Source organism: Sciurus vulgaris (assembly GCF_902686455.1).
Source record: "Sciurus vulgaris genome assembly, chromosome: 7".
Classification (NCBI taxonomy): Eukaryota; Metazoa; Chordata; class Mammalia; order Rodentia; family Sciuridae; genus Sciurus; species Sciurus vulgaris.
The window spans coordinates 31,251,599-31,323,687 of record NC_136467.1 but is presented as its reverse complement, the minus strand read 5'-3'; the positions used below and the strand labels follow the sequence as shown (position 1 = coordinate 31,323,687).

Below are 72,089 nucleotides of genomic sequence, written 5' to 3'. Positions count from 1 at the left end.
ACATTACACTTTGAGAAGTATAGTTTCTGATAAGATTTGAGATCAGGTAACATCAGAGTAACTTCTTTCTTCCTCCTTTTTGTTCCCATTTATTTAGATAAATGAGACTACTTAGGCATGAGACCTGAAAGTAATGGAAATAATCCCTGACATGTCAAGGTGGGTGGCCCATAGTGAGTAGAACAGTTACTATTATCTATTTTTAAGCTATATTATTGCTCCCAATTCAATTTTTTATATCACATACTAGTAGTTAAGTTATAGAGCAGCTAGAAATAGTCTCTAAAAAATTGAGTTAATTTTTGTCCTTTCGACTCATTCCTAATAAAAGGAATACAGATTATTGAGTGACTTATTGCATTCATGAGTTTACTTACTTTCTACATTTTGGAAGGAAGATATATAAAATTTTTCTAATTTTTAAATTTAATGAGTAAGATAATAAAAAGCTGGTTATAAGACTGAGAGATCATTATTGAATTCTTACTGTATGGCTACCTTTTTATATCCTTCATCTGTCCCCACATCAGGAATCAAGCAGCCTGAACTTAAAAATGAACTGAGGTCATCAATGTTGAGTTGCTTATGTAGGGGCACACAATTATTGCTTTGCAGTGAAGCAATTGCAGTGAAGATCTAAATACTCTTGAATCTGAATCCCACATTATTTTTCTTACCCTGCAGATACTGACACTAAGCCTCAGAAATTTTTGTTCCTCTGCAGTCCTACTGATTTTTCTTTGATCTTGATCATTAAAATGGTCAGTCCCTTTTCTACTTGACATCAAATTTCTCACTTACAAGGAACCATTTTAAAAAAATACAGTTTTCATTTATAATGTCTTATCCTCATTGTAAAAATCAGTCAGATTCATTAGGCTTATTTGGTAAAATTTAAATAACATTAATAACAATGAATAAAGTAAATATCACTCATAATCCAAATACTCAAAGATAACTCTACCAGTCAAGCTAATCACTGTTAATAGCACACTGTCCATGCTTTCTTTGTTAATATGCAAATGGACAGAGATAACTAGATAGACATGGGTATAGTGTATCTCTCTCTCTTTCTTTTTAATTCTCCAGTGCTGGGGATAAAACTCAGGGCTTCGTGTTTTCTCTAGGCAATGACTCTTCACTGAATTCTTAGGTATATATCTTTATATACATATACATATATATATGTATATATATACCTAAGAACCTCAGTTCTTAGGTATATATCTTTAAAAAAATAAGATTAGATTTATGCTCTATATACCATTTCATAATGAAGCTTTCTACTAGTTATTATTCCTGCAACATAATTTCCATGGCTCCTTAGCATCCTACTCTGAGATAAAATAATGTAAAGTTCTGGCATATGCTAAGTACCCTAGAAGTGTTCTTTCTCTGTGTTCCCCTCCCCCCACAAAACTGTGTAGTAGGTGGCTCTATTAACCCATTTTACATATGAAAAGACTGAGGCATGCTGAGGTAATTTGTGGTATTATTTGATTTGTCAAATAGCTTCTAAACAGTAGAACCAGGTTTGAGGCCCCTACAGTAAAGATCTAATGATGTCCATAGCCCCTCATCCCAATAAGTCTAACTGAGCCTTCAGAGGCCTTTTTAAAAATTAAAACTCAGTACCTATTAAATTCTTCAATACAACACTGCAGGGTCCATTCCATTGGATCAAAAGTTTAGCTGGTATTTTCTCTTTCATGTACTTCATTTATTTTATAGCAATACTTTTCTTTGCCAATAAATTAAAACTGGATGTGTAGACATATACCCCGCCCTATGCTTTCAATAAATGACAGTAAAGAATGATTCTTAGATGATTCTTTCTTTCCTACCTCATTCTCTCTCTCCTTTCATTTTTCCTCCTTGTATTTCTTTCTTTCTTTTTTTTTCCTAGAAACTTGCTATTTTATTTTATTCACCAGGACCAAGCTGAGCTAAAACACACACTATTTTAAAAGAAATGAAGAAGACTGTTCTCATGGCTCCAAATGGAACTTTCAGCAGGGCACAGTGACTCAGGAGGCAGAGGCAGGAGGATCACAGGTTCAAAGCCAGTCTCAGTAACTTGGCGAGGACTTAAGCAACTTAGAGAGACCCTGTATCTAAATAAAAAATAAAAAGGGCTGGGGAAGTGGCTCAGTGGGTAAGTGTCCCTGGGTTCGATCCCTAGTACCAAAACAAAACAAAACAAAACAAAACAAATCAAATCAAATGGAGCCTTCGTTTCTTTCAAAATAATATACCTTACAGCATCCAAAGGATCAAGAGATTAGATAATGACAATACTAAAATATCAAAAAGATTTTCAGGTGACTACAATTTGAAACACACCTTTAACTTTAAAAAGCAAAATTTTATAATCTGAATTGTCTCTTTACATGTTCATTGAAACCATGGAAATTCTGTGAAAAAACAAAACTTACTTCAAAAAGGAACTTGGAATTTTCACGATATAAGCTGATATTTTGTTTCCCAGAGCTAATACTGAAACAGTCAAGCACTAACGAAACTGCTGGGTGGTACTGATAGTAGCAATAATGTTAATGTTCTGACGTCAACCTGCCTGAAATAGGAAGTATGCACTTCTGCAGCTGAACTGAGAACCCAGACACCTCAACCATTCCAGATTTGGTTGATGACGCTGGTGTGGGGGCTAGCATGGTTGCCTAGCAAGCTGACCATAGCACAATGGAGACCAGAAGACCAGCTGAAACCACCAGCAAGACCTGCTATTGGACTCTGAAGGCCTTTCTTTGATCGCTGGTTTCCTCACTGAATTCAGACACATCAGTGCCAAGTCCTACTTGGTAGTTATAATATAATTATCTCATTTTGCTCCATTGGGATTTTTATGACTGATTGGGGCAAAAAGTGGGAAAATGATTATGAGAAAAGAATTTTAGAGGCTTAGGTCTGAATCCCAGCTCTGTCCTGGACATCTAGTGATTTCACCAGCCCAGCACCCACTTCATTTTCTGGAAATAGTACCTTCCTCTTTCTGGCAGGGAACTACCCCTTTGACATGTTGTGCCAATAATCAAATCTCTGTCCCCTTAAAGATGGTGAGGCATGTAAGCCAAGCTAGGACAATTAGATTCAGCCGCACAGATTCAAATTGTGAGCCATGTGCCAAGGAAGTGGTAGGAGCTGGTTATCCCTGTGGTATTTTTTTCTGAAGAGACCGGTCCATCCATTCCTGCCTCCTGTATACTAAGAATTATTCTGTTTCTTATTTTTTTCCAGTGATCCAGTTGTTCACCTTGTTCTCTGAGCTACTCCATGCCCTTCCAATATATTTGTTTTACTTATCTAGAATCTGTTTCTCTTGTTTGTAGCCAAAGGACTCTAATAGCCTAAATAAACTAAGTGAATCATATCACTAATATCCATGAACTTCAGCAGATATAAAGCATCTGGTTCAATCTATTATAAAAGCTGTATAAAAATGACCTAAAATTTGACAATTAAAATATATTATTTTAAAATGAAAGATAAAAATAACCATGGAACATTAACTTAATCTTCCTAAGAAGTTACCTCATAACTTAAAATTTTGCAAGGAAGGCCTAGTTCCCAGACTTGTTGCGAGAATTAAATGAGAACAAGCCTGGAAAATGTCAAGTACACCACCCACTAGAGTCAGTGACCTGTATTTACTGGCCATCATTGCTACATAGTATCTATAGTATGAGCATCTTTAGTTCAAGGCAAATTTAAGCATTATATGAGTGATGCTAAACTTACACTCTGAGGTTTTGATAATGCAGGAACACTTGCTAAAATAGTCATATTTAGACTAGAAAATTTACAAGGGGAATATTTCAAGTTGGTATTCAGTTTTAATAAAATAGCTTTGATCTACCACAAAACAAGGAGACTAGTTTCAACAAGAAAATATAAGCAAGATTTTTATTTTTCAAGTATGAATTTTGAATATTCCTAGGAATTTATAGCATTTCATTCTGAATAATAAGGTGACTCAGTGGCAAGGCACATTTGGGTGATCATGTCAACCAACTGGATAGCTAATTTAGTCTTCAAATATTTTTTAACATGGATGCATACATGGATGCCTTATACATCCACCTGGAATTACTCTTAAGATTTTATGAAACATGGATGTATGGATGATTAAAACAAAATCTGAAATATCCTTGGCCATTTTCTTTATTTTAACATTAGTGTTTTATTTTATTTTATTTTATTAGAGTTTTTAGTTATATATCATAGCTGGGTTTATCTGAACAAATTCATACATGCATGGAAATCCATTTCAGTGCATGATCCTTCCCCTTTTCCCTCCCATCTGCCCCCCAGTTCTCTTTCTTCTATTCTACTAGACTTTCTCTCGATCATCTATTAATTTGTATTTGATTGGTTCTTTATGTCTTTGGCCATTTTCCTAGTTGACTCAAGATCCTGAGCATCTTTAGGCTCACTTTAGGGACATCTGGCATAAAATATCTCTAGTAGAAGGCTGATGAAAAAGTTTGAGTCATATCACTTGTCTCTATTACCTCAGTTTTCTTTTTCTTTTACCTACTATGGAGAAAGCACACTGGTGACCCATTTTCCAAGAGCTTTCCAAATGACCTGACATTACAAAAGTCTTATAGATGGTTCTGATGAGGAAGTCCTATTTTGCTGGCAGAATGAGTGGAAGAAAACATTAGGAAAGATAATGTTGGTTGCCAGCTCCTCCTTGCAAAGCAAGAGAATCATTATTTCATTCAGATCCCTAAATCTTAAGGTAGGAGAGTCTCACAGGGAATCCAGGGAATGCACCTCACAGGTCTTAAGCAGCATGGTAATGTGATGTCCCTCTGCCAGTATTTGGTTCAGTGTTTGTCAGGTGACCACTTGCGTTGAACACATTTCTTAACCCAAGTTCACAATTCTTTTCAAGGTGACCCTCTCTCTGAAACTCTCTGCTTAGTTTTGGCACCCCTACTACTGTGTCTTTGGGTGCAGATGTGATGGCAATTCTTCTTCTCCTTGTCCTGGAGCACTGCTTTACCCTTTACCCTGCCCATATCCTTGGAAATAGCTCATTAAATCATTCTGAGTTAGCCCAATTTGACTATGGCAAGTGTATCTTGATGAGACCCTGTCTAACGCAGTCTGCCCAAAACAACTGTGCTCACTATAACCAAGAGAAAGAGAGACCGCCTTCTTTAGCAGGAGTTGAGCAGGTTCCCTGCATTTCCCACCGCAGAAAGGGGCCAGGAAAGGAACTGCTGCAATCAGCTTAAACTGACGTTTGAGGAGGGACAGATACTAACCCATTTTGATGGTCACTACAATGCTCGCCCCTGAAGGGCCAAATGGAAAAGCAACTCTGTACCTGGAAGACCGTGATGTCACAGCATGACATTTAGCCTGACATCATGGCAAAGTAAACAAAGGTGATTTTTGTCAGTGGAAAATTAAATTAGTTAATTACACAAACACTAAGATGACTAATCCAAATACCAGAACGGTTTTGTCTTGAAAAATACCTCTTTCTTTCTTTTTTTTTTTTTTCTCCTCTTTCCTCTCTCCACCCCATCCCTACATTTATTTTTTTAATGTGTGTGCTACTGGGGATTGAACCCAGGGGTCCTCTACCACTGAGCTACATTTCAGAGCTTTTAATTTTTATTTTGAGACAGGTTCTCACAAAGTTGTCCAGGTTCCCCTCAAACTTGCAATTCTCCTGCCTCAACCTCCAAATAACTGGAATTACAGGTGTGTTTCCCTATGCTTGGGTAAAAATAATCTCTTGTTTATGCATGGTTTCCTTCTGCTAGAATGCAATTAGAATAAAACTGCATAGGTCAAATATGACCCTTACATGTATCATATCTAGAAAAAATTTAAATGCTATTTCCTGTACTCATTGGTAGAAATGCAATCAGAACTGTGTAATTGGGATGAATTTGGAGAAAATGTTGACTTTCACGTAAAATAAAGACATTTAACATCTGACCAAGTTCTATTTTAAATTGTCTATATCTGTATGTGTCTACGTATCTATCCATCCATCCATTCACTCATGGGTTGGTTGTTTGGTCTATCTATCTATCTATCTATCTATCTATCTATCTATCTATCTATCTATCTATCTACCTACCTACCTTTCTATCTATCATCTCTCTGTGTATCTATCCATCTATCCATTTATCCACCTACTATTCTATTTCTCTAACTACCTACCTATCTACCTATCACTTCTGGGCAACTGTGGCCCTTTATTTTCATGTAGAGAATGAACATGTTTCAAAGAAGTGAATTTATTTTCTTTATTTAAAAAAAAGTCTTAAAATTACCTCCTAGACCATTTATTTAGGGGCACCCATGGAACACTGGGTCCTCAGGACAAGCTCCTGACTGAACACTAGCAATACCACCTCCTCCGAATCTCTGGACATGAGGCTTGGACATGGATCTGGTTCAGTGGTTGCACCATGGGAGATGATTTCTCTGGAAGTTATTTCACAACCTATTTACATTGTTTTGGATTAAGATATTTTGTTTTCCTGACCCTTCTCTGAGACATTACGTTCCAAGGGGATACTTGACCTAAGGGATGGATCTGGGTTTTATGTGGGACTTTTCATTTGTATAATTATATAGATATTCTTTATGAAAAAGTATAAAAAAAGCAGTTGTGAAAGTGAACACATTTAGATTTAGAAAGTAAATCTCAACAAATTACAATGTAAGCATATGATGAATGCCTCAAATATCACATAATCCAGAAAAGATATATATTATTTATGATCAATTAACTGCTTCATATACCCTTATAATACTTTCTTTTCCTGCATATTTTCATTGCATATTCTGAGTTTTCTCTTCATATGATAATAACTTTTAAAATCACTTTCCATTAAGAAAATAGAAAGGTCATTTAGTCATCTAGTACATTTGATTAAAGAATTTTTATAAAATATTCAACTTGTCACAGAGATTTATTCTCTGTTGTGTTGCTTGATTTGTGCTCTACAAAAGGACATCTGATAAAGGCTACTTCACATAATAATTATTTTAAAGAGAAAGGCAAAGATATATGTTCCATTTATTATCACACATACTTCACTATCAAGTATGTCTTAACAGAAGAAAATTTCTGTCTCATAAGGAGACACTATGAGAACTTCCACTAAAATTTTGAACATCTGATGATTGGAAGAACGCTCCACAGACAGCTTCTAGCTCCGTATGATACAAAAGTTGTGTCCTCTTTATCGCTGGTAGACTTCTGATGTCCAGCACCATAGAGAACACTCATAGAGTGATACAACTTCTGGCCCTGCCCCTTGATATTGTGATGCTGGATGAGTTGGCCCAGCAGGCAGTAAAAACACCCTTACGAGCAACTCCCACACCAGGACAATTGACATTAACAACATGGAAGTGATCGTAAGTCACATAAATATATACCAGTAAAATCAAATGCAGATATTTCCAATTGAACCTTCCTATATATGTAGCCACTCCAACTCCCCTGACTGCAGAAGTCTGATAGGGAAAATTTTCTTTCTTTTATTTTGGTATCAAAGATTGAACCCAGGGGCACTTAGCCACTGAGCCACATCCCTGATTCTTTTTTTTTTTTTTTTCATTATCTTTAAATTTTGAAACAGGTTCTCCCTAAGTTGCTTAGGGCCTTGCTAGGTTGCTGAGGCTGACTTTCAAACTGAGAGTCTCTTGCCTCAGTCTCCTGAACTGCTGGGATTACAGGCCTGTACCACTACACTTAGGAAATTTCTACCTGGAAAATCTCAGAAACTTAACAAACTATAGCAAAAATATATTACTTCTACAAATTTTGAAAAGCATACAAACATGTAAACACTTTGCTAAAAAGTTTCTTCTAAAATCTTGGAAGAGTTCTATGTGAGTGAAGGGACTGAAAGATGAATCTCTCCTTTTATAGCTATTTTTCTACCCCAGAGATTCATGAATCTAGAAATCATTTCAGCACTTGTCCCAAGAGAATAAGCTATACTTTCTTTGCTTTTAGAGAACAGGGTACTGAACTTAAATATCAGTGGTCCAGTTGTTGATACTTATCCAATTCTGATATGACTCTGTTTATTGCTTTTACTCTATGATTAATAACTAGGAAAGTAACATGTCTGATTACCCCTATGAATTCATTTCTTTTTTCAAATTATGCCCATTCTTTTCAAACAGCTAGTGACTATTAGGACATAAGAACTTAAAAAGTTGTTTGTTCTTAATTACTTAATAAGAACAGACTTGTTAGGAGCTTCTGAGCACAGAAGCATCATGAAGAAATGACTGAGACAGGGTGCTGTGAATGGAGACAGTTTGGGGAACTCGGTCATGGAAGGGTTCTCATGTATATGTGTAGGGAAAGGAGATTCAGTTACAATAAGGCTAAAAGGGACATTGGACAGATAAAATCAACACATCCCCTGTATTTAAAAAGTGTAATTCTGTTTTAAAAACAAATCAATTTCTATGCCAGTGAGCAAGGCACTCACTTTTACATCTTTTTCATTTTTATCTAATTGTGTTAGCTTTTATATGAACTGTCTTTTCATGATAAGTACATTTTTTGAAATCCATTAAAAATTTACCCTGCATGAAAGGAATATTTTTGATGGAGCTGAGTAGTAAAAATGCTACAAGGGAGGACGGGGGAAATATTTCACCGATTCTATCATTCTTACCCATGAGGAAAATCTCTTCTCTGAGTTCTCTGCATTCTTGAAAGAGTCTGATTTTTTTTCTTTTTCCAATGCTTTCATGCCCTTCTCCTCTCTCTTCCTGGCACAATCTCTCTGGAAATGAGCCTCACACCTGCTTCACCCAGGCTGTACTGAGGGGTTGAGCCTACTGAGAGCAGTCCACAACCAGTTGAACTGGACCTGCCCCATTCACCAGGATAGTCCTCATTTGGGCCCTCAGCACTACCTTGCGAACTTGCTCTGCTTCTCTGGAAAGCTTGTCCTCACCCTCTGTAACCTCCCATCTCTGCTGCTTTCCTGTAAGGAACCACACCCACTCCCACACACCCACCACCCACTCTCAGCAAGTCACGACTTCCACTGCAGAGGGAACACTGAAGACATCAGTCAAGAAGCACTTCACCCTCCCCCACCCAGTCCTCCAGCTGCCTGCATTGGCATCTGTCTGCTTCTCCCCGATAACAAACGTGCCACCAGTTCTTCCTCCATCAAAAGTTGCTCACAGGTACATAGAATACCATCTGCTCCTCCTTTCCTCCTTTCTTTCCTTCCTTCCTTCCTTCCTTCCATCCATCCTTCCTTCCTTCCTTCCTTCCTTCCTTCCTTCCTTCCTTCCTTCCTTCCTTCCTTCCTTCCTTCTTCCTTCCTGGATGATACTCCAGTAGCTACTTCCTTTCTACACACGTCTCTGATCCTACATAGAACATAATCACATCCTTCAAACTGTCCCCAAACCCACTGACTACTGTGAACCTGTCTTGCCATGTCTATCAGATGAAGCATCTTGAAGGGACCTTCTCTTCTTTACATCTCAGTCACCCTATAAGACTAAAGGTATTTACTAAGGATAGAGAAGGTTCTTCATCATGTTGAGAGGGCTGGAAAAATGGTCTCCAATACTCATTGTATTGGCATCTTTAAGCAGAGACCTGGGAATCTCCATATTTATTAATTGTTCCAATTTATTATTTCCAGTGTAAAGGCATTCTTAATCTCATTTGTTATAAGCAGCTTTAAAGCAATCCAACCTTGATGGTTACCAGAGACTGGAATTTGGGGTGAGCAGCAGTTTGGGTGATTATTTAACACGTATCAGGAATTTCTTGTGGGGTGGTGAAAATGTTTTGAAACAGGATAGAGGTTTTGGTAGCATAACATTTCAAATATACTAAATGCCAATGAATTGTGTACTTTATAATGGCTCATTTTATCTTATCTGAATTTCATGATAAGGAAAGCTGCTGATGGGGAAAAACAAACCTTATCTAGTGCTTTCTAGCAGAAGATGCTTAAAAATATTTCCGATGGGCTGCTTATTGGGGACTGAAACCAGAATAATGATAAGAAAGTTTGGTTCTGGTAGAGATGTATGGTCTATACAACATTTCGTTTTCTTGAAAAAAAGTTAGACCATGAGGATTCGGTAATACACATTTTGTTTGTATCTAACTTAGTCTACTGTCTGTTATTCATCTGCATTGGGACCCTAGGGATAAAGATAAAATAATTTTAAGATAGATTTTGAAAGTATATTTTATTTTATCTTTATTAGCCAATTTAAAAAAACTTGCTCACACATGAGAAATGAAACATCGACCATCCTCTATAAGCAAATTCAACATGGAAAGAAGAGGAATAAAAACAGGCTATAATTATTCAGCAGTTTTCAGCACATTTCAGCCTCAGTTTCAGGTTGCCTCATTTTAAATAGAGGAAAGCTACACATTGGGGACTAATTTGCATTGATAGCGCGCTGTACCTTAATGGAGCCTCGCAAAAGCTGAGACTGTGAATGGGATCAATAGTGCATATTCTTTACTAAGGTTTTTTTAATGCATTTAACCACATTTGGGTATTAGTCTTAATAAGCTTTCCAAGCTTTGACTATTATTGCTCCTCAGAGTGTTAATAAAAAATAAAGAATTGTGCATTGTAGTTCCATTAAATAAGCAAATTTATATTAGAAATCATTATGAAAACTAATTATTTAGGAAAAGAAAAACCATGCTACTGGATGGAATATCTTGTCATTACATCGTTAGGATGTGAAAATACCCTTGATTTCCCATGCATCTTCTCTAATGCAATGTTTATTTCCACAGTTCAAACAAGTCTTTTGTTTACCTCTATGGGGGTGAGAGAAAGGCACTGACCTGCATGGTCTTGATCTTCCTGGGACTGGCCAGTGGGTGATCATGGGCTGGACTCACTCAGTGGGTATTCACTCTTTTGGTTACATTGGTTGGCTACCATGCACTGGGCACTTTATGTATGTTCTTTCATTCATTCTTCACAAATAACAATCCTCACTTCCTAAACAAGAAAATGGCCCATACATTTAGAAAGTGATGAATTTCAAACTCAAGGCAGTAAAGTTCTGGGTCCTTTATTCTTCCTAAAGCAGAAGCTGCTGGGGATTACTAAAAGAAATAATTCCTTCTGGCTGTAGGCACTCAGGGATGTGAGCAGCAAAGAGGATTCCTACCTCCTCTGAGGTTGTCTGTAGCTCCATTACCTGAGATGGAAGGAGAATTTTTGTTGACCTTCAACCTTGGAAGAGTCTTAATGAGAGAAGTAGAGTTATTAAATTGACTCCCTGACACCTCCTTGGAAGAGGTAATATCAAGGTCATCCACTGAGAAAACACCAGCTCAAAACTATCAAAGTGTCTCCCATAGTCAAGGACGCTGTGGCAAGGTACGGGGAGAAGCTGGATTTGAACTGACCTCTCATTTCTTACCTGGTTCTCATTGTTACGCTATATTTTCCACTATATTTAAAAATATTAAAATGCTTCCAAAGATTTTCGCAAGAAGTTTTAAAACATCAAAATCCAATTCTCTGCCACTTAGTCACCATTTAATTTAGGAGTATATAATTGAGTTTTCTGATTTTTAAGGTACTTATTGGCTAGAAATTCATATGCCATATTTCAGCCCAAAGCTAAATTGTTATGGGCAAGCATCACCTTTCTAATAGACCTTGAACTGCGGTGACTTTCCTTGCAGGTATAACTATAATGAGGTTTGATCCTTTTTTTGAGTTTATTCTCCACCTGGACTTGAATCTATAATGAATCATCAGCTGGAGCATATGATTCCATCTCAGGAGGATGCAGGGAAGAAAGGTCAGGAGAAATTTGGTCTTTGTTTAAAGTGACCCCAGCAAAAATAGCCCACTTACAAATCCGCTTGAAGTTGGCATTTTCTTTTCTTCCTTCTTTGTATCAGTGCCTGCACTATGATGAGCAGAGAGGGAGGGAAGCAAACTTTTGTTAATATAATTAGCATCAGGATTTAAGAAACCTCAGTAAAACAAAGAGATAGTACATTGCACTCAAAATATTAGCTCTTATGTCAGATACTGTGGGCGTGTCTTTCAACTAGTGTGACTTTTTATGTAGCCAAGGGACACTTACATATCAATTAAGATGGTGATGAGTCACATCCAAGTTGTAGGTATTTGTATATCTATGATTAAGATTAATCCAAATGTCAGGAAATGAACTATGAACAAGCAGAATTCAGGGTCTACAAAGATGTATCCACCCAAAATGTTTACCACAAAAAATTGTGTTTCAACCTTCTCAGTTTTACTGTAGGGATTAGAGATAATATCACTCCTTTTAGATGAAGTTCTTTGCAGTGTCTCTCATATGAGGCTATATATCAATGTCTGTTTTCAATGACTGAATAACTATTTTTATTATCAACAAGCAAAGAATGTTTATCAATGCTTGTTGATTGAATACATGAATATACAATTTGATAATAAAGTGGCAGAATCAACCATGTTTATTCTGTGACCCATTGGCTTTTAATAAGGTTAACTTGGATTTGGAAATGTTCCCAGGGTGAGTGTGACTGTGCTGAAGAAACAACTCTCCAGGAGATGAAATAATTCCTGCTTGGAAAATCACTCTTGGTGTCCTCAGAATTTGGTAGGCAGAAACACTCAGGCATTCTTGGGGCAAAAACAATCTGCCTTTTAGCTTCTAGTCGATCACACACGAGTTTCCTCTCCCACTTCCAGGAATAATGTTAGAAGTGGAAAGGAGAATCACCTGAAGTATTTTCATACAGGGGCAGCCAAATGCCAGGAATCCTTTTGGAGGAATTTTCTATGGTCAGAGGAAGGTGTTGTAGAAGCAATGGATTTCCTGGAGTCTTGAACCACTGTGAGGAGACTCTTAATTAGTTAGAGAGATGCCAAATCCCTAACACTGAACAAGTGGAGTGTACTAGAAACTGCATCATGGCCTGTGAAATCAGAGTTCTCAAGTTACGTTAAAAACTCAATACTAGTTGTGAATTTTACCTGATCTTTGAGATGAAACCAAGGTAGTAAAACCAACTCTAGAGGGGGTAAGATGATATATGTAAAATGATTAGTCTCAGTAGTTGCTCTGTAATGGGTAACTAATGATGTAATTGAATAGATATATCCTACCTCTAAATGTTCATTATCTGCCTCTAGGACTTTGTCAGTTACACATTGTTTATTGTGCATCTTTAAAAATATATAATTATGTTTGGTATCAAATATGAAGTTTTGACTAAATAAGAATGGCCCCTGTTCTTAGGAAATTTACAACCTAGGAGGAAAGATGGACATTAAACCAATAATCTTTAGGAAGAATATTCAGAAAATGTGAAATGGCCTTTAGTGATCCAATAATTTAAGTTTACCATTTTCGACTATGTAACTCTTTCCTTTCCTTGAACAAAACAGTCCCCTTCTCTTCTTATGTACTGTGAAGAATATCAGCAGAAATGTGGGACTCTCCACTTCTATGATCATAATTCTTTTTAAAATTATAAGCATGAAGAAAGATTAACATGGACAAATCAATGTCTTAATCAGCTTATTACTGCGGACAATAGAATTGTCTCTGAACCAAATCATGTCAAAAAACAAAAATGAGTTCAATGACTAGGAATACAAATCATATCACAATAATAACCGTGAATGTTAGTGGCCTGAACTCATCAATCAAAAGACATAGACTGGCAGATTGGATTAAAAAGAAAAATCCAACAATATGCTGCCTGCAAGAGACCCATCTCATAGAAAGAGATACCCATAGACTAAAGGTGAAAGGATGGGAAAAAACATACTATGCACACGGACACAGCAAAAAAGCTGGAGTATCCAGCCTCATTTCAGATAATGTGGACTTCAAGCCAAAACTAGTCAGAAGGGATAAAGAAGGACATTACATACTGCTTAAGGGAAGCATAAATCACCAAGACATAACAATCATAAATATCTATGCCCCGAACATTGGCTCATCCATGTACGTCAAACAAATCCTTCTCAATTCCAGAAATCAAATAGACCACAACACAATAATACTAGGTGATTTTAACACACCTCTCTCGCCACTGGATAGATCATCAAAACAAAAATTGAATAAAGAAACCATAGATCTCAATAACACAATCAACAATTTAGACTTAACCGACTTATATAGAATATACCACCCAACAAAGAACGAATACACTTTCTTCTCAGCAGCACATGGATCCTTCTCTAAAATAGACCATGTTTTATGCCACAAAGCTACTGTTAGCAAATACAAGAAGATAGAGATACTACCTTGTACTCTATCAGATCATAATGGATTGAAATTAGAAATAAATGACAGAATAAAAAACAGAAACTTCTCCAATACCTGGAGATTAAATAATACACTATTATATGAGGAATGGATAACAGAAGACATCAGGAGGGAAATTAAAAAATTTTTAGAAGTAAACGAGAACAAACACACATCATATCAAAATCTCTGGGACACTATGAAAGCAGTACTTAGAGGAAGATTTATTTCATGGGGTGCATTCAACAAAAGAAGTAGAAATCAACAAATAAACAACTTAACACTACAGCTCAAAGCCCTAGAAAAAGAGCAGACCAACACCAAAAGTAGTAGAAGACAGGAAATAGTTAAAATCAGAGCTGAAATCAACGAAATTGAAACAAAGAAACAATCGGAAAAATTAACAAAATAAATAGTTGGTTAGTTGAAAAAATAAACAAAATTGATAAACCCTTAGCCACACTAACAAAGAGAAAGAGGGAGAAAACTCAAATTACTAAAATTCGGAATGAACAAGGAAATATCAGAACAGACATGAGTGAAATACAAAACATAATTAGAAGCTATTTTGAAAACCTATACTCCAACAAAACAGAAAACCTTGAAGACATCAACAAGATTCTAGAGACATATGAATTACCTAAACTGAACGAGGAGGACATACACAACTTAAATAAATCAATTTCAAGCAATGAAATAGAAGAGGTCATCAAAAGCCTACCAACAAAGAAAAGTCCAGGATCTGATGGGTTCTCAGCTGAGTTCTACAAAACCTTTAAAGAAGAGCTCATTCCAATACTTCTCAAAGTATTCCATAAAATAGAAGAGGAGGGAACCCTCCCAAACTCATTCTATGAAGCCAATATCACCCTGATACCTAAACCAGACAGAGACACATCGAGGAAAGAACATTTCAGACCAATATCCTTAATGAACATTGACGCAAAAATTCTCAACAAAATTTTAGCAAATCGCATACAAAAATATATTAAAAAGATAGTGCACCACGATCAAGTGGGTTTTATCCCAGGGATGCAAGGTTGGTTCAACATCCGGAAATCAATAAATGTCATTCACCATTTCAACGGACTAAAAGTTAAGAATCACATGATTATTTCAATAGATGCAGCAAAAGCATTCGATAAAATACAGCATCCCTTCCTGCTCAAAACACTAGAAAAAATTGGGGTAGTGGGTTCATTCCTTAACATTGTGAAGGCCATCTATGCTAAGCCCATGGCCAATATCATTCTAAATAGTGAAAAACTGAAAGCATTCCCCCTAAAAACTGGAACAAGGCAGGGATGCCCTCTTTCACCACTTCTATTCAACATTGTTCTTGAGATTCTAGCCAGAGCAATTAGACAAACCAAAGAAATTAAAGGGATACGAATTGGAAAAGAGGAACTCAAACTCTCCCTGTTCGCTGATGACATGATTATATATTTAAAGGAACCTGGAAATTCCACCAGAAAACTCTTAGAACTCATAAGTGAATTCAGTAAAAGTAGCAGGTTACAAGATCAATGCTCATAAATCCAATGCATTTTTATACATAAGTGATGAATCTTCAGAAAGAGAAATTAGGAAAACTACCCCATTCACAATAGCATCAAACAAAATAAAATACTTGGGAATCAATCTCACAAAAGAGGTGAAAGACCTCTACAATGAGAACTACAGAACACTAAAGAAGGAAATTAAAGAAAACCTTAGAAGATGGAAAGATCTCCCATGTTCATGGATAGGAAGAATTAATATTGTCAAAATGGCCATACTACCAAAAGTGCTATATAGATTCAATGCAATTCCAATTAAAATCCCAATGATGTACCGTACAGAAATAGAGCAAGCAATCATTAAATTCATCTGGAAGAATAAGAAACCCAGAATAGCTAAAACAATCCTCAGTAGAAACAGCAAAGCAGGGGGTATTGCAATACCAGATCTTCAACTCTATTACAAAGCAACAGTAACAAAAATGGTATGGTATTGGTACCAAAATAGACAGGTAGATCAATGGTACAGAATAGAGGACACGGACACAAACCCAAATAAATACAATTTTCTCATACTAGACAAAGGTGCCAAAAATATGCAATGGAGAAAAGATAGCCTCTTCAACAAATGGTGCTGGGAAAACTGGAAAACCATATGCAACAGAATGAAATTAAACCCCTATCTCTCACCCTGCACAAAACTCAACTCAAAATGGATCAAGGACCTCGGAATCAGACCAGAGACCCTGCATCTTATAGAAGAAAAAGTCGGTCCAAACCTTCAACTTGTTGGCTTAGGATCAGACTTCCTTAACAGGAATCCCATAGCACAAGAAATAAAAGCAAGAATCAATAACTGGGATAGATTCAAACTAAAAAGCTTTCTCTCAGCAAAGAAAACTATCAGTAATGTGAAGAGGGAGCCTACAGAGTGGGAGAATATCTTTGCCACTCATACTTCAGATAGAGTGCTAATATCCCGAATCTATAAAGAACTCAAAAAACTCTACACCAACAATAGAAATAATCCAATCAACAAATTGGCTAAGGAAATGAACAAACACTTCACAGAAGAAGATGTACAAGCAATCAACAGATATATGAAAAAATGTTCAACATCTCTAGTAATAAGAGAAATGCAAATCAAAACTACCCTAAGATTTCATCTCACCCCAATTAGAATGGCGATTATCAAGAACATAAGCAACAATAGGTGTTGGCGAGGATGTGGGGAAAAAGGTACGCTCATACATTGCTGGTGGGGTTGCAAATTAGTGCAGCCGCTCTGGAAAGCAGTATGGAGATTCCTCAGAAAGCTTGGAATGGAACCACCATTTGACCCAGCTATTCCACTCCTTGGCCTATACCCAAAGGACTTAAAATCAGCATACTACAGAGATACAGCCACATCAATGTTCATAGCTGCTCAATTCACTATAGCCAGATTGTGGAACCAACCTAGATGCCCTTCAGTTGATGGATGGATAAAGAAACTGTGGCATATATATACAATGGAATATTATTCCGCCATGAAGAATGATAAAATTATGGCATTTGCAGGCAAATGAATGAAATTGAAGGATATCATGCTAAGTGAGATAAGCCAATCTCAAAAAACTAAAGGACGAATGATCTCGCTGATAAGCGGATGAGGACATATAAGGGGGGGGTAGGAGGGGTTAGCGTTAGGGTTAGGGTTAGGTTTAGGATTAGGGATAAGGAGGTTGGTAAGAATGGAGGAAGGAAGGACTGTATAGAGGGAAAAGAGGGGTGGGAGGGGTGGGGGGGAAGGGAAAAAATAACAGAATGAATCAAACAACAACAACAACAAAAAAAAGAATTGTCTCTAGCTAGCATAAGAAGAAAGGAATTTACTAGGGGGTACAGATAATTCCAAAACTGTTTGGAGAGGTAAGGAAATAAGACTAGTCTGAGTTGGTGGGAATAGGCCCCAAGTCACACTTCAGAACCTCGCCACTGAGGGTGACTGACATGTCTATGTTGATCAGGAAGCTGTTGAATCAAGAACTTGTGTGGCTTCCAGGTACAGATCCACAGTCTCACTGCTACCATCAGCACCAGCAAAGCAAGGAAGTACATGTGCCCGCTGTCTTTCTTCCAGTTTAACCCAGTTTTGAGTCAATTCTTGCATCTGATTGGAGGCACCCAGATCACAAACGGAATTCCTCTGCAAAGGAGACTAATGAATATGGCTTTGGTCTTCTTGTCTCAGCACTGGGGGCTGCAGGCAATCCACAGGAACTGTCACAAAAGTTATGGTAGGAGGGTAGGAGCAGGGTCATCAGTTGAACAAAAATCTCTCTCTCTCTCTCTTTTTTTTCCGAGAAGATCAAATTCTCTTGCATCTTCAACCATTTCTTTTTTTTTTTTTTTTTTTATTTAGCTTTTAATTTTTTACAGACTGCATTCTGATTCATTGTACAGAAATGGGGTACATCATTTCGTTTCTATGGTTGTACACAATGTAGATTCATACCATTCGTGTAATCATACATGTACATAGGGTAATGATGTCTGTCTCATTCCACCATTTTTCATAACCCCCTCCCTCTCATTTTCTTCTACATATTCTAAAGTTCCCCCATTGTTCTCTCATTCCCTACCCCCACTCCTGTTATATATCATCCTCCAGTTATCAGGGAAAACATTCGGCCTTTAGTTTTTTGGACTTGGCTTAACCATATCTTTGGCTCTACTGTAGGAGAGCTGCCCCTTTAACTGCTTAGTTTCTGATTCAGTTCCATCTATTCATCATAGATATCATATTAAGTAGTTCATCTCTTTTACTTTTATTTTTATTTTTCTCTCTCCTTCCTTCCTTCCTTCCTTCCTTCCTTCCTTTCTTCCTTCCTTCCTTCCTTCCTTCCTTCCTTCCTTCCTTCCTTCCTTCCTTCCTTCCTTTCTCCATCCCCTCGACCTCAACTTACTTTCTTTTTTTGAGTGCCTGGCCTTGTTCAGGGCATTTATTAAGGGGGTGCTATCAGCATTCGGTTCCAGTTTTTTGATCTGTGATAATCTTTCAACCTCCTGATCTATTGATTGGAAACAAAAACTACTCAGGGAAAAATTTAAAGGAAAAAATGAGGGGGGCAAGAGACTAATAATTTGTTGTTAAGCTTGAAAGGAAAAGTGTGTTGTGTGTGTTCGTGTGTGTGTGTGTGTGTGTGTGTGTGTGTGTGTGTGTACTGTGATTGCAGTCAAATTGAAAAATAATAAATCAGAGTTATTTGTAATTGGATGTTACTAACCTTCCTGACTTGTCCAGGATTAAGGGTTTCCTTGAGATTTGGGAACTTCTGTCTTAAAACAAGGAGTCTTGGGTAAATCAGATTGATCCACCATTGGGATTTGGTGCCTGTGGTCTCAGACCTGGTGCTTCCAGCCTTCACAAGAAGTGGAAGTTGGTCCACTGATTCAACCAGGATGGTGTCTGATTTTTAGAAAATTTGTTGTCAGTATTTAAAAATAGGGATTTTTTTTTTTTAACCAAAAATGTATGTGTTTAACTCTTCTGGATAATACTACACAATCTAGAAGTAATCTGTATTCTTATAGAGTAGCTATGGTTTTAATTGGGAAATATACTATCCAACTGGTCACAATCTCCATCATTCTTTCTTCCTGATACCTAGAAAATTTTTAGTTTCCATTTATCACTATTCTTAGGCTATTGCTTTTCTTGTAATTGAGAATTGTAAATATTTTATATGTCTCCATAAAAGATAAGAAAATGAAATGTACTCTGAGAAGTTCATGGATTCTAAAAGAATGAGAAAGGGTTTATTTGACCTATTTCTCACATTTAGACCACCTGCCTGATGTCTGGGGATTCTTATCTCTGGTTCCTACTTCAGGAAAGGACTCCCAGTAGACAAGATAATTATCCGGATTGGCATTTTGTAGATATTGTCTTACTTAGTAAAGGACTGAAGAGTCTACTCTTCATATCTTATTGTCATTGAAACATATTTTCATAGAATTTTGTTGACATGAAAAAAATTCATGGCTATGAAGTGAATAAAAGATGGATATACAATTGTATGCAGTATGTATGTGCTGTGTCTTTCATTCACATTATGATACCAATAAGGTAAGAAATAAGTACACATGGAGACGGGGACTGGAAGGGAACACACCAAACATTAAGGTTTAAACAGGGAAAAATCTCTCTTAACATATCTTGGCCTCATGTGTACAAACTCTGCCATACTAAGTGTAAATAAAATCTCAAACTTCCAAAATGTTGTCAATAAATTTTCCATTGTTAAGCGGTTCTCATTCAGAAACTTTAAAAGATGAAAATGCTAAAAATATAGACCGGAGGTTGGCAAACTTTTTTTATAGACCTTTATTTTTATTTATTTATTTTTGTGTAGTGCTAAGGATTGAACCCAGTGCCTCACATGCGCCAAGCAAGTGCTCTACCACTGAGCCACAACTCCAGCCAGTGGAAAACATTTTTTGAAAAGGGCCATATAGGCAGTATTTTAGGCTTTGCAGGCCACATGGTCTCTGTTGCTACTACTCAACTCTGCAGCTGTGGTGGGAAAGAAGTCATAGAAAAAGAACTCTGGAATCAAGAGGGTATGTGTGTCCCAATCACACTTTATGGACAATGGCATTTTAATTTTGTATCATTTACTTATTCATGGAGTGTTTTTCTTTGGATCCCCCACCCCAAGCATTGAAAAAATGTAAAAAAAAACCAAAAAACTATTATTAGTTTGTGGACCATACAAGGACATACAACAGGCCAGATCTGGTCCTTTGGCTCTTGCGAGTCACTCCTGTCAAAGATCATCAGTGTCTGTACTCTTGTAGGCTGAAGGTCTGTGGATCCTGACACGCCTGTGGACATCACCTATGACATCACTATGTTGTTATGACCTCTTCTAAAACACAAATATCATTACATAAAGATGACACAACTGCAGAGCTCGAGAATGACTGTATCTAGATTATATACCACGTGTTCATGGTGGACATGAGGTATGGATTTACACCAAGCCAACAAAGTGGCATGTGTGAAATGACTCACTCAAATACTGTCCCACTTAATACTTATGTTTTCTAGAGTATACAGTGGCAACTCACTTGACTGAGGAAAAATTAAAGTAAAAATGAATAACGTGGGAGTGGTAGTACATTCTTTAGGATGTTATGTCATTGATGAATGATTTGTATGGACTATAAAACTGATGTGCCTACTTTAATGTTCACTCGTTATAACCTTTTGTTCATCATAAAGGATTGGAGAGAGAAAAGTATGGATTCTGGAATTGACAGAAGAAGTTTTCTCAGCTTTGCTCCTTGAGAGGTGAGTAACTGGGCCTAAAGACCCAAAGAACTAGAATGACATATTTAGAGTTTGTATTATGCTTATTTTCAAGAAAAGAACCTCCTGTGGGTCTGAGTACAACACTCTAGGTTTTGCTTCACCTTTTCAGTGTTTCTGAGCAAAGCCCTAAAATCTACCTGCACTGGACATACCTGTGGGGGCGTGGCCATCTGAGCCCAGCCCCCAGAGCTGTGACTGAGGCAGGTTGCCTGGGATGGGTCTCTGCATGCTGATTTCCTAGCAGGGGACTATTTTATCCATGTGAAAGCTATGGTTTATCTGAGACTCTGTCATCCCAGAAAAGGTGTCCGGAGCTATGCTTCCTGACCGTATTGGGGGCACTCACTCTCTTAAGATCTCTGCAATGATTTGAAGTGCAGTGGTCATTAAGCATGCCTCGGGCCTTCCTCTGGGGGTCATGCCACCTCTGGCAGCACTGTCGTGGGTCTCTGGACTCTGCCACATTCCCAGCCTGAGGCACGTCTCTCCTTCCCTTCTTGTTGCCCCTGCAGGCTCTGCCCACTGCCTCTGCCCCGAGTCTCCCTCTGCTCTTCAGTAATCTTCAGCTTTCCTGGGAGTCAGCAGAGAGGTTATCTTCCAGCAGTTTCTGTACTCAACCTTCCCAAGGCTTTCAAGGGAGGAATACACCAGAAGCCTGGGAAACTTCTAGGAGCACAAACAACCCTGCCCTGCGCTGAAGACTGAACAAACCACATATCTACGTACACAAGTTAATTTGAAAAATAATGATCTGAATCAGGAAGACAGTGGACCTGCCTGTGACCGTGTGGAGAGCTGGTAGTCAGGCCCTGCTGTTGTACTCACCCTCTCCCCGCAGTCACTTTTGATTGTCACTAGAAAAAATAGTTACATTGTGGCTTTTGGGACCAGTCCTAATTTGAGGCGCAACAGAATTAGAAGACTCCAGTCAAATACTCACTTCCCAAACATCAAGTCACCCAAAATGCTTCTTAGTCCTCATTCCAGTGTTAGTTCTAATGACCGGTCTTGTAGCTATTTCAGACACCCAGATGGACAAGGGTCCAAGTCTTCACAAGGGTTCCACATTTCTTATTTCCAATGCACATGGCTGCTTAGCCCACAGCCCTTGGGATATTAGGGTACTGCCTTGATTGTACCTGCTCTCCACACACCCCACAAGGACTAGCGTCCTGCTCTGACCATTGCCAGGAGTCCTGGTACTATTTCCTACCAACAGAGCTCTCCAAGACAAACCTTTTTGTTTCTGAATTCACCTGCTGTTGAATTCTTCACTGTTTATTAAGCCCTCTGATGCCAGATGCTTACCTAGACTCCTGATGGCTCGCTTGTCCTTATTATAGTGACCGGACATGTCCAGGGGTCCTGATCTTCAGTGTACATCAGAATCCTTTGGAGGATTGTTAAAACACAGAGTGCTGGGCTCCCACCACTTAGTTTTTGATTCTGTAGGCCTGTAGGTGGAACAGGAGCATTTGCATTTTTTTTCTTTTTCTGTTTTCTTTTTTTTATTTGCAGTGCCGGGGATGGAATCCAGGCCATGCTAGGCAAGCGCTCTGCCACTGAATGATACCCCCAGCCTGAGTTTCATTTTTAATATGCTCTCAGGTGATACTGGGAATCACAGCAAGCCTACTAACCAATTATTAGAATAAATTTTCCTTTTCCAGAAGTTCGAGGTGCACCCATCCTCCAGGAGGCAAGACTGATTCATGGTTCCAGGATCGCTGATCTTTCCAAATTCTATTTCAGCTTATGAGATCAAGTCTAGCCTGATGAAAGTCATTTTTATATAGTGAATATATGAATTCATACTTGCCTACCAACTTCCAAACCACTTTATAAATATAGATGCAGACTCACATTTTTGCAGGACATTGCATTTTTCCAAACAAGAAACAGGGTTTCCTAAAGCTCCACGTTATAAAGCTAACCTGGTTACAAAATGATCCGTGAACAGCATCCCACTGACTGAGCCTCCCATATGTATGTTGTTGGTGCATGTGCGATTCCGAGTAGGAAAGACACTCCACAGTCCCACTGGCTAAGGAAAGTTCAGTACAGAAACTCTTTACCAAGTGTAGGTATGGTTTAAGGAAGCCACAAAGAATCGTGTAGGACCCCAGGACTAGGAAGAGTGACCCCCAGTGCTGAAACCCAGCTTTCCAGAGTAGCCATGTAGAAAGTGCTGCCCAGGCACTTCTTGGTGACAGGTGACCAACCCACGGCAATCTGGCAGGGAGAAAACTGGGATAGTAAATACCTGGGTCTTTCTTTTTTCCCATCTGTGGTCTTCCATTGGTACCACTATGAGAGCAGACTTCCAGAAGTAATTGACAAGGGAGCCTATGATTGCAGTTAATGAGGGGCAACTTCCCAGGGCTTAGAACAGGTAGAAACCTGTAAAACATGGTTCTGGAGGTACCTACACAAGGTGTCTTAGGAAAATGCTACCCCAGCCCCAGGCTCTGAGGGCTTAGCGAGCCTCTGCTCTGTTAACATGGCAAATAGTTGGGGTACAAAAGCATATAGCATTGTTTCCTTTAGAGGAAAACTCAGGAGAAGGAAGACCTAGCTGGAGAACCAGGAAGTGCCCCATGTTTCTGTTTCTGTTCATCCTGGAAGTCTTGGGTGACTTGGAGGAGAGCTTCATGACCAAGAAGCTGGGATGGGGTGGGGACAGCAGAGTACAGAACTTGTTGGGAGGAAGTTCAACTTTCCATGCTTAGCACATACTCTGATCTGGAAGCATTTGCTAACATAGACCTCGAAGAAGGCTGTCTCTATTTCTTGGGTTCTACCAGACACAGCGAACAGAGCTAACATGGATTAAACCTTGCTCTCTTCTTCTGGTAGATACCACACCCATCTTTGTGGGTCAGTGATTGTGTGACTCTCTCTCAACATCATCAACAGTCAATTGTTATTTATCAAATGCTTCCATGTGCATGGCTCAGAGGCAAGCCTCATCTTTTTCAGTATCCATAATAATAATTTTGAAACTTGTGACATCAATTGTATCTCTAAACAATGTAGTGATCCTTGCTAATTACTTTAACATTCTTAGATGAAATATGTTATGTATCTTTTCATGAAAGATGTAGAAATGAAGACATACAGAGTTGAAGAAGAGAGGTCTTGCAAGTTGCTTTTTCTCCTGTAAACACCAAACATTTAACCGCTAAACATGGTGCAAACTCCATAAAAAAAGATGAAGTCATTGTTGTAGAAGTTCCGTAACATGTTATTCTGTAAAGCACCTTCTGTCTGCCTGTGACTTTTGTCAAGGTTTAAGTTCAGCAAGTAAAGAAGGGCTCTCTTGGATGGAAGAGGACAACTCTAGAACAGATTCAAATGTGTTTTGAGGCAGAGGAGGAAAAGACCATGTATGAAGAGGGATGGGGTGGGTGGGGAAGAAGGCTTTGGGAGGAGAGAAGCTCCAGGATAATGTGAAAGCTCTCACACAGTTATAGGGGCAGATGCAGTAGATTCAGTGCTGTTTGGGAGTGTGGGCCTAAAACTTTCTGACTTTTCTAGTTTCTTCCAAGAGACAAGATCTGAAATTTATTAAGTCTCCTAATTCTTCCATGTTGACCATTAAAAACAAAAGAAAATTTTGTGGACCAAATAAAGCACGTTGAAAATAAATACAAAAAACAAGAACAAATAAAAATAAAGAAAATAATAAAAATACAAAATTAAATTAAAAACATATAAAAGTGTTAAATAAAATACATCTAATATTATCTATCCCTAAATAGATAATATTAGATAATATTAGAGTTCAAGTCAGGGATCTGAGGAAGGAAATCCATTACTCAATAGAGAAAGAGCCTCACTAAATGCACTGTCCTTTGTATTAAAATGCAAAATTTATCTTCCAGGATTGAAGTCAAGTGAGGGTATGTTGCTAAGTATAGAACAATTCTTCCCAAGTTAATTTTACTCAGAGATGCTTGTTTTGTTCCAAACTTGTTCTTACCTCCATTTCTTTCTATGAATGTATGAAAAGCACAGGTACTATTTACACATTTGCTTTTCACCCATTCTCAACATCCAGAGTGAAAAGTAAAAAAAACCCCTGCCTCTAATTTGCTGAAATTTGTCGGGTAAAAATAGGTCTCCTTTTCATTGCTACTTTAACAAGTCGTTTTAGTAATAATTTATCACAATGTTCCACAGAGGAGATAAAGCAGACGCCCACATTATCATTATATGTTCATAATGTGGGCTCGGTGGTGTCTTTAATTTCTCTGCACCTGCTGTCACATGCACACCCTCTTTTTAAGGTTTGTGTTTTCTCTTTTGCTGCCAGCCTAACGCTCAGCCTCACGTTGCAAACTGCTGTTGTGGAAGAGGAGAAGCAGATGGACACAGCCTGCCGTGGCCCCATTGTCGCCCATCCCCTCAGCACCCCATTTTCTTTTCACGGGGGCTTGCACGTGATGTGGGGTGGAAAGGTCCTGGGGCCACGAATCAGGAACCTCAGCGCTGGTATTGGCTCAGTGACTAATTGGGTTGGATAAGGACGCATTCTGGAGTAGTCTCCTCTTCTGTTAAATGAGGGCATCTGATTCAATTTCAAGTTCCCTTTCCTAGCCCTGAGGGAAAAGCAGATTTCTCCCCAGAAAGCAAAGTCCTGCCCAGACACATGCCTACATATGATGTCCTCAAAACCAGTTATTCTCTACTCAAAGGCTAGACAGCATCTGACACAGACTGTGGGAAGCCCAGCGCTTGTCAATGGAATTCTCACCCCTTTCTCAGAAGAAAGGACTGGCGGGGCAGGCTGGAAACAGAAAGGGGAAATCCTGAGGAATGATAGTGGCCAAATTATATTGCTATATTATGTGTGTATATGAATATGGAAAAATGAATTCCATCATCATGGACAACTATAATGTGCCAATAAAACAAAATATACAGGAAAAAAAAAAAAAAAGAAAAAAACTCGTTTACCTTACTACTCTGCCTGCGTAAGACTGCTCTCTTTGTTCTCTGCAGAAAGGACCCAGCCTGAACCTCTCACTTAGCTTCTTTGAGCAAAGCTTCTTTCTTCTAGTGAGTATTTTATCTTTTTGAGTTGTTGATGTTTCTAGAAATACCATGCACTAAGCACTCACATGTATCATCTCATTTAATGCAACTTGGTGAGCTAGAAATTCTTGTTTTTATTTTGAAAATGCAGATACTGAGGCTAAGATAGATCAAGGACTCAGATGGTAAAAGATGGAGCTGTTATCTGTGAAACCCTTCCAAGGATGGTATCTGCTCCTTTAAATCTGCTAATTCTTTTTTTTTTTAATAAAAAGGGGGTTAAAAGCTTCTCTCTTATCCACTTTTCTCTCCTCTTTGTCTTTTACTTAGATTTTGTTTGATAAAAAATAGTTCTCACACAGCGCAGCAGCAAAATTGGCTCCTCTCTGAGGCCTGTGAATCTTACAGTCTCTTGTACCCCGGGGGAAGGAAGGAGAAGGAACAGATGCGAGTCAGAAATTCCAGAAGGCTGAGGAGCCTGTAGTAGTGAGGGGAAGAAAGAGCCATATACAAAAGTAGAAACCAAGAAATAAAGAAAACCACAGGGGTGTCAGCTTTTCCCTGGGCATTAGTGGGATGTCATGTATTATTAGTGTAAATAATTGCTAGAATACATTCGCTTTTTAAACATGATCTCTCTTTAGCTCTTGTTTGAGGATCAGTTATATAGAACATACTCTCTGGTATTCTTAGGGGAAAAAAGGTAAGAAAGAGGAAAAATTAAGACATAGAATTGGAGTTATTTTGATGGGACTGTGGACACCAGCTCTAGCTACATATTGAAGATAATTACCCTGCTCATTCCTCCTTCATGTGAAGCTGCTCGTGGAAGAGCAATCGGACTGGATAGAAAAGTGGTTTAATTAAGGCAAATAAGGCAGCTGAAATCAGCAGATCATACATCCCTTGCAACAGAGATTTTAACAGTCTTTTTTACAATAGCTGCATCATTGGAGTGCGATGTTCAAGAGTGAGTCACACTCAAACCCTGACTCGCTTCTTCCCAGCAACTCCCTCGGGTTGCCTTGGGCAACTCACCTTTGCCTCAGTTGTTTCATGTGTAAAATGGGGATGGTGACACCTTCCTTGTTATTGTGTGTAGTTCTGAGGTTTAACTGGTATAACACCTTTACAGCACTTAGGACCATGGCACATGACAAATGTTATGTTGTCTGTGTATGTGCGTGTGTGTGTGTGTGTATACACACAGATACAATACGTGTGTGTTTATACATATATATATATAATGAGTTTGTGATCAAACATCAGCTTGAAACTTTCTAGGGAATATGACACAAGGACACTGAATTTCTTTCAAATACATGAGAAAAATGTCATAGAGAAAGCCACAGGAGGACAATTTGATTTATTTACACATCTGCGGTTTCTTTTTGCCTTTTACTGACATACTGTTGTAATTTCTCTGATACAATGGAAGTACGTCCAGGTAAGCTCTCCATCTTCTGGGGCCTTCTGCAAGGTTAGCTAGTAAGGGATGTGCCTCAGAGGAGGGACTCAGGAAGTGCACAAGTGCTCAATCTATCCCTCGCCTACTTACTCCCTCTGCAGGGTCTCTGTGTGTCTTGACGTCAACACTGTACTGGATGGAATTCCTTAAGTGGAACCTAGTCTCATTGGATACAGGGTGTTATTCTGACTTGGAAAACAAATTGTTCATGATTCTGTCATTTGTTACCAAAGGATTCCCAGGAAGAGACTAAGGACTCATAAATATGATTCATGTAGTAAAAGGGGGAAGCGAAGAAATGTTATTCTGGAGCCAAGCAAGCATCCTGACGTCTCAGTATCCTGGTTGTCACCACATGTAGGAAATTTCTCCCTGTTGACTCATGAGTCTATGGAACCTTTATGGGCTCCATTTCTGTTTTGCTGAGTTACCTCCCACCTCTGCTACGTCACAAGACCTGCTATTCATTGTGTTTCTAACTCAGTTTATAAATCTATAACTGATGGATATAAATATTTACTTATGACTGAGTGGTATTGTGAGATTTCGAACATGTAAAATGATACACTTGAAAAGCATGCAGAAAATATTGTGTTTGAGTACTTGAACAAAATTGGTGTGAATGGGAAGGGAGCAATTTGGACAAATAACATAGATTAAATGCACCTGCTACCTGAGATGGTCACTCAATTAAAAGAGACTTGTTTTTAAAGGCTAAAGACCAAATAAAAATGGTTTAAATGTTGATTGATCCACAGAGGTGTCCCGGGAGGTGATTGAGTGGCCTGATTCTAGACTCAGACAGATCTGAGTCCTACCTCTGATTCTTCTACTAGGTGACTATGTAACATTAGCCAAACCTCTGAGCTTCATTTTTCTCATTTGAAAAGGGGAATGATGATACCACCTTTGGAGGGTTGTAAAGACCAAACAACATGTATAAAGGGCTGTGTAATGCCTGGCACCCAGGTTCAATCAGTACATGTTGAGTGAACAGCTCTCACAATGAAGGGACTATAGTTCCACAGTTTGAGGATAAAAAATGAATCTAATAAAGCAGATTTTAAGACAAGGTTTCTGATTGACCTTTTGATCTCTTCAGAATAAGTCCACATTGCTTTGTTTGTTCTTCTCAGTCCTTGAGAGAACATGGTTTGGGTCTCTCACCCCCCACCTTTCTCTTTTTTAAACTAGAATCCAGAGGTTCATGACTACATACAGTGCAGGAGAACTTCATTTTATGAACAAGTTGTTGCCCTAAAGTTTGTTTGCCTGTAGGTGGTTTGGAATTAAAAGTACTATTTTTCATAGAGAAACAGTGGTGTAAATGACGAGGACAACCTGGGGCCAGGCTAGGACATAATGGCTTATTTAAGACAAAGTCGCTGAATTGCTGTAGAGTTAATGACTTGCTCTGTCCCTTGCTTCCCGCAGACGCCCAGCTCCAGGCTCAGAAGCACGCCGACTCTACTGCTCAGGGTTAGATGGCTCTCCTTCAGTTGCAGGATGACTGGATTCTGTCCAGCCTATGACCCTGCACCCTGCCTTCCTGCCCACTCCACCAAGACCACATGTTTCCTCTGCTCCTTCCAGCCCTCTACCCTCACGCAGGGCATCCAGGTCGCCTGGGAACTTTCTCTGTGCCCTGTCATCCTTTCCTCTCCTTCACCTGGAAAAGTAAACTCATCCTTTTGACACAAATAGCTGCCCCTCTTCCAGGTTTCCCTGGTCTCCTACATAACTTCCCTGTTGCTTTGTCACACTGGTTAGGAACAATGGGGTGCACCCCATCTTTCCCACTAGTTTGGGACCTTTAACTAGGTATTTATTTGTCTTGATGTGCCCACCACCTAACCAAGGTAAGCAGCATATAATAATAATAAAAATGATAACAATAATGAATATTTTTAAGTCGCTGGCACATTTCTCTAAATGCTTTATATAGAATTAATGTCTAACATCTCCAGAAAGCCTAAAGAGTGGGGACCATTTTACAAGGGATTCAACTGAGGTGCAGAGTTGTTAAGCAACTTACCCAAGGTCACAGAGCCAGTAAGTGGTGGAAAGTAGCTGAGGTGTAAATCCAGAATGCAGGGGCAGATGTCTTTTTCATGCCCCTGCTGCTTCCTAGCAGTGTATCCCTCTAATAAATCTTACCTCTCTTAACTTTATTTGGCGAGTTCTTCTCACTGCAAGATAAATAAGTGAATAAATAAATATAAATAAATAACTCTAGAGTGTAGTCCTGTGTGTGAATGACTGAAAGCATACATGTCAGATGTTAGCGACACTCTTAAAGAAAAGAGGGTAACAAATGAATCTTCCCTTCTGTTTATGATAGGAAGAGAACAACATATGTTTGGAGAGACATTGCTTCCTGACAGAGGGAAACATCCCTGAGAAATGACACCGGGACCTTACCCCAGGGAGAGGGCATCCGTGCTGTGGGCCTCCATCTGGGGACCTTGGAAGCTCAGGACTCTTCTTGTCCTCAGCCAAGTTCGGTAGGCAAGTCACAGACTTTGGAGAATAAGGTAGTCTAGAGACAACTCTGCCAAGGTTAAGAAATGTGGGTAAGGTTGGTCTGACCAGTGGCAATTCCCAGGAAGCTAGAATTCCTTAAACTCTGCTGTGAGCACTTGATTGGTCTCCTCCATCTTCATTCTTTCATGCTAAACTTACGTGTCACTTTCTCTAGAGAACTGAAAGGGGAAGAGTGACCATGGTATTACACCCACATGATTCCCTGTGTTGGCATCCTGTTTGTTTCCTTGTTTGACATGACTGTCTTCTTGGTCTGTCTTCTCCTCCCCGTGAGACTATAAGTTCCCTGAGAACAGCATGATGTGTCTCTTTTTTACTGAGTCTCCTGTACCCAGCATCTATTGAGCCTTCAATACAAACTGATGCTGGATTAAATGAATGTGTCAGTGACTCAGCCTTGGGAAATCATTCCTGACCCTGACTCCTCCCACTTTCTCTTTTCCTCCCACTCTGTACATGAGTGTTTTAGTCAGTTTTTGCATTGCTGTGACCAAAAGACCAGGCAAGAATAATTAGAGGAGGAAAAGGTTATTTTGGAGCTTATCATTTCTGAGGTCTTAGTCCATAAATGGCTGACGCCATTGCTCTGGGCCTGAGGTAAGGCAGAGCTTCATGGCAGAAGAACATTGCGAAAGAAGGCAGCTCAGAACATTGCACCAGGAAGAGAAAGAGAAAGAGAGAGAGAAAGAGAGTCACCACAGACAAAATATAAACCCTAAAGAGATACCCCCAGTGACCCACCTTCTCCAGAAATATCCTACCTGCCTACATTTACCACCTAGTCAATTCCTATATGGGGATTAATGCACAGATGAGGTTAAGAGTCTCATAACCCATTTACCTCTAAACTTTCTTACATTGTCTCACTCATGAGCTTTTGGGGGACACCTGCTACCTAAAGCGTAACAATGAACATTGAGTAAATGGTCTGTGTCTCCTCCATAGAGGAACTGCCCATCCCAGGGAAATAGGAAGAAACAACTCTCTTCTTCTTGTTGTGTAATGAAAAGCAATGAGTTTTTTAGCTGAAAGGATCTCCATTCAAATCCTTGCCATCTATGGTGTAGGCATGTGATCTTTGGTCATTTTATTTAACTCCTCTGGTCCTCTGTTTTCCTCCTTCATAAAATGGGCTATGCGACATGTCTATCTCAGGGTGTTATGGAGTTTGAGTGAGATGGTATAAGTTAAGCGTCACTTTTCCAAAATCCTGGGAACCAGAAGTGTTTCATATTTTGGATTTTTTTGAGATTTTGGAATATTTACATACACACATAAGATATGTTGGAAATGGGACCCAAGTCTAAGTATGAAATTCATTTATGTATCATATATACTTTATACCTGGAGGTAATTTTATATATGTTTTTACAGCACCTGTGTTTTGACTGTGACCTGTCATAAGGGGTTAGGTGTGGAATTTTCAATTTAGTTTTAGTTTCAGGGCTTTTGATTTCAGATTTTTGGATTAGGGATGCCTTGGATATGTAAATATACCTACATGGTGCCTATTAAATTAGGGCTTAGTACATGATAGTTGCTGTTGTTATTATGGCTACTATTATGGTCTTCTGATGCATCTGAATTTGGCTTCAAGCCATTTGTTTTCTAGATTTTTCATCCTTAGCAGGAAAAACTCAAGCATCAAAAGGAAAAGACTCGCTCTTCATAGAGAGAAAAGTGCTTTTGTTCCCTTCTTCTTGGATTAGTCTGCTCTCTGTAGTGATAGTTGCGTACAAAGCCCAGTAATGTCTAATTTATCTTCAGCAAATAACTTGGACCTGAGAATGATGTATGGAATTCAGCCCTCACATTGCTCATGTCATTCCCTCATTTAAATATGAATGTGTCATGGGAATGCATAGCATCTGCTCTTACTCGTATGTTTATTTTTGCATGCATTTGCTCTGCCTCTGACATTAAAGTGTCAAGTCCTGAAAGCAAGGATTTTTCTAACTCCCAGTGTACGTATTTTATTACTCATGGCCAGTGAGGCCAGGGGAAGATGTTCAATAGGTATTATTTTATCATGAGGCTTCGGATCCTTTAGATGCTTTTAAACTATCTTGTCCTAAATAAATAGAAGGACTGAGGGAAGAAGTAAGTCATATAATGCAAACATATATTTGTTTTATCTAATAACAAGTACCAAAAGAGATCCAAGTACTCAACCCAGGGAAAATCAAAGCAATTGACTTGCTAGAGTGATGTGATAATGTGGTTTTGCTCTTAATTTAAAAAAAGGAATTGTTATAGTAGTATTTATCCAATATTTTAGTGATTTAAAAAATCTAAGACTACTTTTAACAGAGAAGAGCTGGTAAATTTTTTCTGTGACTTTAATAAGAACCAGAGGGTTACTTGTACCAGTGAGAATGTATTTTCTTTCCATCTTTTCCTCCCACCTCCTCATTCCACTGTATTATTGGTCAAATCAAAAACAGATCTTTACCTGGAATTTTGAACTCATTTCCCAATTATGCTTAGAGTTCCATTCACACACACCCTGAGGCAACACAATCTCCAAGCAGCGTCAGAACAAAACAGAAGCACAAACAGCTATCACTATGCACTTCAATTCTACCTTAATTTCTTACCACAAACTCCCTCCATCAGTGGTGGCAGTTCTCAGAAAGTGAAGTTTCACATTCCATTCCAGAATGAAAGAGATGGAACATTGACTTTTGTGGGAAAAAAAGTCCAACAATATTAGCCACCTCTCCAACCAGATGGACAAAATGTTCCATGACTTCTAAATTAGATTGCGATGACGGTGGTAAGTGAGGTGAATCAGCCGGTGAGGCAGCTGCTCAGCTCTCTACATCAGACCTAGGGAAGTCAGATGGAAACAGGGTTGGTATTTTTCTAGTAAAGCTGCTACTTTCCGTGTTGGGAGGACCTGAGAAGAGGGAACTGAGAAGTGATTAGACAAGTTTATGGCTGTGTCTGGGGAAATTTGGGTAGGGGTGCTGCTGGGTGGTTGGGAGTCAGAGAGAAATGATGCTGGCTAGCATGTTCTTGCTCCTGCATTAATAAAACCTCTCATCTTCTGATTATAATATAAAAGTGAAAATATAGGCAAAATGGGTGTGTGAAAAAACTATGGAGGATGAATACCTGGGGTTTAATATCTCCAAGGGAAAGAGACAAAAGAGAGAATTCTTAGAAGACTTTGCCGGGGTGTGTGTGTGTGTGTGACCATTTTTATTAAAAGACAAACAGAATTTAGGAAAAAAGAGAGCTTGACAATTGTTATAAATAACATTTATTTACTTATTTGTAGAAACCACCAAATGTAAACTTGAGACTACATAAATTCACACCAGAATTAATTTCTAAGAGGCAAAAGGAGATACTGATGGGTTAGTGGAAAGTTGATTTGTGTTGTCATTTATGTTTATGAGATAATATTTACAAAACATGAACACAGACCGTCCCCAACTCACACACTGGTGGTGCTCTAAAGTAACTCTGTACATGAACTGTTTAGAACTTGAAATCTATGTCTTTATTGACTCCCATTCATCCTATGACTCCAAAAGTCTACCTAAAGTCTAATATGAAAGGATGTTCTCTGCTTTTCAGATTTTAAGATGAATACAATTTGGGGCAGAAGAATGGTTAACACAAAGTGTAGGAGGGAAGATAAGATAGGTATAAAAATAACTTCAGCTGTTTTTTTTTTCTTCTCATTTGAGCGGCCTGGAATTCGAACCACGGTCCTTCCGCATGCTAGGCGAACGCTCTCCAAAAGGAGCTATTTCATCAGCTCTAACTTCAGCTTTTTGATAAAAACTGCATAGTATCAAATAAAGATACACAAGAGATAAGAGACTGAAAAAGGTCAATGGGTGAGGGCTTACTGCCTATAAATAAAGAGGATCTCATCTCCAGTTTGTCTGCTGGCTCCTGAATTTTGGTTAAAGTATGTAGCATGAATGACTAGGATTTCCTTCAATAAAATGAGAGTTCTCACATACCTTAAGAATTCTCTGGGAAACTCATTTAACATTGTTCTAACACTAAAATACAATTGTGGTTTATAAGGTTCCCTATTAATGCTTTATAATGCAATAACCTATTTAACATTGTCTCCCTATGATGCATTGCATATTTTTCAGGGCTTATCAAGATTGTGTTTTATGTTTTTAGGATTACTGGCATTAGAAGTAGAAAAACAAATAGCAAAATGACTCTTCATGTTTTTGTGTTACACAAGCTTCCTTAACTAAAGTGGGTAAATAAAACCCACTAGTTTTAAACTCAGCTAGTTTCTTTTATCTATACTATATTGCTTAAACGTTATTTTCCACTGGATGAATGACTTTTTAAATGGCATTATTCATTCCACAAACACTTATTGAGTGATTCCTACTGATGGAATATTTTTAGGCTCTTGGGATGGAGCATTGAACAAAATAGCATGGACCTTGCTCCAGAGGAGTTGATAATCTAATGCAGGAAATAGGTAATAATTGCAAAGTATGAATCACTTTTAGATAAGCAGAATAGTGGCAGACGATGCTATGAGAAAGCATAAATGCTATAGAGAACAGAGAATAAGCCAAGGAGATTTGACAAGGGAGACCAAGCAGTTATATTCGCCTGTACTGCTGTTCTCCATGATCTTGCCATAATCTCGTCATGCCCATGTCCATGTCTCCCTGACCAATCTTTTCCCTCTGGAACTCACTTAATGAATATCATGAACCCTCTACTCTTTTCCCTGACTCACATTACTGTTTTTATTCTTTTTCAGCCATCTAGAAGACCATAAAAATGAAGAGCAAAGGAAAAAAGCTCAGAAACACGTAGGTGAAGCTAATCTGTTTGTTCAGCTTTTCCTTCTCTAGTCCCCTAAGGCAAATGTCATTTGAAGGAAAGAGTATAGAACATGAAGTCAGAAAACTTGGCTATGGATCTCTTCTTTTCTATGGATTTCTTTTACTTGACCTGAGTCATCCTTGTCTTGTGTCCAAATATGGCAAAAACAATCTCTGTGGCATAATGCTTTTGTAAGATGTTGATGAGAAGCAGGCACCTGCTGGGGATGCACTTGACATCAGGAAGCATGGGTTTTGCTGTGGCTATACCGATAATTCTGCCTAAAATGCAAGACCCAGCACATTCTCTAAAAGACCATGGCAAGGTTCCCATTAATAGAAACATTCATGTTCTAGAGAAAAAGATTATATATGGATGATGTAATAGATCGGGAATAAAAGCCAATTAGTTAGAAATGTGGAGTTTGTTCATGCTCCATTGGCAAGAAATACACTGAAAAATCTGTATGTTGGAAAAAAAAATATTTTGATTCACTGGAATCTGGGGGCCACCCTTGAGTTCTCTCCCTCTCTTCTCTTCCACCCCCTATGGACCATCAAATGCCATTGATTCCACCTCCTTAGTGTTTCTTTTCTATTCCCATTGCATGTTCTTAGCTTACACTGGCTTCATCTCACCAGAGCCAGAGTATCCTCTTCCGTGGTAGGAGAAATAGCCATATATATTTTATTTTGAAATCATGCACTTACCCACTAAACATTTGTTGAGGACCTAAAACACCAGTTACTCCAATAGATCCTAGGAATATAGGAATAGGTAAGTCCTACCTCTGTCCCCAACATGCTCACAATGTACTGAAAGAGAAATACATGAACGATGCTTATAAAACTACATAGGGAGTTCAGGTTGAGGTGTACGCAGGAGATTATAGGTGCATGAAGGAAGCGCACTTAACCAGGCCAGGACATAGGTGTGCCTGGATTTCCAGAACGACTTCCTGTATGAGTGACTGATGCTTGACCTATAAATGCTGAATAAGGGTTGGCCATATGTCATTCCAGGAGTTGGAATGAGCAAAGAAAAGAGGCGTTAAGCTGTTGCTGGTTGTATTTGTTAGTGTGGACAGACTGGAACCCAAAGTGACACAATGTTGAGAGAAGGCTAAATGGTCTTAGTACCATGATGTCCTTTATATCTTGCTGTTCAATAGAAACATCATGCACACCACTGGTGGAATGGTAACTTTTTTAGTAACATTGTTAAAAGACTAAAAGGAAACAGGCAAAATTAACTTTATATGTTATATGTTTTGTTTTGCACATCAGGGATTGAAGCCAGGGGTGATCAATCACTGAGCCACAGGTCCAGCCCTTTTTATTTTGAAACAAGATCTCACTAAGTTGTTATAGGGCCTTGCTTAGTTGTTGAGGTTGACTTTGAACTTGTGATCCTCCTGCCTCAGTCTCTGAGTTGCTGTAATTACAAGCCTGCAATTGTAGGTTTGATGAGGGTATTTTTCTCACTAATTTTCATTGAGTTTGTCAATAATTAATTCTTAATTAAATAAAGAATTTGCGATTCTAATTCAAAAAAGTTTATGTTGGACATACTCAATTAAAAGCAGTTTTTTAAAAATTTCAGCAGACTGCATCTTTGAAGATTTTCTACTTCTTTTTATATCTTTTCCATTCTGAGTCCTACTGCTGTATTTTCTATTTCTATCATGATCTCAATTTTTGCTTATTCTAAGGGAATGAAAAGAATATGCAATTATAATGAAAGTATGCAAAATTTTAATATATTTTTGTCAGGCAAAAATACAAATCATAGTAAAGGAAGTAAAATTTATGTACATTTAAAATGTATTTTTGTTTTGAACTAATTAATCTATCAAAAGCAAAATACAGAGTATAATTAAAGAGTAATATAAATTTAAATCAAAATTATTTAAACAAGACAAAATTTTGGTTATATTTAAAAATTCTTTTCATGAAATTACATTCACTGCTTATTAAATCACAATTATTTGCAATTTTTATTTTAGTGTATGCCTTATTGTTGATGTTAAAATTGATGTCATGTTTCACACATGTGTAGGCCTAGATACAAATTCAAGAGTAATATGAATGATTTAATCTTTCAAAATATTTCCTAGTCTCCATATGCAATTGTGAACAATAGACTCTAAGTCATGATTTCCTCTAGAACCACAAGTCTACTTCTAATATTTGTGGATCTGAAACAAGTTATGAAGACCCACATATTGAAAGTCTAAGTTCAGTTGACTGGCTCTATCAGTGGACTCCACATCTTCAGATTCAACCAAACACAGATGGAAACTATTTGGGAAAAAGTTATATCTGTACTGAACATATGAAGACTTTTTTCTTTTCATTTCCTTTTAAACAATATAGATAGCTACTTATATGGCATTTGTATTGCATTAGATGTTACAAGTAATCTAGAGATCATTTAAGGTAGACTGGAGGATGTGCATAGGTTATAGGCAAAAATTATACCATTTAATATAAGAGACTGAGACTCCCCACATTTTGATGTCTTACGACCAAACCCTCATGGATACCAAGGGATGATTGTATATAAAAGCTATAAATCATATTAAGAAAACATAAAGTAAAATAAAATACATTCTGTTATCTGGTCTTGAAATATATCTTCTTTTTTTTTTTTTTTTGTATTAGGGTTTGAAGACAGAGGTATTTTCCCACTGAGCCACATCCCCAGTCCTTTTTCTTTTATTTTATTATATATTTGAGACGGTCTCACTAAGTTAATTAGGGCCTTGCTAAACTGCTGAGGCTAGTCTTGAACTTATGATCCTCCTACCTCAACCTCCTGAGCTGCCGGGATTATAGGCATGTCCCACCACACTTGTCAGGAATAGCCCTATTAATGATCTAAAGTTCAGGTCCAGATTTAGAACTCCCAGTTCTCTCATGACAGAAGGTTGTAGTAAGCTGGCCTCCAGTCTCTAGCCCCCAGCCCCACACAGCACCTCTTATCTCCCCACCTCCAGTTCCGTCCTATCATGTGGGACCTTGCATATTTGCGGGTGGGCATACAGACTACATGTCTAAACTTGCCCATATAATCCACAAATGGCTGCTCTGGGTCATATCTCAGGTTTAGGGATGTACATAGTAGCCACAACTATTTTTAAGAGGAAGGATTCAAGGGCCTGTATAAGCCCAGAGCTACTTGGATGTGGAGATCAGCAGAATGAGGAGGTATGCCTTCCGTCTTGCACATCTTGGCCCTTTGTACTACTAGGTCTTTGAGGAAGAGCACAGCAAAACAAGGGTCAGGATAGAGCCCCGTCCATCACAGGCCCATGTGCTCCTGGAAAACATAACAAAAGAGAATACAAAGAGAAGCTTACAATGGCACTGATGGGAAATAATATTTCATCATGCTGTCTGAGGGAAAGAACTTTGGTGTGTTAGTTTCTAGGTCTGTCCTTCCGACATTCCACAGACTAGGTTGCTGAAACAACAGAAATTTATTTCCTCAACATCCTGGAGACCAGAAGAACAAGATCAAGGAGTCTGCTGGCTGGGTGGTTTCTCCTGAGGCCTCTCTCCTTGGCTTAGAGATGGCCTTCCTCTTCCTGGGCCTTCGTGTGGTCTTCCCTTTTATGTATCTGACCATGGTCTTATGTGTGTGACTATACCCAAATTTCCTCTTATGAGGATGCCAGTCATACTGAATTAGGACCTATACTAATAGACTTATTTTAGCTTTGTTTCTTCTTTAGAGACACTTTCTCTAAATATAGGCATATTCTGAGCTACTGGGGGTTAAGATTTCAATATATGAATAATGGACAGACTTTTCATTCAACCTATAACAGCTAGCTTATTGATTTGTCTTTCCTCTCGCCTACCACTGCAATTCCTTTGCAAGCTAAAGGAAGCAGTGTTTTTCCTCTTATACAGGTAATAACCCAACCCATAGCCTCTTACAGCTTTCAGAGAGCCTTGGCTTTTGTTCTGGGGATTTAAGTGGGGAGATGTAGAGAGAGATATAGAAATGTGTTTCCCTGGGGCTTCATTCCAGTTGTGCAGGCTGGAGAGGAGTTAAGAGGAGGGGACAATTTGAAAAATACTGTATAGGGCAAAATATGCTGGATTTATAATGGGGAGTCAGAAAGAGGAAGAAGGCAAGAATAATTTCCTGGGGTCTTTCTAGGGCAGTCAGATGAATGGTAATATGTCCAAGTAAGGGAGAGAATCTTGCTCCATCAGGGAAGCTGCAATTGAGCATGCAAATTCTCTGAACAAATCTACCAATCACAACTCCTCAAGCTCCAGTTCTCATTGCATATACAGTCTCATTAATTATGCCAGTGAGCAGAACTTGGTTTATATACTCTAGGAGCAGTTGGTGTGCTGATTAATAAGCAGCAAAAATCACTCAAGTGTGAATTACAGAGTTCATTAACAATAGTTTAGACTTGACAACAGGGAGAAAGAAAAGGAATAAGATGAAGGTGTACCATTTAAAAGATTAATGTAAAAGCAAAACCAACATAAATGAACACACAACGGAAGCAAGTCTCTCTGGAGGATTTTCCTATTCAACTATGATTTTGGCCTGAGGCCTCTAAAACCAATGTTCATTTCTAGCATATTCACTTCTCATCTGACGTCAAATGACAGGCACTTTGGCCAAATACAATGAAGCCAAATTTTGCAATGCAGGAAAATTCAACACATTTTCCCCCTCTTTAAAAAAACAAACAAACAAAAAACCAAAAACAAACAAACAAACAAAAAAACCTTATTCTTATAAAACCTATTATGCAGAACAGAAAGTGGAAACAACAAATATATATTATGTGTATACACACATGTGTATATACATACACATATATACATACATTCCATTCTAAGACAGGTGCAGTGGTGCATGCCAGTAATCCCAGTGACTCAGAAGGTTGAGGAAGGAAGATCACAAGTTCAAGACCAGCCCAGGCAACCTAGAAGACCCTGTCTCAAAATAAAAAATAAAAAAACTGGAAATCTAACTAAGTGATAGAGCACCCCTGTTTTCAATCCCCGGTATTGAAAAAAAAATCCATTTTAATTATTTTTATTGTATAACTCAGTGATATGACTCATATTTACAGTGTTGAGCAACCTTGTTCACTTTTTTAACTTTTCCATCAGAATAGAAATTGCATCCATTCACCTTTTGTGTATTTAGTGATGGACACTAGGTTGTTTCCACTTTCTTACTGTCCTACACAATAGGTTTTATAACTGTAAGGTGCATGCATACATATATATACATGTATATATACTTAAATGTACATTCATACATCTGTATTTGTATATGTGTGTGTGTGTGTATATATATATATATATATATATATATCACAATTTAAGAAAACTGTTAGGTAGGTTTTGAGCAAAAATAGGATTGGTTAACCCAGTTCTCCCCCTCAAATAAGCTACTGTATTTCAAGGAAATAATACCAAAGAAAAATAGGCATGAACTTCTATTCTAATTACTGATTATGAGACCCAGACAATATTCCAAAATATAACAATTTTCAGTTAAATAGATGCTCATTAGCAGCTAAAATAAGGTTTTGGGGTCATCAGCTCATTTTTGATGTAGAAAAAATCTAAACGCATCTTCAGAGACAGTTCCTCTGGGCCACTTCAACTTCCTAGATTTATAGGCAGTGCCCTACTTTTAAATTGAAAAAAAGAAAAGAATAAAAAGTCAAAACCCCTGTAAGATTTCTTAGTGGGAAAAATATGTCTTATAATGCACATGAAGCAAAATCACCAATAAAATCCCTAGTGGTTTCTTTTATTTAAATTTGCAAATAATTTTTTTTTTCTTTAAGGCATCAGATCTAATTTTTTGGTGTGTTTTTTCTTTAATTTTAGAGAAGTTATAGATTAACAGAAAAGTAAAAAAGGTAGAATCCATGAACCCCTCACCCGATTTTCCTGTTGTTAACATCAGTGTGGTATATTTGTCACCACTAATGAACCAATATTAACAATATTAACTGAAGTCCATTTCTTATTCAGGTACCCATAGTTTTCACCTAAGGTTCCCTTTCTGTTCCAGGATCCTATCCAGGATATCACATTACACATAATTATCTTGTCTCCCTAGGTTCCTGTAGACTGTGACAGTTTTCAAGACTTTCCTTGAATTTTGGATGACCTTGACAGTTTTCAAAAACTTTGTTCAGGTGTATTGTAACATTTCTCTCAACTGAGGTTTCTTGGATGTTTTTCCTCATAATTAGACTGGAGAGGAAGATGCAGAGGTAAAGTGTGGTTCTCACCATACCTCGATATACTTGACCTAGGTCACCCGGCTGAGGGAAAGTTCATCAGGTTTCTCCACTGTCAAGATACGCTCCCCCTACACCCACCCCTTTCTCTCTCTACCCCTTGGAAGAGGGTCACTCTGCACAGCCCATGTTTAATGGGATGGAGTGTATGCTCCAGTTCTTTGAGCAGGGAGTAGATCTTGGAAGCAACAAAAGTGATTTTTGTGAACCTTAATGTATACAAATTAAAGAAAAAAATCATTTAAAAGATTGGGGAATCCCAGCATGGAATCCAGGCTATGACAAAATACTCCTTAAATATCTTACAAATGTATGATGTGACTTCACTAAAGGGGGTCGGGGAAGGTTGTTCATCTATGTAGTTATGGAAATGTATGGAGATTATAAGCCTAAAGGTAAAAGGAACTACACCTAAGCACTGGACTCTGGTTGATGAAGTTGGGCCCCTAGAGACTGTGGTTAAATTCTGAAGTCGTCACACATGCATACTGGGATTGAATAAGTAAGTCAATGAATGGTGGATGTTGGGGGCCAGGTTCCTCACTGTTGGAGGGCGAGATTACAGACAAGGTTAAAAGCTAGAATGATTCATGTGGCACTGGATTAAAGTTGGAGACATTACTATGAATTTATGTTTAACTCAATATAGATACAAACAAATACATATAAAACATTTATAGATATGTGTATAGATACTTGTCACAACACACACATATATATATTTCCTTGTTCTGTCAGTGAATCTAAGCACAGCATAATGTTGTTCTCCAATAAAAGGAAGTGAGACTTCTTGGAGAAATGGCTAATTTTAGGACTGGGGAAAGAAATCCGCAAGATAGCACTTTGCAGTGCCAGGTAGTAAGGAAGTGTTCAAAAAACAATAGCAGCAGCAACAACCAAAACAATAAACAAACACCCAACCATGACGAGGATATGTCAAAGCAATACAAAACCAGCTGAAAAAGCTCCCAATGGCAAAAGCTGAAACAATTTGAGCAAGAAAATGAATAATGTTCTATAGGATTATAACCCAAAGTATAAAATATATACCCATGTGTCCAGATTCATTGAAATAAGTGATTAATGAATTGAACAAATAGGAGAGAGTAGACAAATCCTCTGTACAGAAGAATTCTAATTTTTAAAAAATCTAACTTTTATATATATAATTCTCATTTTAACATCAGAAAAATTATATGAATCAAAAATACTATATTTGAATAGAACAATAAGGCTAATTTGCATCCTTAATGAGCAAATTGAGGATCATACAAAATCCAAAAGAGGCAGATTGTCACATACATTGCCTTCGTGTTTCCTTGGCAATGAACCTTATCTGGCAACTGCTTCCTACTTCTCCTTAGATCTTAAGAGGACTACTCTCTTGAGTCTCCCCATACCTATCTGAATTACCAGGTATGCTTGTGTCTTTACACAAAAGAACATCCTCCTCTGTTTTTACACACTTTAAGAAAAAAGAAATGTAAAGAACTTTTGTTTTGATTTGTAGTTAAAACAAGATCTCAATGTTTACTAGTTTCTGAGCACCAAAACAATGAGGAGATGCTGTCATCTTCCTGGTCACTCCACACTGAGTACTCATGGGGACGAGGATGACTCAGTAGCAAACACTCTGCAGACACACCCCTGAAATGCACATTGAAGGAGGGGTGCATGGGGTGACTAAGCAGTGGAGTTTTATAGTAAGTTACATGCAGCTCGGAAGTGGGCACCAACAATAGCTTGATTTAAAAAGCAAAATGAACACCACTACAACAACTGCTGGAAAATATTCTGAATCTTTTGTCTAAGAAAGTTTTGAAAGGCCAGGAAGGTTGAAATGGTGGCAATGCATTGTTCAGCTCTTGCTCTTCTTTCCTGCATGTTCCATGTCACAGCATTTGCATCCTGTTCCAGCCCACCCAGGTAGCTGTGAATGACAGTGCTCGCCAGAACACCTTTTCAGTTCCAGCAGGGAATCGCACACCATCCTCCTTTCTTCCAAGAAATGCCATGTCACAAGGACTGTTTCTGCACCCTCAAACAACAATCTTGCTTTAAAATCATATTTTTCCTTCTATTATAGGTGTGACAAATGGTAATGTAAAAGTGAGACTGAAAGAAGAGTTTTTTTTTTTAAGTGCATTATAGTAAGAAGAGCAATCCTTAAAAAATATGAATTAGGCTTAAATTGTAAGTAACTGATGTGTCCTTCTTTTTTTTTTCTTTTTTTTGGACCAGGGATTGAACTCAGGAGCACTTGACCGCTGAGCCACATCCCCAGCCCTATTTTGTATTTTATTTAGAGACAGGGTCTCACTGAGTTGCTTAGCCCCTCACTTTTGCTGAGGCTGGCTTTAAACGCATGATCCTCTTTCCTTAGCCTCCAGAGCCGCTGGGATTACAGGCATATGCCACTACACCCAGTTCCGATGTGTCTTTTAAAGTAATCCATCTTTATCACAAAAATCAGATAAAGCAGAAATCAATCACCACATACTATTTACAAATTTTAGGTGTGGATATAAAGATAACAATAGGATTAAAATATTCCTTTTTTCTTATCTTTCTCTCTTAGAAGTCAATTCCAAGCACAGATACAATGATGTGCCTGAAAAGGGTCAATAGCACAACTATTTCCAATGGACTGAATTAAATAAAAGACCAAAAAGGTTCACATTTAAGATTTTCTCTTAATCCCTGTCTCTGGCCAACAGCTTATGCTGATTCAAAATTGTGGAATTATTGCAAACTGAGGTAATAGTTTAGACTTTCTGGAGTTTAGGTACATCACTATCATGCTTTCGCTTATGTAATAGAAACATTTCCTTTTGCAGAGTCTTATAAACACCCGAAGAAAGGACACATTCATGTTGTCAGATAGTGGAATTTCAAAAATTGTTACCTAGGCAACCAGAGGTCCACACAGTGTGAACTTGGGTGTTTGCGCCTCCTATGGAGTAAGTTTCCGTCCTTGCACAGGAACATGTTTATGTACGGTGGGAAGCAGTTGGCTGGCAGAGTGACTCCCTTTCCAACATACTCAGTCCCTTCTCGCTCTCTGTCTCTCATAAGGTATAGTGTCCACCTATGGTGCTTTCTGTACATTAGCAGCAAAGATGTATGAGTCATCTGACACTTTTCAGCTATGAATGAAGTGATCCCTGACACCCGTAAGTGTGACTGGCACTTCTGCACTGTTGTAATATCCCAGGCTCTCAGAGTCCCTGCTACATTTTGTATTGGTTGTTGGTGATGGGAAAGTTGGAAATACTCTTCTCTGTGGGTTTTTCTCCACATTAGATGTTGCCCTTTGGCTTTGGATGGTCCCCTCTGGACACATATGTAGTAGTTACTAACTCTATTTAGAATTCTGCTGTTGGTGCTGAAGGGTATAACTCAGAAATAAAGCACTTGCCTAGCCTATGCAATGCCCTGGGTTCACTTCTTAGCACCACCAAAAAAAAAAAAAAAAAAAAGAGAATCCTGTTATTGTTGCAGATTCCAGGATGAAGTTAATGCACTGAAAACATTTTTTCTTTTCTTAAAATAATTTCCCTTCCATACTAAGTACCTTATAATTAGGGTAGCTATGATTATCAAAAATAAGGATGGAGAGAGTGCTAGATTGGCTAAATCATCACAAGGAAAGAATATGGGTAAAAAAAATAATTAAACAAAGGTTATGTTCCTCAAAAAAAGAGCTTTCTGTCACTTTGCAAGGGTTATATTATATAAAAGTTATAAGTAAAATACTTAGTTAACAAGGAAATGTGTAGTCTTCAGAGTTACTAAGAGTTATTGCCAGTCACTGTGGTAGAAACTGGGGATTTAGATAGGGAAATGATCTGCGCTTCTGTCTAGCATAAAGGCAAAATGAAAGTTCTCACTGTTTCTGTCCATGTTTGCTAAAAGGGGACAAGTCATGGTCCCCAGTATAACTGACACAATGAGAAAAAACTCAGGGGAAGAAAAAGAGAAAAAGATACAGTCGATCTACTTCCTGTTTATTTCTCTAAAAAATATATACTTTCTTATGGTTATAATTCTAGGGTGAAAATCAGGAGGACTGCCAAGTGCTGCCTGTTGTGACATTATTCTGGCAAGACTGGTCAGTTATTCCTTCTGTATCATTATTTTCCTAAAAGGTTAAGATGTGCATCTACTTTCTCATTTGGAAATCCTTCTCAATTCTTCTGTAGAAAGTCTATGTCGAACTACAGAAAGCTATTATCCTTTAGAATCCATTTTTTACATGCACCTATAGAGAATAAGGAAAAGGTAGTGATTAATGCATTCCAAAATATTCGGGGAATTAGTTTTGTCCAGATATTGTGCCGTACTTAAGAGTTGGCCAAGAGAGGAGAAAATAGAGAAAAGGCCTAGACAGGTGGAGAGGTGGGCTAGTTAGCAAACTAGCAGCACACCAGATCCCCAGGGGATGTTGTCACTTCAAAAAGACTCAGAAAGACCTCTTCAAGGATGATCTCAGGCTTGGGTAGATATGAAATTGTTGAACACTGATAGAGAAAAATCGGGAAAAGCAAGACCTATCCAAAATTGCCTTTTTAATTGTATGGCTCAAAAGGTTTTGAAAATCATATTAAATCTCTCAATATTTAAATATTGTCATTTGCCCTATAATGACTTTTTGGTCAGCAACATAGCGCACATACTCTGGTGATCCCATGAGATTGTATAGTGCTGCTGTAGCTGCCTTAGTTTGTGAGAAAACACAAAAATTACAAAATCTCCTAATGTTGCATTTCTCAGACTATATCCTCATTAAGGGATGCATGATTATACATGAAATTATGGACATTCAGAAGTTTTCTAAAAGATGTTTTGATTTTACTGTGGAGAAGTAAATATTAATGCAGTGAGGTATTATGGGGCAAAGATTGGAAAGAAGAAAAGCAGATAATTGATTCTGGTGTTTGGGAGCCAGTTTTCCAATTGAGATGATTGCCAATTCCAATAATATGTAAGTCCTTATGGAGACCAAAACCCATCTGAATACATAACTGAATTTATAGTGACTTTGAAGAGCTAGTATCTTGAACCTGGCTACTTGCTAGAAGCAAGAGGAAAATCACCCTTAGAGAGAAAGGATGTCATTAAGAGTTTAAAATTACTTCTAGAATTCTTCATATACAATGTCCAGTACTCAGTAATCACCAAGCATAAAAAGAAACAAGGCATAAGGACACAAAGCAAAATAAATGACAGTCCATGGAAACAGACTTATACTATACCTGTCAGGTATTTATTTTTAAATGCTATACTTAATATTCTTAAAGAATTAAAAGACTAGGTTGAAGATTTGGTTAAAGAACTGTAGAATAGAACTAAGTAGAAATTTTAGAAGTGAAAAATATAATACCTGAAATCATATATCAATGGATGATGATAAAGAAACTTTTCAGGTTTGGGGAAAAACTTAGATTGGTTCCATCTTTTCACCATAATTATGACTCATGAAAAAAGTATTCATAGAGAAATATAGTATTCATAGAGAAATACAATCGTCTCTCAGAATCCATGGGTGATGGTTCTGAGGCCAAAATCTGCAGATGCTCCTGTCTCTTCTATAAAACGGTCTACTATTTGCAAACAATATATGATCTTCTCCAGGATACTTTAAATCATCTCTAGAGTTCTTATAATATCTAATACAATGTAAATGCTATGTACATATTTGTTGTATTGTTTAGGAAATAATGTCAAGACAGAAGTCTGCACATGTTCAGTACAGATGTAATTTTTTTGAAGAAAAATTTCCATTGTGGATGGTTAAATCCATGAATGAGGAAACCAGTGATATGGAAGACCAAATATATTTGGCTGTGGTTTCTTTTTAGCCATTGCGTACATATTACATAGATTCAACTATATTCTTCAAACAAAACAATTTAGATATTTCAAAGTAAATACAGGGACTATTTTTATGATGTGTCTCTCACTAAAAGGTCATTTAAGTCAATAAATAATTCATATTTTTCATCTCTGAATTAATGTAACTTTTCTTTCCCTGAAACCGAAGACTGGCATCAATCCAAAGTTAGATTTATTTTTTTCCTGTTAGACCAAATGCTCCAGAGAAAATACTAGATTAGGAGCTAACAATCTGGGCTTTAGGCTTATCTTTGCCACTGTCTCTGACTGTGAACTTGTAGACCTGTTTCTCCATATGTACAATGTGATTTTTTAAAGTACAAATACAGTAAGGAAAGGTTAAATCTAGATAATTAGCAAATGCCATATCTTACATACTAATCATTTGTGATGAGAACATTTAACAACTACCCTGCATTTTTAAAGATACAGTATATTGTCATATGGTCACTATGCTTTACAAAAGTCTATGAACTTATTCCTCTTATCTAACTGAAATTATATGTTCTTTGACCACATCTCCCCACCCTCCATGTCCCTTTAACTTCTTCAGCCTCTGACAACCAACATTTTACTCTTAGCTTATGTGAAATCAATGTTTTTAGATTTCACATATGAATTAAATCATGTGCTACTGTGCCTGGTTTATTTTATTTAATATAATGTCCTCCAGGTCCACCTGTTGATACAAAAGACAACACTTTGTCATTTTTATGACTGAATAGTATTCCATTGCACACAAATACCATATTTTCTTTATCCATTTATCTGTTGATATATACTTACATTGATTCCATATTTAGGCTGGAATCAATGTAAGTATATAGCATCAGATTATGAATAGTGCTGCAATAAACTTGGGAATCAATCTAACCAAAAAGGTGAAGGATCTCTACAAAGAAAACTACAAAACATTAAAGAAAGAAATTAAAGAAGACCTTAGAAGGTGGAAAGATCTCCCATGTTCTTGGATAGGCAGAATTAATATTATCAAAATGGCCATACTTCCAAAGGTGCTATACATATTTAATGTAATTCCTATTAAAATTCCTATGACATTTCTTATAGAAACAGAAAATGCAATCATGAAATTCACCTGGAAGAACAAAAGACCCAGAATAGCCAAAGCAATCCTGGGCAGGAAGAGAGATGTAGGAGGTATCACTACACCAGACCTTAAACTCTACTATAGAGCAATAATAACAAAAACAGCATGGTATTGGCACCAATAGACAGGTAGACCAATGGTACAGGATAAAAGACATGGAGATATAGCCACATAAGTACAGTTATCTCATACTAGACAAAGGTGCCAAAAACTTACAATGGAGAAAAGATAGCCTCTTCAATAAATGGTGCTGGGAATACTGGAAATTCATATGCAGTAAAATGAAACTAAACCTCTATCTCTCATCCTGTACAAAACTCAACTCAAAATGGATCAAGGATCTAGGAATTAGACCTGAAACCCTTCACCAAACAGAAGAAAATGTAGGCCCGAATCTCCATTATGTTGGCTTAGAACCAGATTTCCTTATTTCTTTAACAAGAAATAAAAGCAAGAATCAATAAATGGGATAGATTTAAACTAAAAAGTTTTTTCTCAGCACAGGAAACAATCAATAATGTAAAAAGAGAGCTTACAGAGTGGGAGAAAATCTTTTCCACACACATTTTAGATAAAGCACTCATCTCCAAAGTTTATAAAGAACTTAAAAAAATTACACCAAAAATACAAAGAACTCAATCAATAAATGGGCTAAGGAAATGGGCAGACACTTCACAGAAGAAGATATACAGGTGATCAACAAATATATGAAAAAGTGCTCATCATCCATAGTAATTAGAGAAATGCAAATTAAAAACACCTTAAGATTTCATCTAACTCCATTTAGAATGGCTATTATCAAGAACACAAGCAATCATAAGTGTTGGTGTGGATGTGGGGAAAAAGACACACTCATACATTGCTGGTGGAGTTGCAAATTGGTGCAACCACTCTGGAAAGCAGTATGGAGATTTCTCAGAAAGCTTGGAATGGAACCACCATTTGACCCAGCTATCCCAGTCCTCGGTTTATACCCAAAGGACTTAAAATCAGCATACTACAGTGACACAGCCACATCAATGTTCATAGCAGCTCAATTCACAATAGCTAGATTGTGGAACCAACCTGGATATCCTTCAATAGATGAATGGATAAAGAAACTGTGGTATACGTACACAATAGAATATTACTCAGCCATAAAGAAAAATGAAATTATGGCATTTGCTGATAAATGGATGAAGTTGGAAAATATCATGCTAAGTGAAATAGAACAAGCCCAAAAAACCAAAGGCTGAATATTTTCTCTGGTAAGTGCATAATAATATATAACAAGGTGGGGGTGTTGGGGGGAAGAGAAGAATGAAGGAATTTTGGAAGGTGTGGAGGAAAATGGGGTGGAAGGGGGTGGAAGACAGAAAGTAGAATGAAACAGACAGTATTACCCTATGTATATATATGAATACATAAATGGTGTGAATCTACAATGTGTACAACCATAGAAATGAAAAGTTGTACTCCCTTTGTGTACAATGAATCAAAATGCAGTCTGTAAAAATTAAAAATATTTTAATAAGAAAAAATAAACTTGGAAATGATAATATCTCTTTGAGATAATAATTTTATGACTTTTTGACATATACACCATAGAGGAAGCTAGGTGAGTCTCCTCTTTTGAAACATGAAGAGATGGTTGGATAAGGCCAGCACTAGTCTCTTTCAGTTATGAAAGTCATGATAATAATAATAGTAGTTATGAGGCTTTCTGGAGATGGAGAGGTGTATGTTTAAAGAGAGAGAGACAGACAGAGTTAGGGACAGAGAAACAAGGAAAGAAAAGCAGAGAGAAATAGTAATTTACTTAGATGAACCAGGGAAAAATAAAAAGGTGAGGTTCTTACCCACTTTTTTTGTTTTCTGAAGGAGGAATGGACCTTTTCACACTGTGGGCTGCTCTGATGTTGATGCTGGGGACTTCTGTGTGGAATGACAATCGTACCTCTTTACACCTACATAATGATCTGAGTTCACAGATTCTCCATACGGTTCATTGACTTCCATCTGCATAACGAACTAGAGGTACAAGTTGGCATCTAGAGAAAGTGCAAGACTGGCAAAACCTTCTCTCGGTTGTTCAGCACCTGGGTTCAGTGTGGTGTTCTTGATCTGAGGATTGATACCTGTTGAATTCACATTCTCATTTGTCTCTCTGGTGACCAAGACATTTCAACAATTTTTATTGTCAGAAATGCATAATGGGTGAAAGACTTTATTAGAGTCATATTCTTTTAAAAATATAAATAGATTTTATAATGTGTTAGATGGCAATCAGTGGTAGAAAAAATAGAAAGTAAGGAATACTAGGATAATATGTTGCTATTTTTTATATATATGTAGTCCTGGGATTGAACCCAGAGCTACTTTACCACTGAACTGCATTCCCAGCACTTTTTAATCTTTGAGACAGTGTCTCACTAAGCTGCTTAGGGCTGCTGAGGCTGGCCTTGAACTTGTGATTCTCCTGCCTCAGCCTTCTGAGTGGTTAGGATTAGAGGCAAGCACCACTACTCTCAGTGTTATTTTATATATTTTTTATTGGTACATTAGAATTATATATAATGGTGGATTTCATCATTCCATATTCATACATGCACACAACCTAACTTAATCAATTTCATTCCCCTAATCCACTTACTCTATTGATCTCCCTTCTATTATTATTATTATTATCATTTTAATTAGTGAAAAATACATACAACTGGCATTCATTGAGGTTTGTTCATGGACATAACAATTAAGTAGATTTTGTTCCCAAGTACTTCCCCTCGCTCTCCCCTCCTCCTCCCCTCTCAATCCCCTTTCTTTACTCTATTGGTCTTCCATTTTCACAAGATTTCCTCCTTTTTTATTCCTTTATTTTTTTCCCTCATTACAGTCATGTTCTAAGCCAACTGGATTGTCCTATCTTGGATTATTGTAATGTGATATACTTAAATGAATTCTTAGCATAGTTAATGTTCAAGAAGAATGGAAGTTTATTTTATATTTTCTATATTATATGTAGATATACATGCCATGTCTTGCCTAAGACTTTGCATGTAGTAGGTGTTCAATAAATATTTATTATGTGAGTTGAATTAACTGGCATTCTGGAGACATATATAAAATCTTTAGTATTTACCAGGTAAGCTGAAGAAAAATCAAGGAATTTGTAATTTATTATCTAGATAACCCTAGGAAAAAATATTTGGACTCATTTGGTTTTGCCTATATGTTTCGTATAGATAAGATGACTTCACCGTGGTCTTCTGCTTCCAAACCGATTGGTTAAGTTTTGCTAAATGTTATGCAGAATTTCTCTTTAGATTTTCATTACATTTTTTGAGTTGTTTTAATGAATCACAAAAGTAAACAAATACCAAAATATCAAAAGAAAAGTCATTAACCCAGTTACAGATGTTTCTGATCCCATACGATGATTACTAAGTATGTGATGAAAAGAATTAATGTTTTCCAGTAAAAAAGGAAACTTTTTCTTCAAGAGTTACTGGGTGGTAATAACATAAAGGAATCAGGTGAGGAAAATATTTAGGGGTGGGACACTGTGACTGAACCAGGGGTGCTTTACTACTAAGCTACATCTCCAGTCCTTTTTATTATTATTATTATTTTTTATTTTGAAACGGGGTCTTGCTAAGTTGCTAAGGTTGGCCTCAAATTTCCTGTCCTCCTGTCCCAGCCTCCTGAGTCTCTGGGATTATAGGTTTGTGCCACTGTGTCTGGTGAGAAAGGATTTTTATTTATTTATTTATTTTTTGATGAGAAAGATCAGGTGAGAATGGGAATTTAAGAGAAAGTTAACAAGATCATTTTTATAGAAATATGTATAATACCTGAATTTCCTTAATATTGGAAATCCACAGTTATTGGTCTTTTTTCCTTTGCACTTTACTTTCATTTTTTATTAATTGTATAGGATAGTGATATTTCTATTATAATCTGTAATCATTTTAATGGAGAAAAGTAATGGTGTTATTATGTTTACACTATTTCCCATGACATTTCCAACTGATATGTTTTTTTTTTTTTTGCTGTTTAGGCTCTAGTTATTGATCTGTACAGTGGTATCTGTGGGCAGGATTATATGTATATAATTTGCTCAATATAATAATAAAACTTACCTGGTGGCCATTGTAAAAGGAATACAGTCATCTCTGCATTGGCATAAGGGACTGTTTGTATTGTTCTCCCCAGCGTGACTCCTAGCAGATGTGGTTTTTATTAGGAAAACACACACACACACACACACACACACACACACACACACACACACGCATGCACACCCACACAACTATAATAAGAGCTAAAAAAAAAAAAAAAAACAAAAAAAAAACCTATATTGCGAGAACCTAGCTGAATGTCCTGAAGACACTTAGCAATACTGTGGACTTGAATTGCAAATTGATCCAGGGTTTTTGGTTGTATTTTGACTCAATGAAAACAGGTATACATACACTTGCTCATTTGGGGATCATCAGTTGATTTTTGTTTGCTTGACTAGGGTCTCTAAATGTTGCTGTTCCCTTATCTTCCTGTCCTCTTCCTATTAGCTTTCCTAGGACATACGTGATCCATTCCTCTTACCGGATACACCAGAGGCTGACTTGCTTCAGAAGCATCAGCATTGTTTCTTCCAGACAGACACCAACTCGGGGCAGCACGGCTGTAGCCACAATCACTGTCCTGACTCATGATCTCAGTTCCTCTGGTCAGAAGATGGCTGGACACAGTGGTGCAAAGGGGGCATCTGGCCTCCTCTGGTTCCGGAGAGATGACTGTGTGCATCTTTTTCCAGCTTCATGTCACCAATATCAGATTGGTAGCTGGAAATGGGCCATGGCAGGAGGAGTAAATGCCACATAAATAAGTGTTGTACTGTATTGTCTGGGTACTAATTGCAAAAAAAAAGGAGTCTGTATGTGTTCAGTACCCTAAGAATATCAACTAGGAATATGCTCATTTCCTAGAAAACATGACTCAGTGCTAAAAGGGGTTACTTTTCTGACATTAAGAAAGAGGACCCAGAGTATTGGGAGCAGCATTTCACACTCCTCTGGCTCTTCCTTCACATTGCAGATCGCTGCTGTCGCTCTGGAGGTCACTGCAAGTCTTTCCATCTAGGACTGAGGCTGAGGAAGGTCAGGGTCAACTGTATCCTGGTGGGCCTCAGGATAGATACCAAAGCCCTCTCACTCTGGCGCCTAGGAGGATTGTGCTGACTGGGCCAGAGTGAGCTCACATGGCCACCTTGTACTAGAAGGCGTCATGGAACAGATGAATTTTAAACTTCCAAACACATCGCCAGGGCTTTCCACTGTCTTTGACTTTCACTCCCCCTTCATGGCTCAATGGAGTTCTCCTTCTTCTTCACCACACTAACTCTTAGAGTTCCTTCAGTGGTCTGCTTAGTAATTAGACCCTAATGAAGTCTTGCCAGATTATTTCCATCTAATTAATTTCTCATTTTCTAGTCATTTGTATGCATATTTTACACTACCACAGCATGTATTTATGTATTGAGTGCTGAATTTTAGGTTTACTTTTTTCATAGATTGCTTTCCAAAACAAGTAACTCCTCCAAGTAACTCCAAAACATGCAATTCCTCCATGTCCAGAAAAGTGCGGGTCCTAGTGATACCTGCTAAGTTAAACTGAGGAAAATATAGACTGTACTATCATTATTTCCACCATGCAGAGCAGCACCTACTATGCTCCAAATGCTGCCCAAATACTATATAACGGAGAACTCCTTCTGGAACTTTGGATGGTTAATGTTTACCCAAATCACTGGGATCACAGATACAAATCATTATTGCAGGCCCCATAAATTTCCATTGTCTCTGGTGAAAAACTGAATTTGAGTGGACTATAGGGTATCCAAGAAAATCTTCCAAAGAAACTTGAGATTAAAATGAGGCTACAACATGCCATCTCTTAGCAGAGTTGCCAGGAAAGGAATGTGCCCGACAGCTGACAAGCATGAATCCAGGGCATCAGTGGCCTGAAACTCCACTGGTGGGTGCTTTGAGCAGCCTGTAGACCAAGACCACAACAGGCAGTACAGAGTGGGTTCGTTCATAGGGACAGAGTCAAGAGACTACTCGTTGTGTGTATTTTCTCCCTTGGCTGCTTCTCAGCCTTCTGTTTCAAGTTATTTTTGCCCTCATCTCACACGTTTTGTCTTTTTTCAGACATGCATTAGCAAATGAGAGAGACGATCTTTACTGGCACTTGTGTTTCTCTCCTGACGGATGCAGCCCTGAAACGTATGTGTGAAGTGCATTAGTTTGAAAACAATCACAAATGGTGAAACGGTGATTCAGGAATCATGGGGTCAAAAATGAGGAAAATAAGAAGGAAGAGGGAGAGAGAATTGAAAAACCTATGCGGAAAAAGCGAGGATGACACCCGGAGAAAGTGAGAAAGGCACGTTACAACAGTCCAATCGCAAAGTCAAAAATATCCCCCGCTTCTGTCTTCATGGCATAATTTATCAGCGTGGCACATGTCTGGGGACACATTCTGTTCTTCAGATCGTAGCTATGTCTACAAACAGAGTGAGCCGGAGGGGAGAAAACTCTACCAAAAATAATGCTGGGTTATTATTTTTAAATGACTTGTTGCTAAATTGTCTTTACTTTTAACCATTTGGTGTATAATCAGGTCACCTATTTAGGCAGGTAAAAAAATGTATGTCTCTTCTTATTCACTTGTATGTGATTTATATGGTCCCTCATTCTAGATCCTCACTCAGAAGGTTTGAAGGATGCTCTGGAGGATCTGTGCTCCCTGCACCGGGCAGTTGCTCTTTTCATCTGCCAAGGTGTGGTGTGGGTTGGGTCCTCAAGACCCTGGAGTTCTAGGAAGGGGTTCGTGAACAGCCAAGAAGGAGCACACGCCTCGCTTCTACATGGAATGCTCCACAAGCTCCCAGGTTCTCTTACTTTTTAGAAGGAATTATATTTCCATACATATTTTGTTTTAGAAAAATGTTCCACAAGGAGTAAGTTGAGGAAAGAAAGTGAGACAGTCATCACTTTTGTCAAGAGAGAACTGCTCAGATCTGTTTCAACAACCAATTGTTTCTATGGGTTGGAGGTTGGTTCAGTAGACCATCAGAGGAGAAAGTAAATTAGTCAAAATCCACATCATGCCATATGAATTCTTTTTTTTTTTTTTTTTTTATGGAAGATTTTCTATCCAATGACATGTACATTTTTATGAAAAAAATTTTAATGCTGGGTCCATATAGCAGCCCATTAGGAGGAAGACAAAGTCAAGTAAATGTTCCCAACTGGTTTCTCTTGTAGCCCATCCTGATGAGCCCCATGCAGCCATGATATACTCCAAATATTTCTGTGCCTGCTATAAAAAAACAAATACACAAAACCCCACTACTTTATTCCTGCATCTTCTCAATTGTTTCTTTTTTATATTTGCCCTTTTCCTTTCCTACTTGGCGAGACTTGGTCTTCCGTTCCAGGATCTTTTTGCGGTCTTTATCCAGTTTTAGTCTGGTGATAACCACCTTGCTGGGGTGAATGCCCACATGGACAGTTGTGCCATTAGCCTTTTCCCGTTGCACCCGTTCAATATAGATGACATATTTCTTCCTGTAAACCTGGACCACTTTGCCAATCTGCTGACCTTTATAGTGTCCTCGCACAACCTGAACTTCGTCATCCTTTCGGATGGGCATAGATCGAACATTGTACTTCTGTCTCAGCTCTTTGGAAAGAGGGGAGGACATAATCTTCCTGCGAATGTGTGACGGTGCATTGAAATGCCTTTTGTGGTTCTTGCTTCGGTCAGAAGTCACAAAAGGATTGAACTTCATTTTAGCCGATGCCGCTTCAGCGATGGCCGCAAAAGGGAAGAGCATGAATTCTTGGTAGAGTATGGAAACCCAAGAGTCAGGCTTACATTTGAAACACCAACTTTTTTTTTTTCTTTTTCTTTCTTTTCTTTTCTTTGCTTTGTACTGGAAATAGAACACAGGGGTGTTTTACCACTGAGCTATACCCAAGCCCTTTATTTTATTTATTTTTTTAACTTTGAGATAGGGTTTCACTAATTTAATGAGACTGACCTCAACCTTGCAATCTTCCTACCTCATTCACCCAAGTCCAGGTATGCCCCCACTGCACCCAACTTCAACTTTAATTCTCTAAGCTTTTAAAAGATACAAAGAGATATTCATCACCCAGCAATTTACTTCTAGCTATATAACCAACAGAATTGAAACCATAGAAACGTATGTCTATGTAAAAACCTATACGCGTATTCACAGTAGCATTATTCATAATAGTGAAAAAGAGAAAACAACCCAAATGTTTATGAACTGGTAAATGGATAAACAATGTGATCCAACCATACAGTGGAATAATATGCAGCATAAAAAAGAAAGCAGTGGGGTTGGGGAGGGAGCTTGGTGACCAAGTGCTTGCCTATCATGTGCAGAACATTTAGGTTCCATCCCTAACACTAAGGGTGACAGGGAGGAAAAAAGTGTTTATGCCACAACATGGATGAACCCTGAAAATGTTATTCCAAGTGAAAGAAATCAGGCATAGAAGGCCACGTACTGTATGATTATGTTTGTACAAATTTTTTAGATTAGGCAAATCCATATTGATAGAAAGCAGAAGAGTGGATCCCGGTGGCCAAGAGGAGATGGAGAATGGAAGCAAATGCTAATGGATAATGGTATTTTTGTGGGAATACTAAAACTTTTCAGAATTAGACAGTAGTGACAGTTGCACAACTTTGTGAATATACTAAAAACTACTGAATCGTACACCTCTAAAGCGTGAATTTCATGGCATGAGAATTATATCTCAACAAAGACATAATAAAAGATACAATCTTGGTATCAAGACTATGGTACCGTATAGGTGATTCTGAGATGTATCTCACAAATAGTGCATAGATTTTTAAAAAGAAAATAAACCAAAAAGGAGCCTATTTCTCTATTATGAAAAAAATATTAATTAAAAATGCTTGTTTGTTATTTCTTCAATATAGAGAGCCTCATTTTTTCAGCAAATAAATCTAAGTACATGGAGTTAGAGTCTGCAGTGGACAAGCCTCTTAAGGGGACCTAGTTGTTTGAGCTCTTCTGGTCTCATTTCTGGGATTTTCCTGCCCTTTTATTTGAGTGCCATGAAGGAACCCAGTACTTTGATGGGGTTTCACATTCCAAGCTGCCTCTGGGAAGAATGACTCTGCTCTCAGCTTAGCAAAGCTTGGAATGTGGGATCCCATATTTCATTGTTACTAGCTCAACCCAAAGACTGATCCTCCGCAGGTGCAACTTCAGGCCTCAAAGGAGGCAAGCCAAGAAATAGCCTTAGACAGCAGGTAGAGACCTTGTGCTTATGAATGAGGCTCAAGGGGGCAAGTAAGGGGGATCCATTCTTAGCCCTTAGCATAGTTTTTGGTCTGCCTGGCAGCCTCAGTTTGCCATGTCACATGGTTATTGGCTGAACATTCCTTACCTCATTGGACTTATCTCCAGAAAGTTGAAATACATGTTAAAGGCCAGGGAACTTCGGATGGTTTGGTGAATATTTCCTCCAGCAAATGGAATGGTGTGCAATATGTTTTAGTAATATACATGATAAATTTTAAGGAGCAGGGCCTATGCTGTTATCACAAACATCCATTCAGCTAGAGATGCTGAGTTGTAGGCCCAACCTTCTCTCCCTCATGTTCTCTTCCTTTAGGATGTTCTCTACCTAGAAGCTATTGAGGCCCCCATGTATATGGTCTCCCGGTAGATCCAGCTCCAATATTCACAGGCAGGGGCAGGAATACAAATGACAGCCCCACTCTTCCAACCCAGAGCCTGATGTTTTTGTTCTCTTACTGCTGCTCAGTCCTGCAACTTGAGGGTTCCTACGTATGTGGACATTACAGCTCAAACCCAGGAGACCTGCCAAGAGTGGCCCTCAGTCAAGGAGTGCAGTTTTAACTGTGATTTCATGACTTGAAAAAATCATTTACACTGGTTCTAGAGGAAGGTTGGGACATTTAGGAGGAAAAGCTGAGTTCAAGGTACCGAAAACATGAACCAGAAGTAAGTGCATTGATTCCAGGTGGGCATGTTCCTTTGGCTTCATGGATTTTTCTTGTCTGAAAGGACAGTAAGTTTATAGGATCAATCACCTGTAACCAAGGGCAGAACTGCATGGAAATCTGGTCTCACCAGTCCATCAAACAGGCCCAGTCCTGAGCTATGTCTTAACTTTGACAGGAAGTAGAGTTTTGTCTTAAGCACCTCCTAAGCCTACACCCTTTCCTCTACACTATAGGACACATATTCTACATGTATCTAGCTTGCATGCATATAAGCAAGAGGACCCTGACAAATCCTCTTAGAAAAAGGCAAGGAGTCCATGAGATTTGGGTCAAGCAGGCCAAGGCTCAGGTCCTGAAGAGATTGCCTTACAATACACACCCCTCTCCTTCTGTATTTGAGTAATTATTAAGTTTTTACTGGTTCTCACCAAGACACTCAGCAGGTCTCAGTAGCTTAATGGATTTTTCTCAGTTTTATTGAGCAATAAAGTTGAGATTTTATTTATTAAAAATGGAACATGGTTTTTAATTCTGCAGGGATAATTTAGAAATTGCCATGAAAGGTAATTGATTTTTATAAACACATATATAATATATTTTGCCTTAACAAGCATTTGCATTGTGATTTGTTGTGCACGTTTTGCTTGTACTTTCCAGATTGCTAATGAACAACGTACCACAGTGCATTTTCTAAAAAAGCAAAATGTATATGTGCATTTAAAAAAATTAACTCTTTCCTCAACATGGTACCAATAGAAAGTTGCCAGAAGGATAATTTTTGTGGAGAAAGATGAATTCAGCTCTTTGTGCTTTTCCTCCCAACATTGTTTGCAAAAGCTGAAAAACTTGTCTGCGAGGCTTCCAATACTTCTAGTTAGTTCTGGTTTTATGGATACATATTATTTGAAAAAGAGCACTTGAAAAGAGTTTTTAGGACAATTGTTTGTACTGCATGTAATTAAGCAGGACATGGGCTGTGTCCTGGTTTATAATAACTAGAGACTCCCTTTGGAAAAATGCTTCTGACAACCACACAATGTTCTGCAGTGTGAGGCCTCAGGGACACACCCTTCTGGGGTTAGATTTGTTTTTTCAGATGACCAGGAATAATCACGAAGGATGGCGCTTCTTCTCATAAGTCCTCCCTGTTCATTTATTTGATACATGTCCATCAATCTCTCCTATGTGTCCTCATTTGGGTTGATTCCCTCCTTTGCAGAGCCCAGGACATAAAACCCCTCAGGGTCTCTTGTTCAAAAATCAGGAAAAAAAGAGCTTTCCTTTCTTTGTTTCTCTCCACCTTAGTGCTTTTATTTTCTATTTAACATCGTGTTCCCAGTGGCATAGGGAAGTGTAGAATTTTCCAGGTACCCCTAGGCTTATCCAGCAACTTGGTGCATAAGATATGTGCACATAGGTGCACTTTGACCCTCCCTGCACCTATGCCCGGGCCCCTGCCAGGAAAAACAGCTGTAGTCCTTGGATGGGGGAAAGAGAAACCAGAGATGACCATCTCATGGGGACAGGCACTGTCCCACTCACAGGCTGTTTGTCCCTTTTTGCTTCACTTAACAAAACACAATTCAAAGATAAAATTATTATTTTTAAATTAAAAAAAATTTTACAGACTGCATTTTGATTCATTGTACACAAATGGGGTACATCATTTTGTTTCTATGGTTGTGCACGATGTAGATTCATACCATTTGTGTAATCATACATGTACATAGGGTAATGATGTCTGTCTATAAAGCAACTGTGGTATATATACACAATGAATATTATTCAACCATAAAGATAAAATAATTTAAAAAAATGAAGAAGTAACTGCAGATCATCAAGCCCTAAGCATGAGGGCTGGTTTTGGAACTGGGGCTGCACTGGTGTCGTACCATGCAACTGTCCTCAGTCTTCACTCTTTACCTCTTTTTTTAATCTCCTCTGGGACCCAACCTGGATATGGGCCCAGGATGGACAGCATACATGGCCTGGAAGCCTTTCTTGAGCTCCATGGTGCTTTGGGCTCATCTGAGTCCTTTGGGTTCAGGGAGCATTTTCTTAGGTCTCTCTCCTATCAAAAACCTGCCAATGTCCACCATAAGGGAAATGAGGGAGCTGGCCATGGCATTCACTTGTAATTCATACCATTACTCTGACTTCAGAAGGGTTCCCACTTATATTGTTCTTAAGAGATGAGGAGCTCTACACAGTGGGCTCTGTCAGTTCTGCACTAGGTTCATATCACTTTGGTTTCTTTCCTTTCTTTCCTCAGTGATCACAGGGGAATAGAGGGTAAGCAGCATACCTAGTCACCAGCATTGCCTATTGGATGACTGGTTTTACCTCTGTATCCACTGGGCTAAGCTGAAGAATGAGAGGACAGAAGGGATGGTTTCCAGCCTCATTCTCCATTTATCTTGACCTTCATGCCACAAGCAAACTGAAGGGTTATTCCTTTTGACAAAGAATTATATTTGCCTTACTGCCCATCCATGTCTAGATTTTGTTATTTTCATTTTCTGTATTTCTTATTCAGTTATGTTTTTTTTTAATGTCTTTTTTTTTTTATTGTAAACAAATGGGATACATGTTGTTTCTCTGTTTGCACATGGCGTAAAGGAATACCATTTGTGTAATCATAAATTTACATAGAGTAATGTTGTTTGATTCATTCTGTTATTTTTTCCCTTCCCCCACCCCTCCCACCCCTTTTTACCCTCTATACAGTACTTTCTTCCTCCATACTTGCCCCCCTCCCTAACCCTAACTCTAACCCTAACACTAACCCTTCCCTCCCCCCATTATCTGTCATCATCCACTTATTAGCGATATCATTCTTCCTTTGGCTTTTTGAGATTGGCTTATCTCACTTAGCATGATATTCTCCAATTTCATCCATTTGCCTGCAAATGCCATAATTTTGTTATTCTTTATGGCTGAGTAATATTCCATTATGTATATATACCACAGTTTCTTTATCCACTCAACCTAGGGCATCTAGGTTGGTTCCATAGTCTGGCTATTGTGAATTGAGCAGCTATGAACATTGATGTGGCTGTATCTCTGTAGTATGCTGATTTTAAGTCCTTTGGGTATAGGCCAAGGAGTGGGATAGCTGGGTCAAATGGAGGGTCCATTCCAAGTTTTCTAAGGAATCTCCACACTGCTTTCCAGAGTGGCTGCACTAATTTGCAGCCCCACCAGCAATGTATGAGTGTACCTTTCTCCCCACATCCTCGCCAACACCTGTTGCTTGTATTTTTGATAATCGCCATTCTAATTGGGGTGAGATGGAATCTTAGGGTGGTTTTGATTTGCATTTCTCTTATTACTAGAGATGTTGAACATTTTTTCATATGTTTATTGATTGCTTGTACATCTTCTTCTGTGAAGTGTCTGTTCATTTCCTTAGCCCATTTGTCGACTGGATTATTTGAATTCTTGGAGTAGAGTTTTTTGAGTTCTTTATAGATTCTGGAGATTAGTGCTCTATCTGAAGTATGATTGGCAAAGATATTCTCCCACTCTGTAGGCTCTTTCTTCACATTACTGATAGTTTCCTTTGCTGAGAGAAAGCTTTTTAGTTTGAATCTATCCCAGTTATTGATTCTTGCTTTTATTTCTTGTGCTATGGGAGTCCTGTTAAGGAAGTCTGGTCCTAGCCCGACATGTTGAAGATCGGGACCTACTTTTTCTTCTATAATCTGCAGAGTCTCTGGTCTGATTCCAAGGTCCTTAATCCATTTTGAGTTGAGTTTTGTGCAGGGTGAAAGATATGGGTTTAGTTTCATTCTGTTGCATATGGATTTCCAGTTTTCCCAGCACCATTTGTTGAAGAGGCTATCTTTTCTCCATTGCATATTTTTGGCGCCTTTGTCTAGTATTAGAAAGTTGTATTTATTTGGGTTTGTGTCCGTGTCCTCTATTCTGTACCATTGATCTACCTGTCTATTTTGGTACCAGTACCATGCCGTCTTTGTTACTATTGCTTTGTAATAAAGTTGAAGTTCGGGTATTGCGATACCCCCTGCTTCATTTTTCCTGCGAAGGATTGCTTTAGCTATTCTGGGTTTCTTATTCTTCCAGATGAATTTAATGATTGCTTGCTCTATTTCTGTAAGGTATGTCCTTGGGATTTTAATTGGGATTGCATTGAATCTGTATAGCACTTTTGGTAGTATGGCCATTTTGACAATATTAATTCTGCCTATCCAAGAACATGGGAGATCTTTCCATCTTCTAAGGTTTTCTTTAATATCTTTCTTTAGTGTTCTGTAGTTCTCATTGTAGAGGTCTTTCACCTCTTTTGTGAGATTGATTCCCAAGTATTTTATTTTTTTCGATGCTATGGTGAATGGGGTAGTTTTCATAATTTCTCTTTCTGAGGATTCATCACTTATGTATAAAAATGCATTGGATTTATGAGCATTGATCTTGTAACCTGCCACTTTACTGAATTCACTTATGAGTTCTAACAGTTTTCTGGTGGAATTTCCTGGTTCCTCTAAGTATATAATCATATCATCCGCAAATAGGGATAGTTTGAGTTCTTCTTTTCCTATTCGTATTCCTTTAATTTCCTTGGTCTGTCTAATTGCTCTGGCTAGAGTCTCAAGAACGATATTGAATAGGAGTGGTGAAAGAGGGCATCCCTGTCTTGTTCCAGTTTTTAGGGGGAATGCTTTCAGTTTTTCACCGTTTAGAATGATATTAGCCATGGGCTTAGCATAGATGGCCTTTACAATGTTAAGGAATGTTCCCACTATCCCTATTTTTTCTAGTGTTTTGAGCATGAAGGGGTGTTGTATTTTATCAAATGCTTTTTCTGCATCTATTGAAATAATCATGTGATTCTTGACTTTAAGTCTATTGATATGGTGAATTACATTTATTGATTTCCGGATGTCGAACCAACCTTGCATCCCTGGGATAAAACCCACTTGATCGTGGTGCACTATCTTTTTAATATATTTTTGTATGCGATTTGCTAAAATTTTATTGAGAATTTTTGCGTCAATGTTCATCAATGATATCGGTCTGAAATTTTCTTTCCTCGATTTGTCTCTGTCTGGCTTGGGTATCAGGGTAATATTGGTTTCATAGAATGAGTTTGGGAGGGTACCCTCCTCTTCTATTTCTTGGAATACTTTGAGAAGTATTGGAATGAGCTCTTCTTTAAAGATTTTGTAGAACTCGGCTGAGAACCCATCTGGTCCTGGACTTTTCTTTGTTGGTAGGCTTTTGATGACCTCTTCTACTTCATTACTTGAAATTGTTCTATTTAAATTGTGTATGTCCTCCTCGTTCAATTTAGGCAATTCATATGTCTCTAGAAACCTGTTGATGTCTTCGAAATTTTCTATTTGGTTAGAATATAGATTTTCAAAATAGCTTCTAATTATGTTTTGTATTTCAATCGTGTCTGTTGTGATATTTCCTTGTTCATTCCGAATTTTGGTGATTTGGGTTTTCTCTCGTCTTCTCTTTGTTAGAGTGGCTAAGGGTTTATCAATTTTGTTTATTTTTTCAAAGAACCAACTATTTATTTTGTCAATTTTTTGTATAGTTTCTTTTGTTTCAATTTCGTTGATTTCAGCTCTGAGTTTAACTATTTCCTGTCTTCTACTACTTTTGGTGTTGGTCTGTTCTTCTTTTTCTAGGGCTTTGAGCTGTAGTGTTAGGTTTTTTATTTGTTGATTTTTACTTCTTTTATTGAATGCGCTCCATGAAATAAATTTTCCTCTAAGTATTGCTTTCATAGTGTCCCAATGATTTTGATATGATGTTTCTATGTTCTCATTTACCTCTAAGAATTTTTTAATTTCCTTCCTAATATCTTCTGTTATCCATTCATCATGTAATAGCATATTGTTTAATCTCCAGGTGTTGGAGTAGCTTCTGTTTTTTACTCTTTCATTTATTTCTAACTTCAATCCATTATGATCTGATAGAATACAAGGTAGTGTCTCTATCTTTTTGTATTTGCTTACATTAGCTTTGTGGCATAATATATGGTCTATTTTAGAGAAGGATCCATGTGCTGCTGAGAAGAAAGTGTATTCGCTCTTGGTTGGATGGTATATTCTATAAATGTCCGTTAAGTCTAAATTATTGATTGTGTTATTGAGATCTATGGTTTCTTTGTTCAATTTTTGTCTGGAAGATCTGTCCAGTGGTGAGAGAGGCATGTTAAAATCACCTAGTATTATTGTGTTATGGTCTATTTGGTTTCTGAAATTGAGAAGGATTTGTTTGACATACATGGATGAGCCACTGTTTGGGGCATAGATGTTTATGATTGTTATGTCTTGCTGATTTATGGTTCCCTTAAGCAGTATGTAATGTCCTTCTTTATCCCTTCTGACTAGTTTTGACTTGAAGTCCACATTATCTGAAATGAGGATGGATACCCCAGCTTTTTTGCTGAGTCCATGTGCATGGTATGTTTTCCCCCATCCTTTCACCTTTAGTCTATGGGTATCTCTTTCAACGAGGTGAGTCTCTTGCAGGCAACATATTGTTGGATCTTTCTTTTTGATCCAATCTGCCAGTCTATGTCTTTTGATTGATGAGTTCAGGCCATTAATATTCAGGGTTATTATTGAGATATGATTAGTATTCCCGGTCATTTGGTTCATTTTATTTATTTATTTATTTTGAGAGGACTTGGTTCTTCCTTTATTTGACAATTCCTTTAGGATAGTTCCTCCCATTGCTGATTTGTTTCTTTGTTTTTCATCTCTTCCTCGTGGAATATTTTGCTGAGAATGTTCTGTAATGCTGGCTTTCTTTTTGTAAATTCTTTTAGCTTTTGTTTATCATGGGAGGATTTTATTTCATCATCAAATTTGAAGGTAAGTTTTGCTGGGTATAAGATTCTTGGTTGGCATCCATTTTCTTTCAGGGCTTGAAAAATGTTGTTCCAGGCCCTTCTAGCTTTTAGGGTCTTGATTGAAAAATCTGCTGATATCCATATTGGTTTCCCCCTGAATGTAATTCGATTCCTCTCTCTTGCGGCCTTTAAAATTCTGTCTTTATTTTGTATGTTGGGCATTTTCATTATAATGTGCCTTGGTGTGGGTCTGTTGTAATTTTGTATATTTGGAGTCCTATAAGCCTCTTGTACTTGGTTTCATTCTTCAGATTTGGAAAATTTTCTGATAGTATTTCATTGAATAGATTGTTCATTCCTTTGGTCTGTTTCTCTAAGCCTTCCTCAATTCCAATAATTCTTAAATTTGGCCTCTTCATGATATCCCATAGTTCTTGGAGATTCTGTTCATGATTTCTTACCATCTTCTCTGTTTGTTCAACTTTGTTTTCAAGGTTAAATATTTTATCTTCAATGTCTGATGTTCTGTCTTCCAGGTGTTCTATTCTATTGGTTATGCTTTCTATGGAGTTCTTAATTTGGTTTATTGTTTCCTTCATTTCAAGGATTTCTGTTTGGTTTTTTTTCAATATCTCTAACTCTTTATTGAAATGATCTTTTGCTTCCTGTATTTGCTCTTTTAACTGTCGATTGGTGCGATCATTCAGTGCCTGCATTTGCTCTTGCATCTCGTCATTTGCTTCCCTGAGCATTTTAATTATGTACATTCTGAACTCCCTTTCTGTCATTTCTTCTGCCATGCTGTTGTTGGGTTTCATTGATGTAACATCTAGATTTGTTTGCAGCATTTTGTTTCCTTGTTTTCTCATATTGTTCAGGTATCAGTTGACCGCTGTGATATTGCAGATTTCCTCTATTGTCTTATAATATCCCTGAAGATTTATATTATATCCCCTCTTAGTCTTCAGTAGCCTGAAGTCTTGGAGGAAGTTGATAATGCAGTGCTCCACAAGGGAGCTGACTCCCTAGGGGTGGTGGCCTTCTGGTGGGGTATATTCCCTGCTAGTGGGCAGAGGTACCTTCACTTGCTGATGAATGGTCATCCAAAAGGGAAGTAGGATGTGGGCTGATGCAAGACCAGTTTGGGCCTGAGTCTCTGATTTTACAGACCTTTTGGGAGAACCTCACCCGACAGGGAGGAGTCACCCGGTGGGGAGGTCTCGCTGGTCGGTTTTCCTCCCAGAGGTTCCGTTCAATTCACAACTACCGCCTGGGCTGGGCAGCCTTCTTCTGCAATGTTCCCAGGGACCCGGACCTACCTCCTGGGCCTGGAAGCCTCACCCTTCGCAAGCGAATCTCCTTAGGCTGCCTCTCCTCAGAGAAGCTGCCTGCAGTCCTGGAGCCTTCGCTCCGCCCCTCAGTTTGTCTGTGGGGCTCTTCCACCAAGAAGCCGTCTAGGACCCTGCTCTGCACTTTTCGCCTGGCTATGCGGCCCCTCCTCTGAGCAGCCACCTGGAGCCCCTTACAATCGCTCCGAGTCCCAGTGACCCGCCACACGCCTTTTCCTCCGGCAGCCACCTGTTGTTCCGTGCGGTCGCTCCAAGTCCAAGTGACCCACCATGCACCTCTTTCTCCACCAGGCAGTCACCCAGAGATCTGGTGCGTCACGAGTCCCAAGAACTCACTGTGCACCTTCTTGTCCCGACTGCCACCCGTAGCCCTAGTGCAGTCACTTCGAGCCCAAGCACCCCGCCGCGCTCCTCCTCCTTCTCCAGACAACCCCCCTGTGTTCAGGAGCGGATGCTCTGGGACCAAACCACTCACCACGCTGTTCCACTGGATAGCCGCCCAGAGCCCTGGCGCAGCTGCTCCAATTCCAAGCGACGTGCCGAGCCCGTATTTCTCCTTCTCCTCTGGGCAGCCCCCTGTGTTCAGGGATGGTCACTTTCAGTCCAAACAGCTCACCGAGCACCTTCTCCTTTGGGCAGCCTCCCAGAGCCCAGGTGGGTTGCGCCGAGTCCAAGCGCTGTGGTGAACAGCCACCTCTCCAATGCTCCCAGTTGTCTGCGATCACTGCTCCGGCGGGGGGAGGGGCGTCTCGCCGGCAGCTCTACTTCAGAAAGTTCCCTGCTTTCGGGGCTACCGCCCCTTCCGGGACGCCTGCCCAGTGGGAAACACTCACCCGGCTGCTTTGAGTTGGTCCCAAGTCTCTCAATATCTCCTCTTCTTGTGTCCTGAGTCCACACTGCTCCTCCGGATAGCCGCCTGGAGCCCTGGCGCAGCTGCTCCAATTCCAAGCGACGTGCCGAGCCCGTATTTCTCCTTCTCCTCTGGGCAGCCCCCTGTGTTCAGGGATGGTCGCTTTCAGTCCAAACAGCTCACCGAGCACCTATTCCTTTGGGCAGCCTCCCAGAGCCCGGGTGGGTTGCGCCGAGTCCAAGCGCTGTGGTAAATAGCCACCTCTCCAATGCTCCCAGCTGTCTGCGATCACTGCTCCGGCGGGGGGGAGGGGCGTCTCGCCGGCAGTTCTACTTCAGAAAGTTCCCTGCTTTCGGGGCTACCGCCCCGTCCGGGACTCCTGCCCCATCCGGGATGCCTGCCCAGTGGGAGGCACTCACCCGGCTGCTTTGAGTTGGTCCCAAGTCTCTCTATATCTCCTCTTCTTGAGTCCTGAGTCCTGGAGCAACATGAAACGCAGCCACCCTCTAGTCCGCCATCTTGAATCCCCCCTCAGTTGTGTTTTTATTAGTGTTTTCTATTCCCGGATACATGAAGTTCCCTCTCCATGGTTCAGTGACACAAGCACTATTTCATGATTTTTAAAATAATGCAGTTTTTTTTCTCATGGAAAAGTTATACACGTTACAGAAAATGTGCAAAATTTAGAACGAGAGTAAATAAATAATAACAAGAATTGCCATCTTACCATCTAGAAATAATTGCTTTGCATCTTAGCATATGTATTTTTGGGTTTTTTTATATATCTGGCAATTGTATATTATTGAGATAACACAAACATTGGTTTGCAACACACTTTTATCCATTCGGTAATATATCATGGATACTTTCCATATTACTATTAATCTAAAATGTTATTTTAAAACATTTTAGTGCATAAGATTCAACTGGAAAATAAAGATTCTAAGGTCCCTCACTCACTGAGGTTATAACTCATAAGTCTCAGATGGGGACTCATAAATCTGGATGTGCAGTTTTTAAGAGACATACCTGGTTATTCTGAGGGAGGTGATTCTCCCTCAGATCTTACAGGGACAAGTACCATTTTATAATATAATTTAAAATTGTTGCACTACATTTCATCACCTAGATGGATTAAAAATTTATTAAATCAATTTTGTATTGTTCATTTAACTTTAGTTTCCAAATTTTCACCAGCATGATTAATTCTTCAAATAAATCTTTCTGAACATCTCTGATTGTTCTCTTAGGAAAATTCTGTAAAGTGGAATTAGTAGGTCAAAGGGATTACAGACATGAACAAAGTAGAAAGTATTTTGATTAGAAAAGCAAATTAATAAGATATAAAATACTGTATGATATAACTGCTTCCTTTTATCAAGGAATTTTTATATGTAAGGTCACTGCTTCTCAAAATTTTTTTATGCATCAAGATCAGCTAGAGGGCTTGTTAAAAACAGGTTGCTGCTATTCCTCCCTCTCCCCTTCTGCTTCATTTGGTCTGTACTGGGGCTGGCAACTTGCATTTCTAACAGGTTTCCAGGTGATACTGATCCTGCTGGCCCCAGGCCTTGCTTTGGAAACCACTTCACTAGTCATTATTTTGGGTGTCTTATGTAGATTATGAAATTTCACAGCAGTCTTTTATAGTTGAGGACTGAGATTCAGAGAGGATCTGAGGTCATAGGGCTAATGATGGCAGAGCTGAGATTTGATTCTAAATTTGATAATTCAAAGGCTGATGCTTTTCCCGTAACGTGGTTTCTTCATTTTACTACCCATAAATAAAATACTTCAGATGTCTTCACAGCAAGCACCATGGGTTTCGATTTGAACTCCATCCACATCTAAAGGGGGTACAGAAAGGAAGGGAGTGGTGAGAAGTGGTGGGAAGTGTTTGAGAATTCCTCAGTGGCAACCGACTCACTGGGTTCTACTCCACATTCAGATCTGAGCAAAGGGCTGCTCCCCACCCTCCTGTGGTGTGGTTGACTCATGATAAGAAAAGGTTCTCTCAGTTACTACAACCCCGAATAATCCTCTCCTGGAAGAGAGGGCTTTCTTCTCTAAGTCACCAGCAGCTTGCTCCACACAATGCCTCAAACAAGCTTTTTATTAAGGCAACTCAGAAAGCAAATTGCAGCAGGGCATAAAACAAAGCACTCCTATCCATCTGGTTGGTTAATAACTCCCAGCGGAGCAGAGAAGTGAACATTTGTGAACCTATACCCAGAATCACCAAGTGATGCACACCTTTCACAACTAAAAACACTCAAGGACCTAATTATGCAAATTTTACCTATTCATTATCTTGGGCTCTTACCACCCTCTGTCTTTCAGTGTGTTGATGATCCTGTGTGGAGATTATTTATTTATGTATATTTCAGTCTCCATTTATTCATCCTGTGAGCACAGAACTCAACTCTACTGAGCACCTACAAGGAGAAATGGTATAATGTTTATTTAAAATGTATTTCGTGTGACTTCTAGTACAGCTTTATTGGACAGGATCCCTGAGAACAATCCATTCTTTCTGTTCAATTCCATAATGGAAAATATATTACTTTCATCCATGTCAAATATGATCTCCGTCTGCGATGACACATCCCAAAAGCTATTTTGTTCAGAGCTTTGTACAATCTCTGCTTTTTCGTTTTTAATAACCTACTAAGTGGATAAGGAAAGGTCAGTCTTAGGTAGAGAAGACTTGGGAAGTCTGAGTTCTGCTCCAGGTGCAGAACTAGTTCAATAACTGTTTTGATGGCTGAACAATTATGGAAATTATAATTGTCTGACAAAGGAAGCAATACTCAATAACACAAGGAATTCTCCCTAATGAGAAGAATTATCATTCAAACTGGATCTTTGTCTATCAGGAAGATTGTCAAAGACATTTCTTCACTGAGAAATTTCATTTGCTGACTCTGAGGATCCTAAATCTCTGTCTCTGTCTAGTGAATGGGCTTAGAAGGGGAGTAGGGTGGCCAAAGACACACTTTTTTTCCAACATTTTTTTTACAGGTGCATTATAGTTATATTTTAATGGTGGGATTTGTGAGATATTCACATATGCACATAATGTAACAATATAATTTGGCCAATATCATTCCCTCGTAATTTCTCTTTCCTTGCCCCAACCCATCCCTTTACTGTATTCCACTGATCTTCCTTGGATTTTCATGAGATCCTCCCTACCTTTCTTCTCCTTTTCCCCCTCAGGCTTCCACATATGAGAGAAAACATATAACTCTTGACCTTCTGGGTTTGGTTTATTTCACTTATTTCTTAAGACCCATCCATTTTCCTGCAAATGATGTAGTTTCATTTTTCTTTATGGATGAGTAAAACTCCATTGTGCATGTATACAACCAAAGCCGCACTTCTAAAGGAGGATCTGGTTGGCAGGTGGGGGAGGGGTTTAGAGTGTGTCTGGAATGGATTATGGAAAAGCCCAGTACCTTCCTTTCTCCAGTGCTTCAGTTTTTGTACTGCATTTAGTGTCTTTCACTGTGGAGCTTTTCCCAAAACCCAGCAAGTCACGAATTAGGCATTTGTGGAATTGTTTAAAACATCAGCATGTAGGCAAACCTTATTAGCTGGAATCCAATTAGCCAGAATCATTTTGAAAATTCTATTTTTTTGAAAATATGGGGAAATTATCTAAAATAAATGTACCCTAATGACTTAGTATAAAAAAGGACATTTTGGGGATATAGCATAGTTTCAATGTAAATTCTGCTTAATACTTTTTAGAAAGAATTAATAGTATAATGATTCCATAAGAAATTCTTTCATCAAAAGATCTTCTTACTATTTGACTTAAGAAAATGTGTGCGAATGTGTTTCAGAAATCTTCTCAGTAGTAAAGATGAAAACAAAAGGAATTTTCTATTTACCACTGATGTAACCAGGAAATTTAATTAGCCAGTGTTCTCTGGTTACTTATGGCATATCAAAAGTTCAACTTACTGGTAATCTATACCATGAATACCAAGCACTGTTGATACAATTAATTTTATACAAATATAAATATACAGTAGTCCCTCATTATCCTTGGTTTTACAGTGTTCCAAAATTATTAAATGAATTATTCTAGAAAGAGTACAAGAGATCACATTTATATAACTTTTATTACAGTGTAGTATTATAATTTATTTATTTTATTACTGTTATCATCATTCATCTCTTACTGTGCCTAATTGTTGAATCAAACTTTATCACCAATTTGTAGGTATAAAAACATAGTCTGTAAAGGATTCAGTATCATCTGTATTCCACTGGGGAATTTGATGCTTCTCACTCACCAGGAAGGGGGGATATAAAGTCCTAAAATTCCCAGATCCTACTATTTAATCTCTTTTAGTGTTTGCTGCTTTGCATTTCACTATGTATGTGTAAGTAGGAATGAATTAAATTTCTTTGAGAACAGTCACAGCAGTATTTCCAGGGGTTAACTTGTTTGAATTAGGGAGGTCGCGAAGAGTTGTGTTTAACACATGGGCTCCTCTGTTCAGGTTCAGAAACTCTGGGCTCTTCTGTTTTCACCTCTTCCTAGCTTCATGCCCTTGGGTAAATCATTTCTGTCTCAGAGTTCTCTGTAAATGTCAAGGCAAGCACCATAGCAGTAGCATTA

The 72,089-nt window shown here is 38.4% G+C and overlaps 1 protein-coding gene and 1 long non-coding RNA gene across 3 annotated transcripts; both read right to left on the bottom strand.

Moving 5' to 3' along the window:
* Window positions 1-20,617: 20,617 nt before the first annotated feature.
* Window positions 20,618-33,082, bottom strand: LOC306665840. 2 transcript variants are annotated; one of them, XR_013765119.1, is made up of 3 exons: window positions 32,818-33,082; window positions 29,712-29,865; window positions 20,618-20,725 (listed from the first exon to the last, which is right to left on the bottom strand). It is a non-coding gene; the product is annotated as an uncharacterized lncRNA (long non-coding RNA). The 2 variants fall into 2 exon arrangements; XR_013765120.1 differs by lacking the exon at window positions 20,618-20,725 and adding an exon at window positions 21,249-22,625.
* Window positions 33,083-55,729: 22,647 nt separating this feature from the next.
* LOC306665139 (large ribosomal subunit protein uL24-like) lies at window positions 55,730-56,218 on the bottom strand. Its single transcript, XM_079146417.1, has one exon. The coding sequence runs from the start codon at window positions 56,180-56,182 to the stop codon at window positions 55,745-55,747; it is 438 nt and encodes a 145-aa protein (XP_079002543.1). The 5' UTR covers window positions 56,183-56,218; the 3' UTR covers window positions 55,730-55,744.
* Window positions 56,219-72,089: the final 15,871 nt, after the last annotated feature.

Excerpts from the sequence above, each read along its gene's own strand:
- LOC306665139 (XM_079146417.1), bottom strand. The coding sequence starts at position 56,182 with ATGAAGTTCAATCCTTTTGTGACTTCTGACCGAAGCAAGAACCACAAA.